The following is a 68,128-nucleotide window of genomic DNA, read 5'->3' as shown; positions in this document are numbered from 1 at the left end:
TAAAGGTATTTGGTTTGATTAATGTCTTTGCATTATGTAAGAATTTTACTTGTAAGTGCTCAAAAATGAACTCAAATTATCATCCGAATGTGAAGAAATGACAGTTTTGGCATTGTGATGAAGTTCGCATGCTAACTGCCTAGCTGCTGTTGCTAGCGGTGCTAACACCAAAACTCCCCCAGTGCTCTGAGCTCCCAGTCCGGGTCGCTAGTTGCGCAACTAACTGAGGAAACTAGCTAAGAGGGGCTACAATTAGCAGCAGTTAGCGATTCCTCTAGTGATATGCTGTCCCCTAAATGTTTTGAGAATGAGTTCAGCAGGTGGACGATTATTATTACTGGGAGTTAGGTGAGAAGATTGATAACAGACCCTGGATACTTTTAAATCTCGCCTAAAAACTCATTTTTATTCCTGTCTGTCTTTTACTGTATTTTTATATTACTCAGTGTTTTATCTGATCTTATGGTTTTATTGCCTTTTATATGCTTTTAATTTATTGTATTTTAACTTTAACTTTCTTTATTTTACAGTTTTGTATTTGTTGTGCAGCACTTTGGTAACCTTGCTGTTTTTAAAATGTGCTATACAATTAAAGTGGATTGGATTGAATATGAAGTTACCGCCAGCAGCTGGCTGAGTTAGCTTAGCATAAAGACAGAAAACGTCTGGCCAGGACTTGTTTTTAAACCTCAGTTTTTTACAAGATTAAACAAATACAACGTGTTATTTAGTTAGCTTCAGAGATGCTGTTGTTTCTCCTTGTTTCCAGTCATTATGCTAAGCTAAGTTAGCCTGCTGCTGGTGAAGGAAAGGGAAAAGAGATATATCCCAAAATGTTTTTGTTACTTTAGATTGAGTGTTTTATATCTGCAGAGGGAGCAGGTCCTCTATATGGACTCCACCATATTACACCAGAATGGACAAACCAAACACTGAGTCTAGGGAGAGCCTTTTGTGTTTTTATCTTATTAGCAGCCAACAAAGGTTCTCCTACACACCTGTAAGGTGAGGGTGAGGCCAGGTGTATTCAGTTGGTAGATGCCACTAAACCCTGCACACCGGTCCTTTCAGCAACATGTTTGAACCCAACGAACTTTGGTTTTTATTTCACACACAAGTGAGGAGAAGGTTTGTTTCCACCACCTTTTTATCTTGATTATAGTGATTTACTGTGTTTGAATTCATCAACGCTGTGTCACCACACGTTGGACTGTTTATTGTAGGGTGTTGAGATTTGTAACCAGAGTAAAACCTCTTAGACGTCATTGTGCCTTGTATCCAGGAGCTGGGTGGCTCACTGTGTCCATCACCTGAGTCATTTTAATTCATAAAGGTATTCTGGACAAATTACCATCATATCTATGCAAACTATCTATATTTATATAGTAACTGGGTTTAACTGACATCCATTTCTTTAAATAATTTCTCATGCACATATGACGGGTGGTGTCAGTGACAGAGGATTTGAGTTCACTGTCAGATTAACTGTGACACAAAAGCCTGCGCTGATATAAAGCTCACATAAAAATAGAAATTCAGTATTGGTGTCAGTGATGCTGACCTGCTGTCTGCGTGATGTGGGAAAGATGAGCAAACAGGAAGTAAATGATGGAAGATCTGCAGCGAGGCAGTCGAGGGTTTGCTGAAAGCTGATGTGCAGGAGAGCGTCTGGATCTCTCTTTACACCCAGAGCTCCATGTTCCCAAAGCGAAGGAGGGGAGCTGAAAGATCCTCTGTGGCCTCGTCGACACAAGGGCCCTGAGAGGCGCTCATTCATTTTGATTAACAGGGCCTTCCTCACTCTCATCCCATCCTTGGTGGTTCGCTCTCTCCTCAGGGAGAGAAAGCCCACATGGATGTTTTTCTTTTTTCCTTTTTTTTTTCTTCTTATCCCACATGGTTTTTCGCTTCCACAACAGCACGTCATTACCCGAGTGTTTAAACACTTAAGAACAGTTTAAAAGGAGGGAGAGGAGGTGGTGGTGGAGAAGGAGGAGGAGTGAAAAAACACTCACGAGCAATGAACAGTTCGACATTAAGTCTGCATCACTCGAGGGAGCTGTAAAGGCCGCCCCGTGAGCGAAATGAAGTCAATAAATAAATGTGGCTGTTGTCAGATGTCTGGAACAGCTTGAGAGGGATCCAGCGACGGGGCAGCCCACCATGTTGAAACGAAGGGTGATAAGTTTGGGCAGCCCCGCAGAATTAGACGCTACAACTTGCTGAGTGCCATTGACTAATGAGGGCGGGTGTGCTGCATGATAAATTCAAAAAACGAGGGGGAACGTTTGATCTGCACCAAACCACAGTTTGTTGAGAGTCACAATGCCTGGAGAGAAACACCATCATAACACAGAGGAGGTTTATTATTTTATGCAGATCCCACATGAGCTGCCTCCGATAACGACGCTACTCCCCCCTAGAGGATCGCTCTCGCAGCAGTCAATCAAAGCGCGAGTGACAACAAACAGCAGAAAGAGACAGGAGCTGTCAGTGGACCGAGCGCGCCTGCTTCGTTTCATGACTTCATTTCATTACAATACTTCCCGTCGCTTGAGATGAACTGCAGCTCTTTCTCTGGTTGAGGGAGAGAGTCGAGCACATGAGGAAAAAAGCAGTAGCAGCTGGATGAGTGTTTTTCCAAGTTGGAGCAATTGATCAGTGAGAGTCCAGAGAGTCCAGAGAAAGAAAGAGGTGGGGGGAGGAAGGAACATGGTTCAGAGGAAGCTGCAGGTGTGGGGAAGAGAAAACACAATCACATCTCAAGTCAAACAAATGCGCCTCCGCTGATGGAGATGGATAGAGGGTCAGCATTCCAGTCCACGCTGGAGATCTCCACCACTTAGCCCCGGGTCCTCACTCTCACTGCGTCTGCTGCTGCTGCTGCCGGGCCAAACATCTGGACCGAGAGCGAGAGGGAGAAAGGAAATAACAAGGAGGGCTGAAGGAGAGAAAGTTTTCTAGAGAGGGAGAGAGAGATGATGGTGAAAAAGGAGGGATGAAGTGAGGTCAGCAGAAGAGGTGAAAGATGTTAAACGAACAGTGTTTATCCTCGGGACTCCTGCGGAGGAGGGAGCCCACATAAGTGAGCTCGTGTCGGTGGGGGAAAGTTCACACCCTCCTCTTCACTTCTCTTCATCTTCACTCCTTTTTTCGAAACATTTCTCTAAAAAATCTCGAAGGCAGCAGAAGGTCTAATCCTCTCGCTGACCCTTTGACCTCATCTATCAGTCTCCTCCTCTGCTGCCATCTGTCAGGGAGCAGAAGCCTTAAACTAACTCCTCAAAACATTCGCTCTTCTTTTTTTGCTGCCTCCTTCTTTGTGTTTTCCCCGGGAGTCCTATAAAAGCTGCTCTGCTCTTGTTTTCTCTACAAGTCGAGGGATGAGCTAGAGCTCATAAAGACAAAACTCCGAGGGCACACTGAGGTCCTGGGCTCTGTAAAAAAAAAAAAAAAGTTTGTGGCTGCAGCTCCGGTGGTGGTTGAGGGGAATATAGTTATACACACACACACACACACACACACACACACACACACACTACACCTTGGGAGTATTTGATCCCTGTGAACACTGCTCGGCCTGAGGAGGACACGCTCTGTAAATTTCCCTCCCGTGTGCTGTGTTCTCTGTAACAGCAGCCCGAGCTTGTAAAAAAGGAAAAAAAGAGAAACCGCAGCAGTCATGACAGGTGCCAGAGTCTGGAATGTGAAAAAAAGTGAATGATGAAATATTGCCGTGGCATTTGTTACTTTTTTTTGATGGCGTGTTTGCTTTTGTGAGAGAACGTGTGTTGAAGTGTTGGAGTGTGGATACTGGCATTTCTGCAAGGCTCCATAACAGAGTAGGAGGAGGGAGTCAGATTCAAGGTGAAACAGGAATGTGATGTAGAAAGTGTTATTATTAAAATGTATTTAATGTTTTAAGTCAAATAAAAAGCCCCTGTAGTTTGTGTTGTTGTGCTATTATGTACTATTACCTAATCTACTGCTGCACCAGGTCAAAGTGGAGCTAATTTTAACTGACTAACTATCGGCTCGGACTAGTTTAACCCCTTCATCGACACACCATCATGTTCCTAATGTATTCATTTGAATGTATTGTTGTTATTCTTGATGTTATTTAATGTATCAAAATGTAACTATCTTACAAACAGGAGCTTTAAAGATATAATATGTAAGAATTCTGCTTTCAAATGTCTAAAAATGACTTGTCTCCTTTGTCATATATTTTGTTGAGTTGTGTATTAAATCCACAAGTTTACCCAAGGCAACGTTGTGTTTCATTTGGTCGCCCAACGCTGCTTCCAGTATCGGGAGGTTGACGAACAAGACTAAACTTAATGTGATCTTAAAGCATTAGCTCATCTGTGAAACACTCTGTGCTTGAGTTTTATCAGCAGTGATCATTGTTTAATGATGTATTCAACACCCGCGAAGCCAGTTTGATTGCAGGATCATTTGTGTTTATTCACCCCAAACAGACACCGAGGTCCTGCGTGTGTCTGTAGAGAAGAATCTGATGTGACTCCAGCTGTTTACTCCACCAGAAGTAGCTCTGAGCAGCTGAGCAGCTGAGCAGCGGCTTTTACCAAATTACTGTGTTTGTTCATTACTTTTACATATGTATCTATTTATCTAAAGGTCTACGCTAGTGCAAAAGATTATCCAATACTATCAGCTAGACAACTTTTTACACTATCTATCTGTCACTTTAAGTATTCAATATTTCTGCCATTGTAACCATTAAACATTACTTTTAAACTTTTCTGCTAGCTAGCTAATTACTTACAGACGCTCAATCATACAATGTAGTTCACAGTCTCCAGGTGTTACAGCTGTTTTGTTAATATGTTTTATCGTAATTTATTGTTTTTCAAATAAACTGAGCTACTCCATAATCTTTCATGAGTTTAATTTAATCAATATTTAATATATAACAGTGCATACAATTATTATGAAAATGTATGTGCAGAGTGTTAATCTGAAAAGTAATGTGTATTCAAGTGCAGTACTTGAGTAGATAGTTTCTTCCACCACTGCATGCATGCATGTGTGTGTGTGTGTGTGTGTGCGTGTGTGTGTGTTTTTACTGCTGATGGCACAGTGGAGGATTTATTTGAACAGATGTGAACTCTCAGTACCAGGGTGACCTCAGGTCCTACTTGGCTACACTGCAGCTGATCTCTCCGCCCTGGAAAAATAACACTCAGTTTAACAGACTGACCTGTGGAGGAGAACGCTCGCAAACACACCGGTTAATAAGTCGGCGAATAAAGGCTACATTTCCTCCTGCGGAGTAATTGAGTCTCAGTGTAACCTTATCAGTCTTCGCCTCGCCGCAATGTGCAGCGCATGTGTCAGGTTATGTCCTTGTCTTCTGTGAAATATCTCTGTTACAGTAACCAGACTGTACAGTAAAAACCAGAAGTTATATTCCTTTCAAAGTCTGACATGTGAGAATGGATTTATACTCTCATTGACTGAAATGGAGGGTTTTATACCAAATGCACTGCACATTAACGGCACAGAGCATGAGTTAGGGGAGTGCAGAGGTTGCCGACAACAGCCATAAAGGAGGTGAATTTATGTGTCGGAGCGATGCAGGCGGGAGGTCAGAGGCAGAGTGAAGTGTGGAGGGTCGACAAGGATGAAGAGACAGCAATGTTTGGAGAGAGGACAGGAGAGAGTGATGCTAATTTATACCTCGCTAATTGGAAACAGCAGAGTCCTGCACCTGAACCGCATTCTCGGGCCCTGTGGCCAACGCAGGGCCCGGGGCAACGTGGGAGGGTGATGAGGGCCGGGGGGTGGAGAGATGGGATGGAGGTGAGGGTCAGTGTCAATGGCAGCCTTGTTGTTTCTGTCCCTGCAGACGGGACACAGTTCGGTGTGTGTGCATGTATAAATGCACGGTCTCTGGTGTCGTTGTGCGTGTCTGAGCAGAGTTAGTGTGTATGTTAGAGATTTTCCGGGGGTCATGTTGTTGTGACAGTCTCACGCACACACACATACACACACACACCAGGCCAGAGCCAGAGTGGGGACCACCCTGCCTCAACAGAGAGAGACAGAGGGGGAAAATAATCAGCTTAATGTGGCATGGTTTCAATCTGACACGATCTAACATACGACGTGGCTGGACTTCAGCAGTCTTAGCTTCCTAGTTAAATAAATATGACAGCCTCCGCAGATAATTACGGTGCTGTGACCATGTTGAGTCATAGCATCCGTTAATTATTAGACGAGTCGTGTGAATATGTGGATTCATTTCTCAGATCAACGCTGCTTGTGAGTTTCTGATGTCTGTAATATTTCAGTGAGTGATGGTGTATTCAGATGTTGGCTGTGACTGGGGTCTGGCATCAGGCTCAAACATGAAGTAATCTTAGATTTTAGATTGAAAAAACATTGACGTGTGCTTGATGTGCCTCATATCTGCAGGATCCGTTTGCATGTCTAAATCATAAGTCTTCTGAGTGTTCCACTGATATGGACCAGTGGTTCCCAACCAGGCCGACTGTCACCACAGGGGGTACGTGGAAAAAAAAAAGTGAAGTAGTTCATCTAATCTGAACAAAATAGAAATGACGTGAAGGAAAAAATCCATCTATGATTAATGGTTTGCAAGCTAAAAGTAGGCTAATGGATTAACGGTGTAAAAAGTAAGCGAAAACTGTAGCTAACCCTAACATTTTAGGCTGCAAGGTAAATTCATTGTCCTTTTTTAAAAGACAAAAGTTTAATGAAAAAATGAAACTAGGCCCATGTTTGACTCCTTTGTGCTACATCTATTTTATGAAATTAAAACATTTAGCCGAAAGTAGTAGATCAAAGGTTAAAACAGCTTACAAAAACAGTTAGCTAAAAGTAGCCTAATGGCTAGAACAAGGTAGAAGGTAGAACAATTGAAAATAGTTCGCTAAAAGTATCAAGAGTTAAAAAAGTAAGTTAAAACTGTAGCTAAAAGTATAATATCAATGCTTAAAACAATTAGCTAAAGGTAATGGATTTACAGTTTAAAAAGTTAACTTAAATAAAGTATTATGCTAATGGATAAAATATTTAGCTAAAAAGTAAGCTGACAAATTCATGGTTAAAACAGTTTGCAAAAAAGTTAGCTAAAAGCAGCCCTAATGTATTAACGGCTAGAAGATTTAGCTACAAGCCTGTATAGCTAAAAGTATTAACAGTTAAAAAAGTTAGCTAAAACTGTGGCTTAAAATAACATATTATGGTAAAAGTTAAAACATTTAACTGAAAGTAGCCTAATGGATCAACACTGAGAACATTTACAAGTAGAATTAGCAATTAAAGGAGTTAGCTAAAAGTTGGCTATTAACAGTTAAAAACGTTGCACTAAAACTGTAGCTAACAGCAACATATTAGGCTAATGAATAATTGAAATGACATAGCTAAAAGTAGCAGATAAATTATGAAAATAATTGAAATGGATATGAAATAATTAAAATGGATAAACAGTTGAAATGGTCTGTTAAAAGTAGGCCTGTGGTGGAAAAGCTCAAAGTAATGGATAAAGTTTTGTAGACGAGCTAACAGTGATGGATGAACGGAGACAAAGCTAAAAATAGTAGATAAATGATTTAGATCATTTAAAAAATAATGGATAAATGGCTGAAAGTCACTGACAGTTGATTTATATGAAAACAAAAGCAGCAATATGAAACGTATACTGTAAATCGTGTTGATGGAAGGGTACTTGAGTTCATCTGACAGGGCTGTGAGGGTACATCAGGTTGGGAACCTCTGATATAGGGCCTCATACTGCTGACTGTGTGTGTTATTGATAAAAAAGCCATCAAGTCAGCGCTAAGTGACGGGCTGTCAGCATTCACCATGACTCTGCCTTCCCATAATATGCAGGACGCATAGAGCTCAAGCACAGATAAATAGATTTGTGCCCGAAAGCAAAAAATTCCTCAAAAAAACCCAGTGGAGTGGAGGAGTCGGACATGTGTGGAGCATATTGGTGGCAGACTTGTGATCACACAAGTTTCCTCTGAGGAGAAGAGAATACAACATGATCTAGATGTGGTCGGGGCTGTTTTGTTTCCCTTTAAAGGCGTGTCAGTTGTCTGCTACGCTCGAGGATATAGGAGAGAAAAAACTGCTTTCTCCTTCATCACTCCCGGTGATTGACAATTCGATCGTCTGCACACATGAATGAGTGTGTGCGAGCCATTTGCGAGTCTACTGTAGTGGTCTGCACACAGATATCTGCCCTGTGATATTTTGCCTTTTTGCTTTTTTTCCACCTAGTATCTATTCTGAGGCCACGAGCTCCGAGCCTCACATCAAAGCCACCACAATCTGTCTGTTTCTCTCACGATTTGTCTCTCACACACTCCGTCCCTCTCTCCGGCCCACGCCCGTGCACAAACCAAACCATGCACAAGCTGAAACACATTTGTGTAAAGACGATGTTATGGGAGGGTTTGAACATGTCCTTTGATCACTGTGCGTCTGACAGCAACATCCAGATCCAAAAAGTGTTCAGGAACGTTTGTGATTCACTTTATGACATTGAAATCTTTGACTTTAACATCCTCGGAACATTTCATTCTTCTGTGACGGATGATATTGTTTGAGCTTTTATAAAAATCTCCACTTTTTAACTCCGCTGCAGCAGCACATCTTCATCTTGTTTCTCCTGTCATGTCTCCTCTCTAGTGCAGGATGCTTTCAAACGGACCACAGAACAAATCAGAGGCCCGTCCCTGTTGCACCAATGGCCTGTCTCTCATTTCAGATGGAGATTGAAGGGCGAGTCTACCCCTGGATGATCAGGGGGGCCTCAGTAGCACCACCCCGGGGCCCCTGTGTGTTTCCACTGCGTGGGAGCTGGACCGTGACACACACCAAACATCGAGCCTCTGTCCCGCGATCTGCTTGTCTGGTGGAAAAGCCCTGAAAGCTTCGCCTGCATCCCTTGTTAGCTCAAGGTCGTGTGTGAGCAGAGCGTGTGTTTTGGGTTTGGCATCCTTTGAAAAGATATGACAACAACGGGCCCTTGAGCAGGAGTTATTATGTGTCTGGCTGAGAGCGGGAGCTCGTGTTGCTGTGATGAGAGTTGGACGCGTCCCAGCCTTGTTTTGAGGTGCTTTGGGTTTGTTAGTCATAGCTTTACTGTAAAGTGTCTCCTAAGACGCTCCTATTTAGAGATTGTTATGTGCACAGCGGCTCTGAAGTGGTGTCACGGGTCAGCTCCTCTGGGCTTTCCTGGCGGATGATGTGTGGATCCGTGAAAACAACAGGGTGAACACCAGATCAGTTCCAGGTTGAGGACACATGCTGCATATCTGCACGAGACGTGGCTCCAATCTCCCCGCTCGTCTGTCTCCAGCTCTGGTCTTTTCTGGGCCTCCATTAAGCTCCCCTCGGCTTTCCTATGACACAGCGATACCCATCAGAAGCTGCATGACAGCATGTGGACCTGAGTGACATCTGATGTATGTGGCGGGAGCGAGTGCAGCTCCTCTCTGCGTCTCCCATTCATGTGGCGAGGAGCTGGATTAAGACTTGATCCAATGGAGCACAAGTGGAGGAGAACGGGCCCGGGTCAGATCTGCGTTGAGTTAAAGTCAGTGTTGCAGCAGGAATAATACAACCACCTCCCCCAAAGCCCCTGTAATAGAGCTGAGGAGTGTGTGTGCATGTTTGTTTGTGTGTGTGTGCGTGTGTGTGTGACCAAACCACAGGCTGGTGTCCCTTACAGAGACGAGGGGTCTCTGCTGACGGTTCAAACACAGCTCATGGCCCCACAGCTTCAAACGGGGCCCCCAAATCATCGCACCCACTTACAGCCAACGGCGCATGTCACTTAATGTGGACCACACTATTCATCAATTATGGCGCGCTCAGGGGCCATCCAGCGCACGCACCGCAGCTCCACGAGTAGTGAGTTGTCTTGTGTCCTGACTGAAGCTTCTCCCCTCAACCCCCCTGCTGCGTTCAAAGCCCATCTGTTGCAGGAGGTGTGGTGTGAGACCGCTAACTCCTCAGAGCCGTCACACAAACACAGCTCCGGCTCTGCGTCTTGTTTTACTCACTGTTATCTCCTCATCCTCCTGTGGATCGCGAGTAAAGCTCCATAACAGCTCCACTTCTTCCTCTTCCTGATGTAATTGCCACCCTCGTCCGTCCACACGGTAGTGTGCAGGCTGTTAGACACACACAGGCCCACGACCTCAGCCTCCTGCTAACTGCTCATCCGTCCCCGCTTGGCACAGAAACAAGCCTAACTGGAACTCATTTCATGTCGTCTGATTTTGACATCTCACCAGGGGGTATTACTCAAACCCACATGCCTTTTTTTTTTTTTTTTTTTGGTATCCAAGTGACAGAACGTGTGTTAGGGTTGTAAGGCTGGAAATAAATGACACAAATGTGGCGACCATATTTAGAGTTTCCCCTTTAAACAGGCAGGATGACGGCAGGGCGTGCAAACCTGAACCAGACCACACAACATTACCCAGTCCTCAGTCCTCCTCCTACTCCTTTGTCTTCTTCTTCTTCTTCTTCCCTGAAAGTCTCCGTCCATGAGACTGAGAGACATCTGGACCGGGCTCAGGTCAGGCCGACCCAGCGTGAGGTAAGAAAGGTGACTCTCATGCTGGGCCGGTTCACCCAGCTCACCTCCACTTGAGTCGGTCCTGTCCTATCCCCGAAAGCGGTACAGCTGCTGGTACATGTGTGTGTGTGTGTGTGTGTGTGTGTGTGTGTGTGTGTGTGTGTGTGTGTCCACTGGAGCCCTAACCTCAGCAGCTGTGTGTAATCTTGTATTCATGTTGTCTGGGGGCTTCTTTCCTGTTTAGGTTTTTTTTTTTCTTCACCGTCTGTCCTGACACCTTGTTTTGTGTTCAGACAGGTTCTGGTCACATCATGGAGGATGCAGGCTTCTTTATGTCAGCTGCTTCAGTATCTGACACAGTATTCTGCAGCAGGTCAGATAATACACACATACAGCTTCTCCGTCAGCTTCTGTACATTAGGAGACGTATCTGTTTTTTTTAAGGATCACTTTAAGCAAGTTATTCTATAAACCAGTGTTATTTCTGCCTGTTGCTGTTTGGAGATACTCAGTGATCAGTACAGTGATTACCCAAACACAAGAATGTGACCTCCAGGGGCTGCTGCGACAGTTTCCACAGGGTGTAGATCAACTATTTTGAAATTATGATTGAATTAAAATGTGTATTAACTGTGACACTCAACACCACAGGTTGCATGCTGGAAAACCAGTTAGCAAGCTAGCAGAGAAGTCTAAACATGAAGTTAGCTTGAAGAAGAAGATAAGCAGTTAAAATCGTTAAAAGTAGCCTAATCGCTAAAAGTAGCCTAATGTGTTATTGGTTGTAAACGTTAGCTAAAACTTTTAGCTAGTACTTTCAACCACATAAATATTAGTTTTAGCTTAAAAGTAATGTGTAAGGGGTTAAAAGCGTTTGCTAAATTAATGGATAAATAGTTGTAAACGTTAGCTAAAACATTTAGCTAGCGTCTTCAACCAATTTATACATAACTTTTAGCTTAAAAGTTATGTATAAATAGTTGTAAACATTGGCTAAAAGTTTTGTATAAATAGCTGAAAACATTAGCTATAAGTGATGGATAATTATTGAAAATGTTAACCTATCTAAAAGTTGGTTGAAAGTGGTTGAAATTGTAAAAAAAAAAAAAAAAAAAGTAATATGAACAGTTGAAATCATTAGTCTAGCTAAAAATAATGGCTAAATGGTTTAAATTGTCTATCGCTTGATGGGTGGATCGTCAAAAGTTAGTTAATAGTAATAGATTAACAGTTGAAGTAGTTATAGATGGATGGTTAAAAGATCAGGGCTGTGGGGCCCGCCTGCCAAAGTTGGCCCTCAATAAGGACTGATTCAGCCCACAGGACGTTTGTACTGAGAGAAAAAAACCCAGAATAATTATTATTATTAATAATAGTAATAATAATAATATAAACTATCATAGGAATTGCTGTTTATGTTGTTTTTTGTGAGCACAATGCTCTTTAAATACGTAGGGCCCCTAATTAATATTATTTATTTTTGCAGGAAGTCAATTAAAGGAAATTGGGGTCCCAGTACGACTGAAACCCGGAGAGCCAGGGGAAAAAATGTAAGATTATTCTGTCATGTGTTCCTTAAGTCATTAACACAGGAGAGACAATTTAAATCACACTTTCCTCTCAGGGCTTCAGTAAAGTCCCATTATGCATCTTAACAGTACAACACAGGAGGTGTTTGTGTTCGGCCTGTGGTCCACTTTTAAGTTTAGTTGTGTTAAAAGGTTTGAGCCTTTATCTCCTGAGATAAAGATGACGGCTGACATCTGACATCAAGCTTCTGCTACTAGCTACAATGCAAACTGAAGCACTGACAGCTCAACTGTATGAAACAACATCCACTTCTATATAGTTAACAGTCTTAAATCACATCCAGTTTAACATCAGTTCATGTGAACAGACCTGGAACATGACTGGTGTTTATTGACTCAGTCTAATGGAGCTGCAGGGTTTATGTAAAAAAAAAAAGCTCTAAATTTTCAAGCTCATATTCTTAAAAATTATTATTCAACACACTTGGACAATTTATTCACAACTTTTTGTGGACTACAATAACTGAATTAAGTAAATAATAAATACAATTAATCATACTGTCATTGTATTTTATTTTCTATGATATCCTCGGCAGCTTGTTACATAAATCCATGTTGGACACACACACACACACGCACGCACGCACGCACACACAGACAGACATACACAAACACACAGTCGGATGGGGCAAACATTGCTTCATAAACAATTGCAGCCACACACGCTCACGCCATGAAAACAGCACTAATGGGAAAAAGATGAGAGGGCTCACAGCGAGCACACCCAGACGGAGGAGCACAGAGTCGGCCGGTGGACACCGCTGTCTCAGCCCTGCTGGCAACACGCTGACCTGGGATCAGATGGGAAGATTACTGCCTGAGGTCACATTGTTAACAAAGTCCTCTTGGCTTGTGAGGATGAATATTATACATTTGATCTTTATGGTATTATAATTTCTCTCTAGTGGATCTCATTGCTTCAGTTTGATCCGTTTCATGCGGACAGTTTATTCTTCCTAACTCAACATACTGCTGCACATTTTTAAATGTCTAAAAATAAACTAATAAGTTTGCCGTTCAGTTATAAATTCGGTTTAAATATCATTTTTTAAATTAAAATATTATTCGGAGCATATTATCGTCCTTTTATCAATTAAAAAGTCACGTTTTTGTTCTTTTGTTAGGAGCTCTGAACAGTTTGTATTAATCAAACTGATTTAATCATTTGGTTTAAATATATAGATGTGAAGTAATGAATGTTGTGAACTAATCCTGCTATTATCCCCCTGAAAACGAACAGTTGGGAGCACGTAATGATAAAAGTGTGATGTCCGTGTAAACCAGCAGCCAGAGGAAGCGGCCCTGTGCTGTTAAGGAAAAACTGTGTCATCTTGTTTATTTTCCTTTGGTTTGCTGTCTTTTCCAACCCATAGGGCGCGATGATAACAGAAAAATATTGCGGCGTCCACGTCCTCACAGTGGACGGCCCCTCCGATCCAGGCGAGGGACCACAAGGCCCTTGGAACAACATTTTTTGTGCAGCGAGGGAGAGGAGCAGGAGTTACAGCCTGTGTGTTAATGATGGCTCACTGGTGATTCCCTCACATGTTTGTTCAGATTCTGGCTCTGCTTAGACACACAGGCACAAATCAACTCCCTGTTTTTTTTCCTCTCGCTCCGTCCTGATGAAGTCTCATCTTCCAGAACTGATATTGGCCGCTGCCGACACTCTTGACTCAGAACCGGGCCCTTGATTTGTGCTACTTCTGATCTCTGATACTTTCGAGTCCCGTCTCCTCCTGAAGAAACAAATTCACCTCCAAAAAATTCTCATTAATTTTCTCCTCCATAATGCCGACTCTATCATTTCTCCCTCCGTCTTATCCGTGATGTGTATCCACTAAGACTGAATAATATTTGGACAGGTGTTCTCTCATATACATTAACTTCAAGGGGTCCAGTGTTGCTGTTTCACTGCAGCTTCATAAAGAGAAGAAAAAAGCAGCGTATCCCGGCTGGTGGACTGTTAAGCCGGCGCTGTATACTGTAGCCTGTACTGTATGTGTAATCCCTGACAATAAAAAACTGTTTAGCACTAATTTTCCTTTACTTTTAAAACCTACTTTTTTTCCCTGTTTCAGACAACTGTGGAGGCCACATCTGGAGGACAGATGTAGTCCCACAGCTTATTCTCTGCCTTTGACTCTCTCTCTCTCTCTCCTCTCCCTGGCATTCACTGCTTCTCACTCACTCTCTCCCAACTCTCTCTTTCTCCTGTCTCTCCCTCCCTCCCCTCTCTTTTTGGGAAACATGAGAGCTGGGCTAATTCTCTCCCTCTCCTCCCCTCCCTCCCCTCCCACCCCGGGCCCGGCCGGACCACCCACATTCGGAAACGCCTAGCTGTTCCTGAGGCAGAGCCGGCGGCAGTGTAGAGAGAGAGCAACAAGAGAGAGAGATGTAAGGATGGGTTGTGACTGACGGTTTTAGCAGAGTATCAATTACATCAATGTCAAAGCCATAACCTGCCATTGTGTGTGAGGAGGACAGAGTCTGGGAGAGAAGCTCAGCTGAGTCTGTGCAGCATGTTGTTTATCTGCACCACAGCTAACTTTATCCACTGACTTCAGACTGCAACATAGTAAAACTAAACTTCATATGCTTGGAGCTGCTTTTAGTTAATGCTGGGCACATTTAAATTAGATATCCAAAACCTGATCACACAGTAAATCAACTATTTAGGATTCAAACATCTCAGAGAAAAAAAACAGTATTGTATTACAGGATTGTATTTAAAACAGCAGCTTTTATTTGCTTGGTAAGCAGTAAATAATTATCTTATAATTCAGCTCATACATGTAAACTCTGATATAAAGGTCAATGGCGCCCCCCTGTGGTGGGTTCTTGGTGTTGCCTCTTTGTGTTTTGTTTTTTTCGCCATCTGCATTCACAAAAGTCTAAAAGAGGTTTAAAGGTTGATACTGATCAGATTTCAGTGGTTGATAAATTATGTATTGTGTCTTTACAGATCTAATAATCCACTTATAAAGACAGCTTGTGTGTTGCCAGGTTGTGAAGAATCTGTTTGGCTGGTGTACATTTTTAATTAAAACTGCACTATTTGTTATTTTTACATTAACAATGGATAAAATCTCCACTTTTATGTGAAAGTGTTTTCTTATAACGATGAACCAACACAAGTATCACCTGATTCTGCACTTCCTCTCAGCTCTGTGGAGCTTTTTAGTGTTTTTCAGCCAATTTGTTTTGTTTTTCCCTGACTCCCAACTTTATTATTGTATTGGTTCCCTCTCACAGGTTGTTGTAGACCAAAAACAGGAGTAAATACTGGACTCATGTTAATCAGATGGCCAGAAAAGTGGAAATAGACACCTTGAAATTGCATCGTAAAAGCAAGTTTTATAGGGAACTAATCTAAACAATGATGGTGTTTTTATGACAAAGCCATTACACTGTGCAATCAACATTTACTTCATTATGATTAAAGCTGCTGTAACCATCCTAGTCGTCTTGCAGTTAACAATCCCTTCCCTCCTGTGTCACATGAACATGCAGCCGCTAATCACCAGACACAGCAGCAAAGTGGAGTTCTCCGTCCTGATTGGATAAAGTGGGCAGGGATAGCAGAACATATATTTTCTCTTTTACTGTATAAGGACAAAGACAAAGGTCACTGACCCAACACTCTGTAACAGTGATTAGTGTTGGAATAAAGAGCTATTTAACAATTATTTTAATAAGAAATATCACTTACAGCAGCTTTAAAAGCAGAAAAACCTTGTCTATGGTCAGTTTAAATAGGCAACAGATTACTAACAAAGTCATATTATCAGCATAAAAGCTGGTCTTATGTCAGTGTGGTGTTCACAAAGCTTGTTTCTGCTGCTCCCAAGTGGCCAGAAACTCAAAATAGCAGGTTTACGTCTGCGGACATAATGGAGCTCTGTAGTAGATCACAACCTGATAAATCATTAACATTTGTAACCTGCTCTGAATAAGCTGAGCTATCAAGATGAATAACTAAGCTAACTGTAAAAGACAGAACACTAGAGGAACATATACACCAGCCAGAGAGATTTTCAAACCTGGCAACCCATCCGTTGCTCTAGTAATGAGTTGTTACTGATCTATGAAGCATGAGCCATTAGATAATACAGTTTATACAGAGTGGTGCACACTGTGAAGTAGAAACTAGCTACTGGTGCTCGGTGGTTAAACATAAATACTGTTGTTGAGAATTGCTAGCTTGCAAGCTAATAGCTCGGTAATACACTGGTGGGTGTGTGAACACAGTGAAAGGACTTTAAAGTGCAACTTAATGCATAAACATGAGATCATCCCTCATTTGGTTTTCTGTGTGTTTCTTCTCTTCACCTCAGTAGCCACCGAGCCCACCGTGGCCCCCATCATACCTCCGAACGGCCCTCCCACAAACAGGCCGACCAGCGCTCCCAGCAGGGCCTCCCTTCTCACAAAGGAGGGCAGCCACTTGGTCCAGCATGTCAGCTTCTCCCACAAGCCCCAGAGAAATGAAGGAGGTGAGACGCTGGCAGAGGGGAAAATACCATCCACATCCACGTCCAAGTCATCGACGCTCCTCTCTGCCTCCTCCCGCGCTGCCTCCATTTCCTCCTCCGTCAGGTCGTCCTCTGGTGGGGAGTCCTCCTCTCCTCTCCTCTGTCTGGCCACCTCCACCTGCCTCTCCCTCACTCTCTCCTCAGCCTCCTGGTACAGAGGGCAGCTGAAGTGTTGCGTCCCGCTCTCTGCCACAGCCTGCTCCACCTTCTCCAGAAGCTCCTCAACAGCTTTCCTCTCCGCCTCTTCTCCACCACGGGTCTCCAGGGTGTGGTAGCGGTCGCCACATCTTTCCACCAGCTCCCCGAGGTCCTTTCGCCAAGTGACGAGGTAATCCTCCAGCCTCTCGTCCTCCTCCAGCTCCTCGGTGTGGGTGAAGAGTATGATGGTGTGCGTGCTGACTGCAGAGGGGCCCAACAGCTCCATCAGGACATCCAGGGCCTTGGCCTCTCCATCAGCCGGCTGATTCACAGGGACACACAGCAGGAAGGCGTGTGGACCAGGGCTGGATGAGGAGATAAAGGAGGATATGTGTCTTCTTCTCTCTGTTGGGTCGCAGTCTGAGTCGAACCAGGCTGGACTGGAGACAATCACCACCTGCAGAGGAGAGACAGAAGCATAACATGAAGGTTGTTTTTCTTGTTTTTGAAGCACATTTATCCTACAAACTGATTGTCACTGTCACAGAATAACAGGCTTTTACTACTACATGTCAGTTGTTGCTGTGAGGTCTCGTATTTCATGTTTTTCTTGTATTTTTGCAGTCTCACGACCTGTCAGGTGACCCCTTTGCAAAGGTACTTAAGGTGTGTCTCTGTGCTTGTTTCATGTCTGATGAAGGGCTTACACCTGGGATCTCTATGTGTGCTGACTATGTTTGTATTTTTCACTGTAACTAAAAAGAACAAAGGAGAAGTAAGACTGTTTATAGATTTATATTTTAGGGAAATTAAACTTGTGTATGCTGTTATTCGAGTGTGCATTTGTACCTATGTGTGTGTGTGTGTGTGTGTGTGTGTGTGTGTGTGTGTGTGGATGTATTTATGTATTTACTTAACTTTTGTATTTGTCTAAAGATAAATATCAATAAAATATTAATAATAAAAACAAGTATGTGTATTGATATTTAACCACTTAGTTCCCAGACATATTATTTGTCTCAATTATGATGTGTGATCTGGACATTATGATCCTTTACTGCAGTTAAAATCCTTAAAGGTGCATTATGTAGTCTTTGTTTTGTTGTTTTGTTATATTTTTAATATTAATGAGGTAATAATTCAATTATTTTTTCCATAACTGAATATTCAAGCTGTTCCATAACTTGTTTACTCAGTTATGGAAAAAATACATATTTCTGAGTTTGTATTATTACCTCACTAATCAGCAAAAATGTTGAGTTTGACTACATAATGCCCCTTTACTTGAATTCTTATGTATCCTTAAAGAAACACCTCCTCCCTCGAGTCATGAAGCCTTGTGTTGTGTGTCTGTCACCCCCACCTGCCTGCCTGCAGCCTCTCCTCTGTGTTTGCTGCACCCCTGGGTGACAGCAGCAGCCTCTAGGCCCTGCTGGGTGTCCTGCTGCTGGGTGTCCTGCAGGCCCAGGATGGTGGACACTGCTGATGTCTTTCCTGACCCGGTCCGGCCGAGCAGCACCAGCCTCAGCTCTGCTCGAGAGGAGACATGTAAACAGCTGATCAGCTCCATGCTGCTGTTTGTTTATAAGGGCGTACTGTGTAAATGTTGTCCAGAGAGTAAGCTGCACAAGTTTTCAAACGCACTGGAGTCATTTTATTATAGTAAAATAACTTGAAGTCTTCTGTCCCGCATGTAAAAGTGATATTTGTTTACACAGTGTCAGATGATATAAACGCTATCGTGGCACCATCACATTTGCAGACAGGCAGCGCCCTTCAGCAGCTGCTCTCTCCCCTCAATACCGAAAACACGCACATGCGACCCGCCCCGCTGACTTTATCTCCTGTTATACCTCACAAACTAACACAGCTCTTTAAAAACATACATTTAATAAAGAATGATCTACCTGGGTGTGAAGCAAATGCAGACATGACTGCTCCTGGTCGCTGCTGTATTTAATGTGGAACCACCAGAGGATGAGTTGACTTCCTGGTTCCTGCAGCCTGACTCACACTCACTCTGTCCCGGCTACACTGGACTCAAGCTGAGGCCCGCGGACCGTCAAGTGACTCAACACTTTTCTTATCATGTCAGCCCACATGTGTCAGCTCACTTTATATTACATTAGTACACAACAAACATACTAATATGCTACGAATAATTAAAAATGTTACCTAGAGTTAATGTAGGTCATCCTGAAATGAGGAAAATGTACTTAAACTGTTCAAACTACTCAATGCAGACTAATGGACCCTGAGGCTGATTATTAGATTATTAACCCAAATTTTGAACTTTTGTGAGAAATATTGACATAATTTCCAAGATTTCCCAAAATCACATCAGCACCATGAAAAGAAAAATGGCTGTTGACAGTTATGAAAGTAGAAGCCAATTTTTTTCTTTAATTTCTAACAAAACGTATTTTATTTTAAGCTCTTCGTATGTTTTGTCTGTCATGTAACTAGTAACTAAAGCTGTAGTAAAAGAAGAGTACAACCATGCACTTCTGTTAGCTGTACTTAGGCACAGTGGTGCGTTATGAGCTAAACGCTAATGTACGCTTGCTAACATGGTCAAAATGACATTTCTACATGCTGATGCTAACCATATCCTAAATTTAGCATGTTTGATCATTAGCATGACACAGACTACAGCTGGGGCTGATGGGAATGTCTGTGTCCTGTGAGGGAAGACATTTTCTAACATTTGGTCATTAAAGCCTTCTTGACACCCAAGCTCAGGGTCATGGAGTGGAGCTTTGATTGGTTGGCTATGATTGGTTGATTCGGTCTCCATCCTTGGAAAGTAAATAACAATCAATGTGCTTTCCAGATTTCATGGTAATTCATCCTAAAGTTGTCCAGAAATATCATAGTGCCAGGAGAGGACAGGATTCACCAGTCATTCATCCTCTGACTTCCAAAACGTCATGGTGATCCATCCAGATGGTTGGTGAAACATTTTAATGTGCACCCAAAGTGATGAAACTACCAAACAGCCTTTTGATCCCTACAGCCGAGCTGCTAGCACAGCTAATAAAAGCACAGAAGCTGAATTAGGGAACAGGTCATAATTTAATGCTGCCATTTCGTTAAATGTCCGACATTGATTTGTTTGAACAGCTCCTGATTACAACAAGGTAGCACCCAAAGGTGTTTTCGGTCACTTTTGAAAGTCTACAGTACAGTCGAAATCTAAACACTGTGTGCACAGCAAAATATCAAATGTAAAAAACAGTAAGGCATGGCAGCACTTGTTACATGGTGAAAGAAAAACTTAGCAGGTGCCAAATATATTACGTTATGTGTATGATGACGACCAAAAGTCAACGACTTAAATGTTCCTGTACATTTCAGTTAAAAAAAACAGTCAACAGTCTCATACACTAGCAGTCAGTCCCACTTCACAGCTAAATAAACACATACATTCAGTATTGTACATACAAGCGTACACTCATTCATACAACAGCACGCTGTACAGTAACAGTAAAACTAAGCTGACATGCCAAGAAAAGATTAACGTGTTCAGTAAAATGTTTCATTTAAAAATATAACAATTAGAAAATTAAGAGAACAAGGTCTTTAAAAAAATACTTTAAAAACAAGTTGACGCTAGAAAGATCCGCTTTTCAGATGCCGAGCAGTGGCTTAAATTAAAGTCCAAGGGTCACTCCTGCCAAACATGTTGACTTCTGATGCAAATCACTCCATGGTGATTATCTTCCTTCACTCACAGCCCGGGCATGATGTAGGCAATGTTGTCCAATGTATTTGACTGACAGAAGAAGAGAGAGCTTTGTTAGAAAACAGCACTGAGCCACATATACAACACCTGAATGTATAATGTAATGCAGTCTATACAGAGGAAACTTACTACTATTATTATTATTATTATTATTAGTTCTAAAGCTGAAAACACCCAGAGTAATTTAATTCAAACAACATTTATAAATGCTTATACTTTACCAGGACATTTCGAGGACATCCATTTAACTGTGGAATCTGCGCTGTGAGACAGGTCAGTGGTCCCAGCGCACACAAGATGGAGTCTAGAAGTACAGACAGACTCCCGGACACTGCCACCATCCCCTAACACAAAGAAATGTCAGTCACATGACTCAAATTCCAATGCAAAGTCATGAAACATCTCTGTATTACACAAAAAAGCACTGTAAACTGGCCTGTAAACTTACCTCTGTTTCCTGTAGCCGATGCCCTATCAGAGACAGGGACTCTCCCAGGAGCTGCAGGTGAGCTGCTGCATCAATGGGATCCACCTCTGGGACTCGTGCTGGGGATAAAGACACTGTGCTGGGCGCTTTGTTTGGTGACACCATCCCTGTTCCCGTTCCTACAACTGTCATGACGAAATCAGAAGTGAGAGGACGAGGACACAGAGTTGAGAAACAGTAAATCTTCTTCATCAATCCGTTGCAAACTTTCATGTTACAGTCAAAGATACCTTTGCTCTTGCTCTCACTGGCGCTCTTGTGTTTGACTGTGGTGGCCTCAGCTTTGTTCTGTTTGTGCTGCAGATACTGGGCTTTCTGCCTCCAAACCTGCAGAGAAAACACACAACAGTTAGTGAACCACCACAACTGAAAGCACAAACAGTGATACTCAAAAGCTTTTCCAGGATTTATTACAAGTAAGGCAAAAACATACTAATTTGTCTTTCTCGGGCATCGCCTTCCACACCTCAGCCAACTTCTTGCTTAGCTCACCAAACACTGCGGATTAGACACAAAAGCATATTGTTTAAAATAGGTATTTTGGTGATATTTGAAAGCTCAATATGCTAATCAGTGCTTAGTGTTACCCACCTAGTCCTGGCTGTTCAGCATTGATGTTGACTCTGTACTCCTTACAAAACACCTGGTACGCTGATGTGTTCTTCTTCTTGGGCTAAAAGTGGACAAAGAAAAAAAATCCCAATAATATTCAAAATGCACATTTATCTTTATTTAACTCCAAAGGCAGGATCTGCAGGAGTGACTCAACAATTACTTCAGATTTCTGGCATTCAAACCTCAGGAAATAAGACTGAACAGTATCGTACCTTATCTTTTCCCTTCTCGTGCTTTTCTCTGTCTTTCTCCTCTTTCTTCTTCTTCTTCTCCGTCACTCCATCATTGGCTTGATGGTGGTGTGGAGGGACGGGTGTGCCCATGGCATACATTGGACCAACAGCACTGTGAGTGACAGTGGGGTGGGAGTGGCTGTGGCCTCTTGATGAATCTGGTGAGAGTGTCATACAAAAATAAAACAATGGTAATTAAATAGACACAATCAGCAAATGGATCAGTGCAATAAATTTGTCGGGACAACAACAATATATTTGCTACATAGTTAACAAACAGTAAACTCACCTCCAAATCCTTTGCTGTGCTTCTTGTCCTTCCCACTTTTCTCCTTGTCTCTGTCTTTCTCTTTGTCTTTTTTCTTCTTGCTTTTTTTGCTCTTCTTCTTCTTTTTTGACAGGTGTGTGTACGAATCATCTATAACCAGTTCGCCAGCCTCCAGTTCACCCCCAGACGAAGAGCTGTCATCCCCCATGCCACCTCCATAATGGCCTGTATGAAAGAGAACACAACAATGGATATGAATAAAAACCAGGTGCACCAATAATATCTACAGTACAATGAACATGATTCAGGGCAATCCTACCTTCCACCTCCACCTCCTTCCCCACTACAGGCAGTGGATCTCGACTCTGCTGCAGTTTCTTCTTGGGCATCTTTGACATCTGCATCCTGTCTCTATCCTTCTCTTTCTTCACACCTCCTTTGGAAGAGTGGGGCGTGAACGGGAAGCTCTCTCCCTCCTCTTTCTCTGGCGACATGATGAGCTTCATCTTCAACCCGTCAGCCTCGCGTAACGTCAAGGGCTCCTCTTTGGGAGCTCCACCGTGGAACAGAGACGACTTGGAGGAAGACGAGGAGTGCTTCTTGGAGGAGGATGACGATGAGGACACGGGGCGGGAGTGAGAGAAGGAGTGGCTCCCTTTGCTTCCACCACCGCTGCTGCTCTCGCGTTTGCGGTCCTTGGAAGAGTGCGATGAGAAGGAGGGGTAGGAGGGCTTCTTGTGCAAGTGGGGACTGGGGTCTGAACCTGTGGCCAGCGGAGAGGTGATAGCCTGCAGGAGGCCCATCGCTGTATCTGTCGGGTGGGAGGAGGACGGGGAGGAGAGAGTAGGGGAGCGATCTGCAGACTTGTGCTTTTTCTTGTGGGGAGGTGGACCTGAACCATCGTGGTCTGATAAAGGGATGATAAAGGAAAAGATATAAGTAAATACAAATGCAGTGTTATTCTTTGTGACAATAACAGATCATTACAACATATCAACGTTCTTACCTCTGTAATAGTGGTCATCACTATGTTTCTTCTTCTTTTTGTGTGAGTCTCCTCCAAGCATGAAAAGCTCTGAATCCTGATTTGAAATGACACAAATGTTTTCACTTAACAAATTCACAGACACGTAGGTTCAACATATTACAATGTGTAATAACAACATGAACGGCAGCATAATATCTTCAAGCTTTCTGTGATATTAATGCATTGGGTCAAGCTATTGCAGAGAGAAATCTTACCTTAGGTCGTTTTTTGGAAGACTTTCGGACCTGAGCTGCGATCTCTTCTTCCTCCCTTAGCAGGTCCTTGTACGACCTCCTCTTCTCTCTCTGGCTGCGACCAGCCACAAGGCCCCTGTCTCCCTCCATCCCCATATCTACAACACATGAAATGAGATTTATAATCCTAACCTCAAAAGCAAAATTTTGATGAAATTGGGAATAGTTAACAAAGCCTATATCATATCCATATCATTTTCTGTACCAGTTTCGACAAGGAAGATAATACAAATACAAATTATGTATATGTTTTTTATGTCAATAACATGCACTTTACATGCCGACATTACCCATTCCTCCTTTACTCTTGATCTCCTCAAAAGCCATGGCTCCTCCTTTGTCAACACGTTTAGTTGTCACAGTCTGTCACTGACAACATTAGGCAGGATACTGACCTGTAATGTCAACATCAAGAGAGAAAAAATCAAATGCAGTTTAAAGTAATTAATATATGAAATATTTATTCTGGTGAAAACTACTGACAGCAGTTTAATGTAGCACAATGACTATGAAGTGAAAAGCTTGGCCATTGCTTCGCATCTAATAACGCTGTTTCCATTAAAAAAAGATAATTATACTCTAACAGATACTTAGTTACTACAATGCTACAAGTATACCTGCTAAGTCCTGTACCGAGCAGTGTGAGCAGCACTGGATCTGCAGGTAAGCTACACATAACGCGACTCAAAGTGGAGAAGTGCTACATGCTTGGTTGCTTCTTCACGAAAAGTGCAATTCGCGTTATATTACAATAATAAACAAAGTTGTCTGTCATCTACAGAAGAGTACGATAACATGATAGCAAAACAAATTCCCGCCTACTTTCATAAAGATACACAAACACACCCCCTCTCCATTTACTTGGACTCGCTAGCTTTCCCAACATTTCTAGCACCGGAATCCGTCTTGCCGCGCGTACCCTCAGCTTGCCGGTGAAGGCTGGCGAGGAAAGGCCGAGGCTTTCACCCACAGATAGGCCGCGGTCGCCTCAAATGCACAAAATACTGTGGTCTACATGCGTTCAACTCTGCTCATGTCTTCATCCCATGTGGGTGGTAGCATGTGTAGTTTACGAAGACCAGGAGGAGCGAAAAAAATGTGTTTATTAAATATTACTACCTCTATGGGGTCTCCAATTTACGCGGGTCCGGCGGCCATCTTTTATTATCGGCAATACAACAATACGTGTCCACGTAGGGGGAGGGGCTTTGGTAAAACAGCCAATCAGCGTAGAAGAAGAGCAGAGGAAACGTAGCCATATTAGCAGCACATTCGCTAACTGTGATCCTACCATCCAGAATACTACTGCACAGGGCCCTCTCATTGAATATGTTGATAGTGAAATATGTAGGCTATATTAAACCCCATGTGGATATACCATTCTTTATCACATTACAAGAAAGACAACGTTTCACAAATATAGCCAAACATATTGATTTATTGATTCACATAAATCCATTTCCAACGACAGCCAAATCAATTGTTTTACAGTACAGTTCACATACAAACATAACATGCAGTACAAGAAATAAAGGCAACGAGATACAAAGATGCTGTTGATAAGAAAACAGAAAATACAACAGTGAAAACTGTTTAATCGTTTCGTGAGAAATTTGTCATAATTATCATAGAACTTAGCTAATGATGGCAGGCAAAGAACATATCGGCACACTATGTGACTCACACACACACACTCACAATAGCCCCATTCACACTGCCCTTTCAATGTGGGAATCATGCGCTGATATTCCGCCTCGCCGTTTGTGTGAAAGTTTCAGATGCGGAGAGGGTGGACAATTTCGCTGCGGCTCTGATCCACAGAGGAGGTAGTATCAGAGCCGCAGCAGAGGCGAGCCGGCGTCTGTGTGAATGGAAAAGCCGGTAGCGCAGATAAGGGTGTGTCGGCCTGACAACTAAACAGATCCTTCACTCGTCAAATAAAAGAGAAATGTCCCACACTTCAACCCACAAAGCAAAAGTACAGGACCAAACAACAGTAATGTGGTAACTGGTAGTGTCTTTGGCAACTTATGAGGAAAAAAATACCGCATCCATACATGGATCCTGTCTGTCCTACTGACTCTTCATCACATTTCTGCCAGAAAAACAGAGTCTATCCCCGGCAGCAGAGCCAGGGGGCTCCGGTAGTTAAATGGCGGTGATTATGTGACGCGATTTAGAGCAAAGAACTTTAACTCACCGTGTCTTTGTCGCTTCCACTATTGTGTTGTTGTAGTTACTGTCTCTCGCAACTTGTATTGAAAAAAGTCACTGTGATGGCCATCCATCCCGACCGAGACTTCAGTGAGACCCCAGAAAACAGCATCCCTCCCCGCAAGTGAGAGCCAGACAGGGTCCACTATTTGCTGATGGCAATTATGTAATAATGCAATTTAGAGCAAAAAACTTAACTTTGTCATTTTCCAGGATGTATGGGGGGTCCGGATCTCAATCACAACACATTATAACTGTATCCAAATGTATAAAACAGTCAAGCCGATACATGTTTAGATAAAGAGGTGGAAACTGGGGGAACACACTGAAAAAAAAAAAACCCACACAGATCTCAACGCCATGTCATGTACCGTCACGCCTCTTTTGCTTGGTTCAGTGTGAACAAAAAAAGGCGGCGTAAAGGCGAGCTTTCTTTGCAGCGATAATGCGAAGTGAAAAGGGCTATACTCTCTTTCTCTCACATACACACACACACACACATTCACACAATAGAGAGCCAAGGTCCCACTTCACTTCAGGGTTAGCTTCCTGTCTTCAATGTGTATTTTGCCCTTAGGGGTTACTTTTATCCTTTTTCTGAAGAGCTCATTTGTGAAAAAAAAAATTCTGTCCATAAGCTAAACGGATACCCACCACAAAACAGTAATGGGCTTTAAAATTTAGGCAGCTTTTCATTTTAACCAACGACATCTTTGTTTGCATTTAAAGCACATTAGTCTTAGCCGCAGTCACACTATCAAAACCTCATCAGAGATGTAAATGCTAACAGAATAATCACTGTCTTTTCTTGGTTAAGATGATACGGTGTTTAAGTCTTACTGTTTAGTGCAGGAGGTCTGTAGATAAAAATTGAATGTGGAATATGGACAGAAAAGCATTATAGTTCAGCATTTGCTTGTCTTGCCAAGGTAATTGGAGCAGAAACTTCCTTTTAGAAGGAGCAGGACTTCAGCTCTCTATACACTTTATCTTCTACCTATCCCCCAAATTCTGTTTCTGTAGACTGAGTGATGTAAAACTGGCCAACAAATCTGTCACCTCATCCACCTGAAAAAAAGCAAAAATACATACAACCATGTATTAGTTAATTACAGTGAAAATACATCTGAATAATGCGGTAAAAATAATAATTGCATGCAAATCTAAAAACACACACATTTAAATTTAGTTTCACCTACATCTCTGTTTTTATGCATGTGAATCTGATAAACATTAAAAGTGAGTATGTAGGTCTCACCTGCTCTTTGGTGCGCGTGTGCTGCAGCTGTGTGGAAATATGCTCCAGCCTCTCTTTAGCTTCACTCTGACCCATTAAGTTCAGGTATTCCCTCAGCATTTGAATAATCTGAAAGGGAAAGTCGGATATAAAAATCTTTAGCATTCCTACCTAAACAATTAGGATCTATCCAAAACCCCAGAGTCTTGACTCACTAAGCCAGGCAAGTTAATTATCTACCTGTGTGACTTCCCCTCTCAGGGTTTCTAAGCTGCGTGAATCTCCCTCCTGCAGAATATTAAGCTTGGAGCGTGCTAGGTGCAGAGGGGTCCTTCCAGCTCGGTCGAGGGCGTCCACACGGGCTCCTTAACAGAGACAATTAGAGCACAAATCTTTCAGTTACACATATTTATTAAGTCGTATCAATTGATTATCAACTGTTACTGAATAATAATCATACTTTATGGAGTTTATTAAAGCAACATTATGTTGAAATTACTTTAAATCAGCTTTTGTTTGTTGTGAGCTGTACAGGGAACTGGGAATTACTGGAATTTTACCAGGGCAACAGAAAGAGTTTGTTTCTGATTGGCTGACTGGCATCCAATTGGAATATATACTAGGACACTGAAAAAACTAGCATATCAAAAATGTTTAATCACCATTCTCAATCAGTGCTTGTTGCATTTTTTGATTTTTAAAATGTAAATTCAGTAAAAGACTACCTTACTTTTAAAAGGTAACCTTGCTGTGTTTTAAGTTTTTGGCAAGAGACCATGGCATAAGCAGGGTAACCTTACATGAGAAGTCCGTTTTGGAAATTTGGGGCAAAGAATGACCCTCTTTTATGCATTATACATCACCTATGCTTACATACAGTGTTAAAATGCATAACTCCAAAGTGAAAAAGATAATTGCTCCACTTTATTTTCAACTAACTTAAAAAGAGCTCTCCTGTAATGGGTGACTGAGCAACATGTATACACAAGAAAAGTACCACACTATAGTGGTCTCACCTCCTCTCAGCAATGTGGTGATCACAGGCACATGGTTGGTACAGGCCGCTGCAGAGACACAAGATAAAATGGGCACGTTGCAACACAAAACACAAGAATAAAAGTGCTTTAAAACACTTGTTGCTTCATCTTATTCTGCAGCATATCTGATCATGTAAACACGTGTGAGCTGAAAGCAGCTGCACTGTTGTGTGTCAAAGTGAAACCTCACTCATATGCATTACTGACCACAGCGCTACAGGTTTCACCACATGGTGATTGTTCTTTCTTACCCAGATGGAGGGGGGTATTGCCCAGACTGTCTCGCTGGTTGGGGTCAGCGCCGTGACTCAGCAACAATTGCACTACGGTCATAAAAAAGACATTTAATTGTACAAATTCACACTGAACTGTACTGATTCTAAAATGCAGTGTACAATGGCGGGAAGTGTAGGAAATACAACTGCTGCAATTGAAAACAATAACCGAACCAAGGAAGGACTAAATCTATGATTAAAACTTAAATACCAGGGAAGCTGATCAAAGTTAAATGTGGGAAGTGCATGACTTCTTGACTAATATGTTCATTATTCAGTGATGCTACAACAGGATGGATTGTAGCATGGTGGCATACACCCTTATCTTCAAACTGCATGATGCCCTCTCCAACCATCCAGCTGCATTAAACGTAATTTCCCACGATACTTGTCATAACATTCTTATCACCAACCTACCAATGCTCTCATTGCCATTGCAGGAAGAGAAATGGAGGGCGGTCCTTCCCTTGTCATCGGCCGCACAGGGGTCGATGTCATCTTGCAGGAGCTTTCGAACTGGAAGAACACAGCTTTATTAGCAAAACACAGCCAATAATCATCCTTCTCTTACCCCACGTGCAAGGAGCTTTACTGCATCACCTCACTACTCATACCTGTGTCGATGTCGTTGCTGTTGGCTGCCTCCCTCAGTCTCTTCACAGCTGTGGAGATAAGACATTCAAAGTGACTGGCAGGTATGTAAATGCTGCTTTATGATTGGAGGGGATCAGGTGTCATGGCATCAGATCAACAAAGGCATCAGTCACAAGAACACCAGCTCAACTCTGAAGAGGGGGACTTGTTGAACAGACTGAAGGAAATGATATTAAGAGACGACACCAGAGCTGCGTTACTCACTGCATCACACTGTAACATAACTGTATCACCTTTACCTGTTTGGTAAAAGGTAGCTTAGCTTTCATTTTGAAGCTAAACTTACAAATATAGCACACGCTTAGCTCCGTCCACACACACACACACACACACACACACACACACACACCCTGTTTACTCTACACATTAAAAGACAATATAACAGACCCTTACCATAAATATCTTTCCCCATAGGACCGAGGTTCCGCACCACCCTGTGCTGCCTCCTGGCCCTGCTCCCCGTCATCTTCCCCAGCTTGCCCGCCACCACACCGGAGCCCAGCTCGGCTCGTCCCGGCTCCCACAACAAGTGCAGGTACCTGAGCTCCTTATCGTCTCTCTGTCCCACTCGACCCAACACCACCTTGCCCTCCCCAGTCCCGCTTATCCCGAACCCGACGGCGGCTGTACCCCCGTCGTCCATCCCCTCCACGCTACCCCGCTGCTCTCCGTCCACCGCCTCCCGGGTCTCGTCTTCGGCTCCGGGCTCCAGCATGTACTCCCCCTCGGAGCTGGAGCGGTCATTATCCGAGGCTGTTGCAACGATTGGGCTCCACCCGTCCATACTTTATCGTGACATATGGATGCTGTGTTTACACTACACTCGCTGCACACGGTCCTTACTACTCCTGCCAAAGCTAAAAGGAAACAGCCGTCATTAATATCGGGGGTCAACTCTGAATACGGTATCCGCTCCGTCAGCGTCGCCTGGGGTCATTGCACGGCACGTCCGCTCTGAAACTCCCCCATTAAAGTCTCTCCATCCCGGGTAATTGGCAGTATTTTAACAGCTTTCTTCCTTCACGGCACCAAAATGTCCCCTATTTCACATTTTCCATTTCATCGTACCGAAGTAGTAAGAGGCACACCCATTGTGCAGTCAACAGCTCCCAGAGCAGCCTCGACCAATCAGATTCTATGTTGTTCATTAGCCACCGTCCAATGGGAGCTACGCAAGCGGGTATCCAATCAAACAGCCCCTTTGCTGGATTGCTCTACGCATGCGTACAATGAAGCTCAATAATATTTCACAAAACGTTTTTATGGAAATGAAAACAAGACCTAATGTGTGTTTTTATGTAATGTATGTTTATTTAACATCATGTAAAATGTGTAATGCATAATCATTCAGTAACCCTCCACCAATATAGCTTTATGTAATATAGATTTCCATGATATGAAAATGGTATATTATAATATATATAAATATTTTGTGAGGAAAACAAGAAGGAAGCTTTAAAAGGACAAGGTACCTCTCCAGGGACAAACAGCAGTTACCATGATGATGAAATCTGTGGGGCCAGAAGAGGAAATATGCATATTTACTCACCTTCCTGTAATCTATGCCCGTTTTTTATATTTTACTGGATACGCTTACTTTTTTAGACCCTCAAAATTATTAAAATAAAGAAAGGGAAACCTCTCTTTGGTTGACATAGTAAAGTGTTCGATATTTTCGTCTAGTGACGAGGTGTTGCAAGTAAAAATGCTCAATTTAAAGGAGTCACAAGCCTAAAAGGTCGGGAACCACTGATTTGTAGGGTGGCATACCAAAGACATTTGGTCCTGTAGAGGCGTTAATAATGGGTGCAAGGAGGTAGACCTAAACAGCATCATAGGCATAGCTTTAACACACTCAAAAACAATCAGAAGTCAAGTTTCAGTCCTGAAGACACAGAGGCTCCAGCTTGTGCCAGGTAGTTGGGGAAAGCTGGGTCAGCCCCGGATTTTCCTGCATCTTGCTCAGTAGGCGTCAGTCCAGCGTCATGATCGTGTTGCCGCAGCTGACCGCTGTGAGAGACGCCCTGCTGCTTCAAGTATCCTTGCTGACAAAACAGCGGCGGCGTGCGATGGGTGAGGGATGAGCGGAAACATGATTCTAAAAGACACGAGACAACACAGCAATGAGTCAAACTACCATGATCAGTGACGTCCTTGTCAGTCTTCTGCCCTGAGATTCAGCGTGGAGGTAAAATGCAGACATCCCAAACATGTTAAACCTTCTTGTTTATCAGTGATGTTAAACTTCATGATGCAATTACCTACAGTTCTACTAAAAATATCCAAAATGACACCCACACCACAACGCAACATCAGCGGCATTTCAGTTGACCAATAAATAACGCCTTGGAGGAAAGAAGTCAGACATCCTATTTGAATAAAGTGACAGACAGAAAAGAAGACGCAGTTATCATGTTATAGAAGATACCTCATGAATGTGTGGGTCAATGTACAGAAAAGTTACCGGTGTTACAATAAATGTTGAAGCTTCATCTCTGAACAGATATGAGCTTGGTAACAAGGATGTTGTAGTCAAAACTAATGTAGCCTATTATATCTTGTAGTTCCTGGTGCACTTTGTTGTTTGGCAGCATTTTTCTCAGTCATGCTGACTCCTTGACCTTTTCATAGTACTGTGGGAATGAACAATGCCAGTGGTAGAAATGTCCTTCAGAGGAATACTTTTGACTTTTATACTTTTCAGAGTCTGTACTTTCTTACTTTTACTTGAGTAAAGAAGTTGAATCAGTTCTACTTCACCTCTGCTTAAAACGCATAAAAATAAAGGCATAACAACCTTTTCTCTCTGTTATACAGTTTGGAGGCCAGTTTGAAAATGTTTACCTCTGTACTGTTAATGTAGTTACCCTTATCTGCCTTTGTATGGCAGTGCAGGCTGTAAATGTCTAATCCATTTGTTGTTCCTGTAAGGGCTGGACGACCTTTACTGTCTTCATAATGAAATACACACCTTATACATATAAAATAAATGAATGCAGAAACTGTTGTGAAAGTGTATTCTGTCCTATTCTACTCTTCTCACTCTGTTACTGGAGGCATTTTCTGAGCTGGACATATTTTATGGGGCTAGAAACAGATCAGGTACAAGATGCAACTTTACCCGCGTAGAAGGCCCTGAGGTCAGTCTGCACACAGTGCTCCAGGAAGCGCCGCAGTGGCTGGACGTGGGAGATTGGACCCTCCCATTCTGTGAGGAAGTCCTCAACCATGTGATGAATTGCCTTGGGCCTTGGTAAAGGCCAGCCGTGGGGACGCAGCTTCATTTCTTCCTCTGGAAAAACAAAAGAAATTACATTAACTTTCATTCTGTAAAACTGCAGCAATTTTATTCCTAAAAAGTACATTAATTTTGTAACAGCATTTTTCTTCTCACCTGTGGGAAGTGTGTCATAGTAGTATAAAACAGGGTGCAGAAAGTTAGACTTCCAAGCTTTGGTCCAGTCTGTTTGAGCCCTGCCCCGGCCCAGATAGTCTACCTTCTTCTTCCCATACTGCATGACTAGGACCATCAGTCCATGGCTGGAGATCTTGTGGCCCGAGAGAGAGGAGAACTGAGGCAAAGCCTGGATTGGAAACTCCTCCATATATTCACAGTGGGAGCTTAGAGTCAAGGAGAGAAGAAAGGACCAGGATATGATGAGCATATAGGGATTAACGGGTTCTTCTGTTACTGTGAAAAAGTCAGTAATTCAATTTTGAGCAATATAATTTCTGCCTGTGAAGAACAGCATTATGTATTGAGTATACACAGGGAGGGATCAGTACTACATAGGATGAATTAATAACCTAATATTGCAGTTCAAACATCATCTGTCAATTCTGGTATCTCTACTGACCAAGGCACGGCTTGTTTCTTATTTTATTTTATTTTGAAATGTTCCTTACACACATATCATTATTATAAAGTAGGTCAGATAAATGTCCTGACAAAGAAACACTTGATAGGTGATACTGGAGAATGATTCTGTTATAAAGCAGATGTATTCTGCCAAGATTGCTCACTAAGGATTTAGCTCCCTTGGCATCCACATGCTGCCCTTTCACATTAATTAAAAGGAACCAGTTGAGGTGGTTTTAGTGTTTAATGCCTCCTGGCTAGTGGCCACATCCATTCAAAGGTGTTCTGGACAGGACCAGCTGAGAGGAGGTCCCTGGGCAGCACCAGGGCATTTAGGAGGAACTACGTCTCACCAGGAGCAGTCAAAAGAAACTGCTGCTGTTCATCAGGACATGTAACTTAAGAGGGACAGTGGGCAGATCTCATCAACAAATGAGCACAGTTGGAAAACGTTATTACTGGTGATGACCAAAATAACATCTACTTACCCTCGAAGAAGTATAACGTCCCCCAGCACCTCAAACATTTGGTACGGCCCAGAGGCCTCTCCAACCCGCTTCAGAATCCAGGACTGAAGCTGCGTTGTCAACAGTTTAGTCGATGGCCACCAGTTGCTATGGTAACGCTGTTCAAGTACACGATGTACAGCTCGAGCTGTGGCAGAAAAATCCAAACAGGTTATTTAAACATCATCTTGAATACAATCCCAAATTGACACAAAAGGAGTGCACAACTGTCAAAGTCCAGTTATTCTACATTCCTACTGTGACCCGTGTAGATGATGATGATGATGATGTTCCTGGTCCACATGTTTGTACTTTCAACTACATGCTCTGCATTTGTAATGAGACCATCACCTGTGTAACGGAACCCATGGATGAAGCCGCCAGCGGATGAGCGGTAGTCTCTAGAGTGAGCAGCAGTTCCCAGCACAAACAAGCCGGGGGTGTCCTTTCCTTCATACCAGGCCGTCACCCCCGGCAACCTCCCTTTGGCATTTTCACTGTTTGGAGGGCAGCTAGAGCTAGGGAGGATTGATTTTCAAGAAATGTGAACATTATATAGATAAAACAGCTTGGACTTTCTTGATGCATGGTAATATAATACAAGAGGATTCAGAGGATAGGACATTACTTGTCAATAACAGATGGATTTTGAGGCAAAACAGTTAAGTCAAGATTTATACCTGTCAAATATGCTGAAGTTGAATCTGAATCCAAGGCATCTGATCACACGGTCGTAAGGCTTTCGCATAGAGAAGTTGTCAATGTGATACCCCGGCAGTTCTTCTCCTGTCACATCGGAGCTGTTCGCCTCGTCCTGTGTGTACTTGTTTAAAGTCACATACAACTGCCCCTTCTTCTTCTCCGTCTTCTTTCCACCTGATCTCCTCGTGCCGTGCTCCTTTCGTTGAGCGATAACTATTTTCTCCAGTCGTGCCTCCACCAGCCCATCCAGGGACTTGAGCTGGTATGTGTCTATGAGCTCATTATTAACAGCTCTGAAATACAAAAAAACAAAAGTTTAGTTGAGGTTAACAGTGCTGCTAGCTTTGACGCAGAACAGTTGGTGAGGTTGACTTCTGCCAGTAATCACTGTGGGACATTAATTCCTGATTAGGTCTCATTGTACCCACTGGGTGCTTCTGCATGTTTCCAGGGGGAACTTGGAAATGTGGAGAAACTCGACTGATTTGGAGAAACACCAACCAAGCTCTCATACTTGAACACCACATGTTGAAACTGTGGTATCAAGTGTCAAAATAGCCTACTAGTGAGCAAGCGAGGAGTAAAGTCTTATCAGTAAGTTAAAAGTGATGGATACAAAGTTGAAATAGTTAACTCAAAGATTTGGATAAATGGTTTGATAGAGTGCTAGTTAGCTGAAAGTAGCCTAATGAATAAATGGCTGAAATGGTTTAATTTAAAATATTATATTATTTAATATAATATTTGATATAGGCCTACAGCAGAATCACAGACTGAAGAGATAAGGAAAGCACTACCTGAGATCTCCAACATAATGTGTTTGCCACGCCAGTCGAACAGGGCTGGAGCTGAGCATGTGCACCCGACTTGCTCTTCCCATGATGCTCTGGGCTGTTTCAAAAGCCGAGTTCCCCTTGCCCAGAATGAGTACGGCCTGGTTCTTGTAGTCCTCAGGATTAGTGGAGATGGACTCGTAGCCTTCGACCAGGTCAGAACCGACAAACTCGACCTTCTGAGGGACCCACAATCCTGTGGCTACCAGGAGGACCCTGAGGGCGAGAGGAATAAGTACAAGGTGATGCATCCACAACCAGGACAAATGTGACATTTTCACCCCAAGTTCTGAAAATACCTGCATGTGTAGTCTGATGCATGCTGATCAGTCAGGATATAGCTCCTGCCAATGGCTGACTGGACCGCCCTGATCCTCCCGATGTCCACACCATACCGGACCTTCAGCCCGAGCTCCTTCACATACATGGACAGATAGAGCGGGAAGGCATCAGCTGGTGGATAAAACTCACTGCTCACTCTCTTGAGCAGGAGGTCAGGTTTATCGCTCAGCAGTGAGTTCCAGTCATGGCGCAGGTTGAACTCTCGGTTCTGCCTCCCTGTGTGGATCTTATTAATGCTGATGAGCTTTCTGTGCCTGGGATACCTGATCACACAAAAACAGAGCAGAGGAAGCATGTGTCGAGGGTCATTCAGGAGGAAAGACAAGTACAACTTTCTTGAGAGGCTTTGAGAAAGTTTCCTACTTGTTAAAGAAGCTGCCCGGCCCTGAGTTCCTCTCCAAGATGATGTAGTCTCTTTTAGCCTTGGAGAGGAAATATCCCATCTGCAGTCCTGCAGGCCCGGCTCCAAGAACACAGTAATCATAGCGGCGGGTGCCATTGTGGTGGTGGTGGTGGTTTTCAAAAGAGCAGTCAACACAGCCAATCAAGATGAAGAGGATAAAACAAGGAAAGCTCGGCTCCATAACCTGCTGGACAGTTTGGTAAAGGTGTGTATATGATCAAAATCCATATAACAGTTAGATAGTAGTAGTAGTAGTACTATAAAAATCTCTCTTGCTTTTAACATCCTGCTGCTAAGACATACAATTTGGGGACATATAGCAAAATGAAAAAAATTATATATTATATATTTTTATATAATAAATCATATAATGCTGTTTTCATTAGTAGTTTTATTGTTGTGAATTAATGTTTTTCTTTTTGGTGTATTTGTTTTGTTTCTCTGTGCCTTGTGCTTTTAATTGTTTTATATTGTGATGTAATTTTTACTTGTGTGGACCCCACGAAGAAAAGCTTCTCAGGGGTGGCTAATGGGGATCCAAATAAACAAACATATAAATATAAATAAATATATATAAATATATTCAATAGTTTGAATACACACTTCTTCTTTGACATGTACACATCATCATCATGATTGGGAATGCCAATAGCCGCTACAAATACATGCCAATATATTATATATTCCACCAAACTGCAGATAAGTGAAGTGTGTCTTGTGGCTGAATTAACTACAGCATTAGTTATAAACATACTGTTAAATTATAATCTTATACTGTGGAGCATTTTACAGCTCGTCACGTGTGTCTATGTGCGCCCCTTCTTATACCCTTTAATATCATTGTCGAAGCAGAATTTATGGCTGTTGAAATTGATTATATCACATTGTATATGGGTACAGTGAAGTGTCCACTGAGTGTAAACCCGAGCACACAGTATAGTACATACAAAACTGTATATAGACCTGTACATATGCATTAATACCCACCTACTTTATATATTTACATTAATCTATTAAAGGGCACTCTTTGCACTCTGCACCACTGATCTATTGTATTCTTGTTTACTGTTTGACCTGTATACACATTGTAGCTATGTTATTGTTTATTGTTGCTCATTATACATATTCATTTATAAACACAGACTTCACCCATTGTACTTACAGTATAGTTAAATGTTCACTAGAGTTCTACGTCAATTTATACTAAAGCTTTTTTACATTGAGAGCTACTTAAACTATATATACATCTACATTTATTCATACAGTGTTTTTTCTTCTATACAGTTGTTTATAACCTGTCTGATCATTTTGTTACAACACAGGGTTTTTTTCACTTTACTTCTGCCTGCATGAGCATCTGGGCCATTAGGCAACTGGCAACATATTATCTAGCTGCTGAGCTCAGTGCTCTGGTGAACACAGGCTACATATGATAATTTATTATATTATTATCAAACAGAACAGGTAACTAACTCGATAGTTCACCGATGTGTAATCTGAGTAAACTCATGCAGCAGCAGGCTCAGCTCCGGATAGTAAGCCTCCCCCGGCGCTCCATGAACTCTTCAGCCGATGTTGTAACACTGTGCTGCGGATGCGGCGGCTGCCATCGCCCGCTGAACCAGATGTGAGCTCGGGCTCGCGCGTTAGGACACAAACACGGAGGTCCACGTTACCTTTTTTACATCAGTCGATCCCTCGCGCGCAACATCTGTGGCTTGGCATGCAGCAGACCTGTGGAGACTCCTACATGTTTACTGTGGAGCATTATACAGCTCGTCATGTGTGTCTATGTGCTCCCCTCGGAAAATCCTCGAGCTCAACCCACTTCAACACACACCAATGGAGGCTGCTTGCATAAGGGGGCGTGATCAGAGAACGCCATAGAATATAGTAGAGTAGAAAGGATATTAAATGAAGGACCTGATCAGGTTGTTGTGATTGTTGTGCACCTTTTTTTTTTCAACTTAAAGGGTGACTCCACCAATTTTACTCATTATAAGTGTGTTTACAGGTTTTGGTGGAGTACGACTGCATATGTATAAAAAGTAGTAGAAAGCCTTTAGTGTCTCCACAGGAGGCTGAATGTGATCTGATCAACTGCCTCCAGTGATGTCACTCTGTCATTAAGTTGCCATCTTCAACTGCGACTTTAAAGGAAACGTCAGCTTCTTTCAGTGCTCATGTGAGCTTCTGTGTTGAGGCACTCGACGACGTGCAGAGTCACATCCTTTGGACAGTCGCAGGGAATCTGAGTCATTCACAAAGTTGTTGCATAGAGCTCCTTTAAACTGAAACTTGTGCTTCTCTCAGCACGGCCATCTTTACTACACTTTAGTGTTCATACTCCACTACAGTTGCTTCTGTATTCAAACTATTTTCAGTATCTCCACTGCAAGTTTTCAGCTGCGAGCACAGATGCTAATTTTCTTCAAAAAAATCTAAGATGTTACCTTTTTTTTAGTATTGATATTTAAATTGTCAGATGCCCAAACAGTGTTACGATGCATGTTAGTATTACTCACCGTAATTTTTAGGTTAGTTGTATTACAGTCTTATTAACATTTACTTTCTACCTATATAAGCCTGCATTGTATCCTCAATACATAATTAACAGTTATCTCATGCTTTACTTCAACACTATCTGTATTTTCTCCTGCTGATAAAAACCTTTGATTTACCGGCAGGTAGAAGACTTCTGGTGACCGTCTTCTGGTGACCTGAGTCTGGAAGATCCTTCGGTACAACTGCTCTTGAAAGCTTTTACCTTTTTAAGTTGTGTTTACTTTTCTATTGGTAGGAAACATATTTGTCTAAACCTTCCATTTAGTGGAGCCCCTCCTCCTCAAATGTCCAAAAGTGGAGATAGCATGGTCAAAAATAACCCCACTGCAGAGAAGGACAGCAAAAAGTGTCAATAGTACTTATCATGCTCTTTTATGAGTGAATTATTATTGCAGCACATTATGTTATATTAACACCTGTACAGCTACATACATGTAAGCACAATTTTAATGTGTGATTTGTATAGAGACAATTACTTTATACACTTCTGTGTACTTTAATTAGGATAGCACTGCATCATATCTTACCAGCTCATATGTAATAAACAAAAAACAAACAAAAAGTGGTAGAAAAGTTAAGTGAAGTATGAAAGTAAGTCTAATAGAGTACAAGTACCTCAAATTTGAACTTGACTACAGTACTTGAGTAGATGTACTTCATTACATTTCACATTGAGACGTCTTTTATCAGAGTGAGTACAAAACTTGGCAGAGTCACTGTTCATTTCTGCCTCATCATGTTTTCAGATTTGTCCACCACAGTCTCTCATGTGCTTTGTCATGTTTAGCCTCAGCACTCTGAGTAATGTGACTCAGCGGTCACACTTCCTCTTTGAGCACATCGAGGCTGTATAAAAGTGGCAGGACGGAGCTGAGAGGCCACAGTGGAGCCTTAACGCAGCCGAGGTGACAACCACCAGAGGACCAATCAGCATAAAGGACAGAAGACTTCAATTCATCACAGGTATTTTATATATATATGTATATTTTACACACATTGTTATTCATATTAAATATGTTGAATTAAACCAAATCAATCGTTCATTCCAGTCAGATGGAGACCATGAAGAGTGCCAGGAAATATGAAACAGGAGAAGTTGGCAGGTACTGATGATTCTTTCAAAGACTTCTGATGTTTTTCCAGGATCTGATTTTGTGCTTTAAAAGTTCCCTCTGATTAATTTTGTCCTTTCTGCTGCCAGTGATCTATCAGAGCAGATTAAAGCAGCCACTAAGGACAATCACGTCAGAGCTGAGAACACAGAGCTGATGCTGAGTTACCAGAAGGGTCAGATCACTCTGCCACAGTACAAGGTAAACTCTACACACCATCTGCCTCCAATTAACACATTTATTGGCTGAAGCCATGACAATGTTTTACTCTATGCACATTGTCCTGAATAGTGTATAATCATATTTATGTTTCCGTCAGGTCCTGTTGTGTTCCCTCTACGAGATCTACAAGGCGCTGGAAGAGGAGATGGACAGGAACTCCTCCCATCCAGCTGTTGCACCGATATACTTCCCTCAGGAACTTGCCCGCCTGGAGTCACTGGAAATAGACCTGGAGCATTTCTTTGGCTCAGACTGGAGGAAGAGGGTGATTGTCCCTGCAGCCACACACAGATATGGGCAGAGACTACGAAAGGTGAGCAAAGAGGAAGTAATGATATTAAAGCCACATTCTGGGTAGACTTGTTGTGAAATTACAGCTGGTATTTTGAAAAAAAAAACATTTCAGATTGGCAAAGAGAGCCCGGAGCTGCTGGTGGCCCATGCCTACACTCGTTACCTGGGTGATCTATCTGGAGGTCAGGTGCTGGGGAAGATTACCCAGAAATCTCTGGGGCTGAGCAGCAAAGAGGGGCTTTCGTTTTTCTCCTTCCCCGGCGTGAGCAGCCCCAACCGCTTCAAGCAGCTGTACAGGAGCAGGATGAACAGCATTGAGCTGACGGAGGAGCAGAGGAAGGCGGTGCTGAAGGAGGCTGTGGACGCCTTCGAGCAGAACATCCAGGTGAGACCAGAGGGGTTGATGGGCTCATTTAAAGGGGCAATGTGTAGTTCTGGAGAAGAAATTCAAACTCAGAATTTTAATATTTACAATAATACGAATTCAGATATATTCATTTTTTCCATAACTGAATCAACAAGCTGTTCTCAGAGGAAAATAAGGTCCTCAGAACAGTTTGAAGCTAGAAAGGTGGCAGGGTCCGCCACATATAAACACAGTATAAAATTGTGTTGTTCAATGAAGATCTTCCTGTTCTGATTAAAATGCATTACCTAAAACAGCGTAGTGCACCTTTAATGTGGTGTCAAGTGACCAATAACGGCATCAAGAGTTTCTAGAAAGAAAAAGAAAAAACACATTGAAACCGATAAAAAGAGGAAGTGAATGTTTCTAATACATGCAGTGTAAGCAACTCCTCTTTCTGCCTTTTCCTGCAGGTTTTTGATGACTTGCAGAAAATGTTGAGTGTCACAGCACAACCAGTGGACCAATCAGAGAGCAAAGCTTCCATGTTCCCGTCCTCACCCATCATGCAGTTCACCGTGGGATTGTGCGTCGCACTGACCACCGTTGGCGTGGGAATGTACGCCCTATAGGCTTTCACCTGCACCTGTGATTGATCCGCACTAGCAGCACTTTACTGATCACCTAACGCAACAAATGAAATCAGGACTAAATGTTTGATCACAGCTGAAACAGTGATTCTCTCAACTTGTTGTAATTTGTATGAACTTTATTAAACAATGCTACACTGGAAATAAAACGTCTCCTTCACTCATCTTTTTTGTGTCTGTGTTGAACATGAAACACTTTAAGACCGAAGAGGATTTCAAATACTTTAATTCTTTACACATCATGCAGACAAGTGATAACATCTTTGTGTAACAGAGACACCCTAAACATTTTTATTTTTTTAGTATAAATTCTGATGTATTTAATCAGCTCGAAATCCAGATCCTACTGTATCAATCAGTTTTCACCACGATTTGGCTCAGAAATGATTCCATCGGCTAACAACAGTGTCACAAAGAAGCAGACCAAAACTATTTACAACAACAATATGTATATGTACTGGAGCGCCGTTTGCTCTATTTGACTCTGTAGAGCACTTTCCTCTGCATGCGGTGCTGCAGCTCGCCCCTCCTCAACATCAGGTGAAGGACTTTGTAGATGGCGTGCTCTGGATATTTCTGCAAAGTGGTCCAGAGAAACAAACGGGTGAATACAGAGAGATTAGTTACAGAAGTAGATAGAAAATACTTTGCCTTGTTTTATGACACCCAATTGTGAGCTGTGCAATAACCCTGTCTCAACTTAGGGTCTTTTAGGTGTTACGTGAGAGGTAATGAAACAAAAATGAATGATTGAATCTATTTATGTGTAAGCATATCCTAATCCCCTACTGTGATTGTGTCAGACTGACCTGTTTGGTGAAGTCTCCGACGATGCTGTGCTCGGACACCTGGGAGCCGATAGCGAAGCGTCTCTTCAGCTGCTTCTCAATGCGCGAGATCATTTCCTGGTCCTCCTGAGAAGTGAAGCCCTCCACTCCTAGAAAACAAAATGTGGTTGGAGAAAGGTTAAAAACAACATTCATTTATTGCACTGTGTCCAGTTAAAAGACACGCTTAACCAAGTCTAAACATTCAGGGTAGACTGGTTGACAAGACGCTTTTGAAAACCAGCAGACAACTATTTTAGCCATCTCTACAATCTTTCCATGTACTCCCTTGCACCTACAGAAGTCATAATAGCCCCAGTCACAATCTCTACACAACAACACACACCTGAAAGGCTGCCAGACAGCGCAGCGTCCAGCGTGGACACCTGGAAGAGTCTGAGGGCCTCGTCCACCTCTTCCTCTCCAGCCACAGCCTGCAGCTTCATCTTGGCCAGAGACTCTGCGATACGCACGACGGCCTCCAGCTGCCTGATACAGCAGAAACAGAAATGATTAGTTCAGGGACCAAAAGGTGGTGAAGAAGATAAATCACTAATGTGTATATGTGAAAGACATAAATTATAATAATACCTGACAGTGATGGGGATGGAGGGTCTTTTGTCCGACTCTCTTTCATGCTCTCTTGCTCCGCTCCTCATCACCACGTATCTGTTCTTCAGCTTCTCGGCGGCAGCAGCAGAGAGCCGAGGGCCGCATTTACTGTAAACATTCAGACAAAGTAACACAAATGAGCACACAAGAGTAACTTAATTGGAGAAAGAAAGTGTTTGTTTCTGTGTCGTCATAAAAACAAATTCTGACAAACTCACGTTCTGGCGTAGCCGATGTATTTCTTGAAGGTGGCCAGTGGAATCTCGCCCTCAACGGCCTCCGTCTGCGTCTGAGCACTCAGGTGAACATTCATCACGTGGCGAGCCAGTGTCTGCAAACAGATGAATATTTTATAAAAACTCACACACTTTGGATGATTTAAGGCATCACACTTCCAGTCAGACATGCTCCTCCTTACCATATCCCTCTGCTGGTCATGGTGGTCCTTAATGATGAAGATCATATCAAAACGGGACAAAATGGTGGGCATGAAGTCGATGTTATCCTCCCCCTTTGTGTCGTCCCAGCGGCCAAACACAGAGTTGGCTGCAGCCAGCACTGAGCAGCGGGAGTTCAAAGTGGTGGTGATGCCGGCCTGCGAGGAGTCAAGGTGTTAGTTTGTTCTGTCGACTCCTCAGCGCAGTGAGAAAATTGGGTTTTACAGATATGGCTGATACCTTGGCGATGGAGATGGTCTGCTGCTCCATGGCTTCATGGATGGCCACTCTGTCGTCCTCTCTCATCTGGACAACAAAAGCAGTTTTGTTTTTAACCCTGGCAGTCAAATTAAGACAAACATAGATCTTCTGCAACACAAAATCTTTGTACCTTGTCAAACTCGTCAATGCATACGACTCCACCATCGGCCAGCACCATGGCTCCGCCCTCCATGATGAATCCACGGGTGGCAGGGTCCCTCAACACGGAGGCAGTCAGACCAGCTGCACTGCTGCCCTTACCTGAGGTATAAACCTGATGGCACATAATGAAGGCTCCATTAGCATGCTAGCATTAAAAATGGGACTAAAACTTCCATCAACCCAGGAGAATGAATATCTACCCCGATAGGTGAGCATCTCTCCACAAACTTGAGCAGCTGAGACTTGGCTGTACCCGGATCTCCCAGCATGAGCAGGTTGATGTCGCCCCTACGAGTGAGACCATCGGGCAGCCTGAAAAGACAGGAAACAAACCATTACTACACATGTCAGGACAAAACGTACACTCATCTGTGCTGTGAGCAGGTGACAGCCTCACCTCTTCCTCGAACCTCCAAACAACAGACAGGTGATGGCCTTTTTGAGATCTTCGCTGCCGTAGATGGACGGAGCCACGGAGCGCGCCAGAGAGGCGTAGACGTTAGGAGTAGCAGCTAGAGCTCTCAGCTCCTCCTCTTCCTGTGGAGACACTGATCCAGTGGCACCACGGCCTGGAAGGAAAAAAAACAATACCATCAAACCGGGTCCTGTAACTCTGCTTCTACATGCTAGAGTGTTTCAATGAAGACGTCGATCTTTACCTGCCCCTTCCGTGTCCATCTGGATGCCGACCACTCGCAGGTAGGACGCACGGATGCCCACGCCGGCACTCTTCTCTCTTCCTTTGGCCTTTACAGCGGCCACCTTCTTGATGGAGTAGATACCCATGATGGTCACTCTGTTGCCTGGGACCACACGGTCACACAGGTACCTGAAAGGAGGAGAAGGTGAAACCAGTTTACAAATGGTTTTTTTTAATGAGCAGCGAGAAAAAAATCCAGGATTTATCAGATTTCGTTGACAATGAGCCCCTCACCGGTCAGAGTAGAGCTGTAGGTGGCGCGGCATCTCTCCATGAGGCACGGCATCTGGAGACTCCTGCAGGCGGAGAGTCTGGAAGTCAACGCAAACGCAGCGGTCCGGGATGATGAAGTAGGGATCCACGGGACACTTCACCCTTCCAGGATTATCACTGAGGAGAGAGAAAAGTTGTTGGACGTGACGGAAAACAATGTGACCCCAGTCTAATCTGCTGAGTTACAGAGGTCACACTCACTTGTTGCACTTGCGCGGCAGAGCGTAGCCCTGCAGGCCGGGAGGCAGCGGGATGTTGTTGATCATGTTGCGACAGCCGCGACACTGCAGACACACCCTGGTGGCCTTCGCCTTCACAGGAGTGGCTGAGATGATGATGCCGTGCACCTTCACCAGACGAGACACCTGCTCGGACTGCAGAGGGGAGGAACGAACAAAATGAGATCAAATGGTCGATGATGACGAAGACAACATGAGACAGAGCAGAGGTGTGTACTGTAGGTACCTTGAGGCCACGGATTGAAGTGTGATGTGCGTCACTCTTCAGCATGACCTGGATATCCTGGACCGTCTCCTCCCCTACAGGCCGGGGACGGGTCACTTCATCGGCTACCTCCTTGGCAGCTTCCTCCAGCTGTAAATTAGACCAAATTATCATCGGGGACATCGATCATGGTGGCCGAGACAACTGACGACTTTAGATATAGATGAATGATGGGGTTATTTATTTATTCATGTTAGTTTCAGACTCACCAGCGGCAGGTTCTCAGTGGGCAGCTTGTAGAGGCAGTCTGACAGATCCTCGTCAAAGCTGGCAAGGTCCTCCATCTCCACCTCCACCCAGTACTCCCCAAGGGTGTAGTGTCTCTTGAGCTCATCTCTAATTTAAAAACAAACGTATAGAAAATGTTCAATGTGGTGTTGAAGAGCTATTGCTAGCATATCCAAAGAAACAGCAGGTAAAAAATTGGATCATTGTTGGTTTAGCTCGAGTTAACTGACTGTTAAGCAATGATATCGATAAATGGTTAATAAAAACACCTTAAACATTCTGCTGACACAGTATTAAAGAAAAAAAGTCTAAACTGTGACTCCAGCCTCTTAAATGTGAATATTTTCTGGTTTCTTTACTCCTCTATGACTGAAAACTGAATATCTTTGGACTGTGGACAAGACGAGACGTTTGAGGACATCACCTGGGTCTTTGGGAAACACAGATCGGCCATTTTCGGACATTTTATAGAGCAAACTACTTAATCAACAGAGTAATCTCCAAGTAAAATAACTTAGTTACAGCTCAAGTATTAGCTGTTATCCATTTCAATGCCAGATTGGCTATTGTCAGCTAAACAGGTGCACTATAGTGACTTCCTGTTGCACACATAAGAGACGGACTGAAAACATGATGGTCACAATAGAAGCGTATGAAATGGAGATATTCTAACTAGTGCAGGTCAAGCTCCAGACACACTACATTTCCCATCATGCAACTCAACAGCCTTCAGAAAATTAGACCCCCTGCTTCCAAAATCCACAGTCCAAATTTGTAATAGTGACATTGTTAAAGTCTCAAACTGAGAAGACCTTGATGACATCATCAGGGTTATTTTTTCTAATTTGCTAAATCTCGCTTCAGATCCACGTTCTCACCACAATCATGTTCACACAGTGCTGCTCTGATCGTTATTAACTCACTCACCTGTATTTGTAAGTGAACCCGGTTCGGTCGGTCCCCACTCTGAACTGCCGGAGGAACTCACGGAACCGCTTCTTGATGTGGATCCTCTTCTGTCCGCCCTCATCGCCGGGTCCCTCTCCTCCTCCGAAGCTGTCGCTGTAGTAAACTCCCGGGTCGTCGAAGCCAGACATCCTGCAGCAGGCCGGTGCACACAAAGTGGGTCTGGTTAACTGTGGACTGGTTCTTCTGGGTCAGTGATGTGTGGACACACGAAGCTGCTCTCAGTTACTGTTTCGCGGCAAAAACTCAACTCCTTCCCGTCTGTTTCCCGCGAGTCGCTTCTAGCAACGCCCCTCTCCTGTCCTCCGATTGGCTGGGAGCGATGAGCGCCTGTCGCTATTGGTCGAAGCGGTTTCACGGGGCGTGGCTTGGTTTAAAGGTGGAGCTTGTGAGCAGTGATGGCGCGAAAAAGACAAGAGGAGGAGGAGGAAGAGGAGAAGCACGAGGAGCAGGAAGGTGCAACAAAGAAGAATGAATACGGAATCAGATTCAAGTGCAAACTGCGAACAAAAACACATTTTTAACGCCCTAAATCAATGTTGATGCTGTTTTTAAAGGAGCTCTTTCTGGTCAGGATTTATCTGTATTCACAATGGGCATAGTTTTGAATAGTAATCATCAAATAGGTCAGTTTTAGAGGCTTCTGTGCACCTTATTTAATCTAGTGCCTAATGATAGTGTGACCATAGATACAGATGAACAATGACACTATAATTAACAAAGCTTTCCACCAAAATAGTATGATTTTCACAAAATAAAACATATGATGTTGATACATAAAAAGTATTGTTTTTAGTCTGAATACTTCCATCACCTTGTAAAAATTCCTCATATTACATCCTTCTCTTGCATCAAAAGACAATTTTCATATCAAAAAGTGACTTACACAAGATTTGTCCTACTCTCCTGGTATGTCTATTCTCTGTGTATGTGCACTGGAGGTTTTAAATGACCACTCTTGTTAAGTTTTCTGTTGAATCATAATTTGCTTCCAAATTAGTTGTGATGTCACGCTTGTAAATACACATCGTAAACTGAGATTTAAGGTGAGCACGGAGAAAATTTAACTGATAACTTCTAGTGTCCATCATTCTGCAGCGCGATGCTCAAACATCCAAGTGAAGTAAAAACACAAGCAAAACACATTGCTGAGTTGAGAGAGACTTTAATATTTTACACTCTTGTATATCCAGAATCTGCAAATGTGCTGTTAAATGTCCTGAGGAAAAAAGGCAAAGCAGTGTATTCAGAGACAGCATTATGACCTTTGGCTGCTTAAACATCATCAAAGCCGTAGTGTCAGATTTTCCTTCACTACTAACAATATCTCTCACTAGTAAACATAAACAAAGAGCTGCAGTTCTTTCACTGGTTTTGAAAGATGAGTTTAATGTTGATTCTAATCAATGCTGATAATATGAGGTCATGACTAGTTGCATGACTGAATGTATTAAGATTATCCCCACAATCATGAAAAATAAATCTGTTGATATAAAGTTTTGTTAACAGTTCTTTTTGTCCAAATACAAACATCTATACAAGTTAGCAAAAGTGCTTTGTTCAGCTAGCAAACACAACAATAACATTCCCCTCCGTTGACCTAATACTGTAACTAATATTTGCATCAACATCACTCATAGGTCTCCTAGGTAACGGGCTGAACGATCCCCAACAGCAAGCGATTCAACGTCGTTCAGTAATTCACGCTGCTTGCTGAATCCTTCTGATTCCTGCTGCTTTGTCCTGCTCATGAGATGACTCCGTGTTTTCTGCCGGTCTGGATGAAAGCGTCAACGCAGTGGTCGATGTCTGCGTCTGTGTGGGCGGCTGAAATCTGAACGCGGATTCTGGCTTTGCCCTTTGGTACGACTGGGTAGGAGAATCCAATCACGTACACTCCTGTGGAGAGAAGAGACGCGCAAACGTTAAGTGTCAAGTAATGTGAAACGTACATGGGGTCATCAGCTGATTCAGGCTCATCTGACCCCTCAGGCGAGAAAAGCTGGCCCATTTGGCACAATATTTGGGAATCTTTTAATTCTGAAAGGGTTGGTGTAAATGTGGCTAATTATATAATGCATTTCAATCAGCATCACGTCTTCACTGTGGTCTCACCGAGCTTCAGCATATCATCGGACATCAGAGAGGCCAGCCGTGCGTCGCCCAGCATCACAGGACAGATGGGGTGAGCTGAGCCTGCTATGGTGAAGCCAGCCTTCGTCATATTGTTCCTGAACCTGATTGGACAGCATAGAAAAAATATTACAGTCTCAATATTACAAGATAGCATAAGGATGGGGATTGTGAGCATGCATGCACCAATCAAATAGTTTCTTTTGTATGAGGGCAACATGAGTGAGAGTTTACACAGCCATACATAAATATCTACAGTATACATGCTCCGTCACAGTATACAGTAACACAGGGGACAGTAGCTTGTGTAGCATAATACATTCTATGTGACTGCATGTATGTGTGCTTTGTCTAGAATGTAGCTCACAACTGCATAACATGGCCTAAAGGCAGCATGTGGGCGTTACTGAGCAAGGTTAAGAAACAAGATGGGAACTGCAATCTATTAAACAACCCTGTGCTAATATTAGCTCATCTGGTTACTGTTCAAGATCAACAAAGAGACGTTTCCTTGGAGTCATAAATTATGAGACTTTGTTGGCCCATTCAGTGTTCAGGTTTTGGCTCGGGGACCAGAGTAGGAACATCACTTTGACTTTGAACGCTGTGTTCCTACCCACCAGACTGAGATGTAGCACTGTTCCTTCTCCTGTTTCATTTCCATAAGCAAATATAATTTATGTAGATTATTAAAAAAATAAGAAAAAGGCTAATCTGTTTTGTCAAAGGCTTATCTGTTCCCTGGAAAAAAAAAATTTTTCCCCAGGGAAACCTAAGTAAACAATTGTCTACTACTAGAGATGGAGTTCGAGAGCATTTTACACATCTGAATCCTCTCAAAAGTTTAGCTTTCATTATATGCAAGTAACAGCAGCTATAAACATCTACAATTCAAAGAGTCAGGTTGGATCTGTGATCACAAGTTAGTCTAATTATTAGCACAACTTGAGAGCTGAGAAGAGCAGCAGGAGATACTGATAAAATACTGATTGATATTGAGTGCTGACACACTGAAATAACAGCTGGAAGAGTCTGACTTTTACACCTGATTTTTCACAAACTATGTGATCAAAAAGAAGACGCAGGTCCTGATTCAGAACTATGATGTTGATGAGCTCAAAATACTGACATGATATGCATAAAAAGTTTACTTTTTCTTTAGAGAATTGCAGATCACCTTGACTACTCCGCAGAATGTACGCACCTCATGGTTTTGGCCGTCATGCTCTGTGCAATCTCATTAGATGCGAGCAGCAGCTCCACAGCCTTGGTGGAGCAGCCCACCACAGGAGGGGGGAGGGAGTTGGAGAACAGGTAGGGCCGCGAGCGCTGCCTCAGCAGGTCGATGAGAGGCTTAGGACCGACTGTGTAGCCACCTGAAAGAGAATATTTAAAAGAACTGTTCAACACTGTCTTGCTGAGAGTTAGATGAGAATAGAAGAAACATCAGGAGTCAGTTAGCTTAGCATAAAGATTGAATAGGGAAAGTTTTATTTGTACAACTTGTATTTTATCAGAATTACAGGTCAGATGGAGACGTACCAGCTGCTCCTCCCAGTGCTTTACCCAGGGTGGAGTTTACAATGTGAACCTTGTCCATCACTCCCAGGAGCTCGTCTGTTCCTCTGTGAATCACAGAGAATAGTGTTGTTAGTTTAGAGACACAGCTCAACTTTACTTGTGCCTGTGTGTAGGACTTCTCATTTTGGCGACACCTCCTGGCCACATCAACAAAAGACACTGTTACAAAACCAACCAAACGGCAAAGAAATTTAAAGTTATAAAATAATTTGAAAGTTATGATACTTTTCAACACCTGGCCATTATTATTATTGTGTTTAACAAAAAATGATTCCATGTTTAAGATATTTTAACTTCCATGATTTATTTGTCATATCAAATATCTAATTCATCACATCAAGTGATATTTAAAAAGAGACATATTATGATGCATTGAGTCAGCAGCTGAAAGCAAAGCAGTATTATTTAAACCTAACACTGTTAAAAAGAAAGGTGGTTGACAAGCTGAATTAAAAGGGAATACATCTGTTTAATTTCTGGGTCCATCAGCCTCTCACCCACCTGCCCCGAGGCCCCAGGAAGCCAGTGGCGTGGCACTCATCTATAAACACCATGGCTCCATACTGTTCGGCCAGGTCACAGATTCCTGTTAAAGGAGCCACGTCTCCGTCCATAGAGAAGACGCCGTCCGTCACTACCAGGCGCATACGAGATGACTGAGGAGGACAAAACAGAGTCCCGCTGATCAGTGGAGCGCACACCGGTCTAATCAATACTGTAACCCTTACCTGACCCTGACTCACAGTTATATGTGGTTAATGCACCATGAAACTCAAATGGACATGCTATGAGACTGACCTCGGTGAACTCTTCTGAAAAAGTCCATAATATGCTGTTTGTGTCTCAGATGAATATTGTGGCGAGCGTTTATCATTAATGCTGACATGTCTTATCAGTATCAGTTTTATTCTCAAACTGCACACATAGCTTGCTTCTTGGTTGCTTCACTTGATACTTGAAAGAGGAATTTTAAAAAGTTGATTCACTCAAAATTAAAAAACAAAACATGTTTTCTCAGTCACTAGCAGTGACTTCCAGCCATAGGCAGTTTTGGTTCTGCCTTCCTTCGAATACAGTTTACTGCTCCCTAATCCTTCAAGCCTTCTGTTCCTGCATGGCAAATAAACCAGTTTTACAATAATACCAGTGGCAGGCTTGGTATCTTGTTTCAAAAGGAGATTTGTGTGAAAGAGTTCTTAAGTACGCACTTAATGGCTACATATTTGATATAATGCTAAAAGAGGCTAACGCGAGCGCTATAAGGGCTAAAAGGCAGTCTGAAAAAAGCCAAACTACACACGGTCAACAATTTTCTGAAAGAAATAGAACCTAAACACTGCTAACATGACATGATGGAGAACATGACTCATACATCATGTTAAAGGAGCAACATGTAGGAATGTTAGTTAAAACATTTTGTACTAAAAATGATCAACAGAGTGTGAATGAATAGCAGCTTCAGCATTATGTCTTCGTATTGCTAAGTTAGCGGTTACTTTGGTGATATGTTGCCCCCTATTTGTTTTGAGTATTAATTTGACAGGAACTGACCAATTCCTACATATTGCACCTTAAAAATATTAAGACATTATATCAGCAGCATACGTGTTAATTAAATACACATTGATAAAAACAGGAGGAGGTGCACACACACCTGGGCCTCTTTGAGCTTGTTCTCCAGATCACTGAGGTCCATGTGTTTGTAGCGCAGCCTCTTTGCTCGACACAGACGGATCCCATCGATGATGGAGGCGTGGTTCAGCTCGTCAGACAGCACTGCGTCATCTGGGCCCAGCAGAACCTGGTGGAAGAGTAAAATGGTACTTTATTCATCCTAATAGAGGGAATCCTTCCAGTCTGCAGGAGACAGTGCAAAGCAGGACGTACCTCAAACAGTCCAGCGTTGGCATCAAAACAGCTAGCATAGAGGATGCAGTCCTCCCTCTCATGAAACTCTGCTAGCTTCTGCTCCAGGTTTTTGTGTAGGTTCTATAAACACAGAGTCAACTCATTAACCTCAATGACTTTTAGCTGTACAATTGTTATCCACGCGTTAGTCGGCTGATCGGGCAGTGAAGTGGTCATTCATCATACCTGCGTGCCACAGATGAATCTGACAGAGCTCAGTCCAGCACCGTACGTCTTGAGAGCATCAATCCCGGCCTGCACCACCTCTGGATGACTGGACAGCCCGAGGTAGTTGTTGGCACAGAAATTCAATATTCCTGAGAAAGAGACGGAGAGATTAGATGGAGAACAGGAAATCTAAAGGTAAAAAAGATCACTATTTGAGTCTCTCATAATACACTGTCCAGCTCAAGTTCAGTAATAGCCACTGTCAGCAACTTAACACCTGCAATAGAAACTCTGTGTGTCGTTTCTGGACAACAATGACCAGCAGAAAAAACAATGGACTGGGGCGTCAGCGTCCTGATGAATTGTACAGTCACTTTCACACAGGAGAGGTAATGGCCTAAACACCATTCATAAATGAGCAGAGTCAATCTTTGGCTCAGGTTCACCCTGAAGAGTAAACACAGGCAGAACAGCAAACAGGCTGGAGATTATCTGCTACTGTGGCCATTTTTTAATTCATTTCTAATCTAATTATGTTTTCTTGTCCTTTTACCATTAGAGCCACATGTATAACTGAGTACTGATGATGTAATGAGCCTCTTATATTCAATGTAATATTGTTCAGACTTGTTTGACACGAGCTTGAATCATGTTTCTGACTTTGGTTAAGTGTATAAGTCAAGTTCAGCCTCAGATAACATCACAGCAGAGCGCCAACTGACGAACAAAGTAGTCCGTGGTGCGTTTGAGGACACAGATGTCTCCTTGCCACCAGCTATTTGTATTCACTGTCACTTTAACCTGGCACCACTCACTGCTCTGACTGCCGTCCACGTTGATTTGAGGTCCCTGCTTGGACGTAATGATTCTCTCAGCTTTCCACGTCCCCGCGGCTCGGATACCGTCGAGCTCGCCCTCCAGCACCGCTCTGGCTTCAGCGATAGCGGCGTAGCTCCGGCTCGAGGCCGAGGGCCGCACGACGACCCGGGCTGGTCTCACCAAACTCCGGACAGCTTTCCCGAGAGACATGACGGTGGATCCGTGTGTTTGAGGTACCAAACGTGCAGGAGAGCTGAGCGTAGAGACCAGGGCCGAGGCGTGGTTGCGTCACGCAACAAGTGGAGGCGTATGCGCGGTGGACCAATGAGAGATCAGGGTAGTTGCCAGGTGGCTTGTTTAGTCCAATCAGATTTCAGGGAGTATTTGCTAACTGTGTCACATTCACACTGGTAATAATATGTTGCCTAACGCCTAAGAGCCACACTGTTTGACTAACCTTTAGTTCTTATTCCTTTCTTTTACCAATCTGCTTCACCTCTAACTGTAATAATAATAATAGTAAGTAAATAAAACACAGAAATGTACCATTACGCCTGGGTGTCCTTCTTTCTCTCTCTGTCACACACTGACCTGGTTACCCTCTGGCACCCTTTAAATAAAGAGTGATTGTGAATACAAAATGTAACCTATACTCACAAAACGTTTGAACATGGATCTGTTCCCCACATATGGGTAGTGTGATGTTGATATAGTTCATATCAGTCATTCTCACATGGTGCAAAATGAACCTTTTTTTGGTCTGACTGCCAAACAACAAGTTCATGTTCAAATATTTCCAGCCACTCAGTAGATTACCATTGTTTTTTCTTGGCTGGAGTGATGCCAAGCTGCCCAGTCACTTGCATATTTTATGAATAAATTCTAATCTAAGCTAATTTTGGGCCCTGAATGCTCATTTCAGCAAAACAGCCACCAAAAAAAGGATGTTTTCAGTCCTGAGGTGTGAAGGACTCAGGTGTATTTCTAAGGCAAATATGGGTAAGAATATTTCCTTTCTTTAAGTTTTAGTATGTTATTTTGTCAGAACTGTTGAAGTGACGCAAACTTGACACTCACCCTCATCTCCCAGTTTAAACTATGCTTGAAGTAAAGTGTGGTGTTATGGGCTAACTGGTTAGCATGCTGACTTTAGCAGATACAAAGACTTCTGCCACATAACGTCAAAACTATTATTTCATTAAATTCTGTTGGTGATTCTGCTTGTTTCATTTTAGTTCATCTTTGAATGTTTTAAATTAAAAATTCTTACATCTTGCACCTTTAGAAATCTTGTGTGTCATTTAATAAGAACAAAGTCAGAAGTCAAATCTAATTAACAACAGACAGGAATTAAAAAGAGTTGCAGTGGCCCCATACTTGTAGAGCCATGACTGGATTATACAGCAATAAACCTTCATGTTCTGCACTGTGAGGTTACAATAAGGACAGCCAGACTTCCAGTTAATAATTTTAGTTTAATATTTGACAGCAATCTGTCACCACTTCCTGGTAAATTTCAAGTAAGATGTCTTCACACAGGAATGTTGGAGGGAACGTCATTCAGATTTCTTTGACATCCTACAACAACAATGATGTGAGGCATCAAACCGTTCCTCAATGTAGAAGGCTGAGCTTCTCTCACATACAAGTTTGCAGTGTTTGCTACGTTGACAGGGACATTTATCTGTAACCCTTCATCATTCAGATGACAACATATATATCAGCAATATAACACATAACCTAAGTTGCAAAATTTGTTTTTGTAACAATATCCTCTCTCACATTCAACAGCAGGAATGTAACCATATAAAATGTGCAAATGTTTGCATTCCACACATGGACAAACACTTATAACAACGTCAAGTAAAAACCTCCATCTCACATGAAATAAAATTATTCTTTTATCAGTTAAAAAAACGCCTTTCCTCCCGAGTAAAAGCAGTATACAAAGCCGTGATGTCCTTCCTCAGATATGGGCAGTAATTCCCACGTCTTATGTGCCCTTCAACCATTGATCTAAAATCTCCACTTCTCAGCCAATGGCGCCGCAGGAGCTTCATGATTAGTGTTAGTTTGGCAGGTTTAAAGTGCAGCTTAAGACTCAGAGTGGTTGTTATCCTGCGAGGAAGCTCTCAGCGATGGCAGGCGGTCAGCCGCTTTTGCTCTTTCTGCCAGAAACTTGTCGAACTCTGCAGAAGGAGAGAAGAAGATTAGATGAGATAACACCACAACTATTTAGATTCAATTTACTAAATGAGATAAAGAAGTAGGAAAGAGAAAATGCAAACAGCAGTGGGAGTTTATGAAAGGATGTGTCAGATGTAACCCGTCATCAACACCATCAGTTTTATCTCACTGGTTAGACTTCTATGCAAGCTTGCAAACTAGTTTTCACATAAAAGCTGACTCAATAATTCCTTGATTGGCAATTATTGATTTAGATGAGTTTGTAGTTCTTGTAATAATACTGAAAAACCAGTGTAGAATACATCTTGACTGATTACTCACCGGGATTATTTCATTTGTTCTGTTCCGTAAAAACAAAAATATGGCAGGAGTCTATGAATGAAGGTCTACAGAGAAGTGGCATGTGGCACTACATGTCCAGTTAAGCCTCTAGTGCCATCTGCAGGTCAAATGCATAAGTATCTAGCAGCAGATATGAGACTTATATGTAGAAATTAGACTTTAATGAAGAAAAAAAACCCTATAGTTCCAACAATTATGACAATCTACACACCGAATATACAATAGGTTTAATATACAACAGCTCTTCTGATGCTGCAGGTGTAAATGAAGGCCAAGTGAAGTAATGGATAATAAATGCTGCTCATTTTAAAAAGAAAGTGAACTGTAAAGACTCTCACCTTCACTGGTCACACCGTCTGAGTCCTCAAAGTCATCATACTGTGTCACAAACAGAACAGACATATTTTGCGTTACATATGTACACAACAAGACAATATAGTTAAAGGACAATACCTTTGTGTGGATATAACAGATCATTTTGAAGAGTTTAGACTCTTACATTTATTACTTATTATATTTTTGACACATATATAATAATATGTTTATATTGTTTACCATCTTAGTTGAGCACTATAGTATGCTGACATTTGCTAATTAGCATTAAACATAAATTACAGCTGGGGCTCAGACAAAGCAGTGGCCAAATAGAAATGTTGACGTGATGATGGCGCTAGGTGAAAAGTCAAGGCATTACCAAAGTGATTACAATTCATCCTGAAGGAAACATGAAATCATGAAACTAATTTCATTGGCAGCCAGAGCCAAAGTACTAACAATCATTGACATCCTGGTCTTTATGGAGTATTTAAAGCACATAACAATACACAAGTTTAAGGCAACGGCATAATCAGAATTTATGACGTAGGCAGTATAAATATAATAATTCCGTTTTCAGGTTCAACTGTAGAAGCTTGCTTTGGTTTGAGTTTGTGCTAAACAGCCGCACTCCGGGTTTACTAAAGTTAGTGAGACTCAAAGGTCAATTACGCATTGAAATTAACCAGAATGATCCCTTACAGAATAAAAAAATTAACAGGAAAAAAGTCCAGCATTAAAACAAAAACAAAACAAAACAACACAATTACTGTACTTTGTTTTTTAGACTAAATCAAGTATCCAGCCATTTACCTCATCATCCAACGCTAGCCACTTCTCAATATCATCCATTACATTGGACTGGTTAGACTGGTTTATAGGAATCTGAGAAAGAAAGCAGAGCATCAATGTGGTCAGTGCAGTAAAATATAACGTATAATGACTGGTTAAACTTTATGAAAATGTCCCAAACTTACCAAACAACCAAAACCACCAAAAAAAGAAAACAACAACAACAACAGAACCACAAAGTATGAGAGATATGAAAACAATGTAGCATATCAGGACAGTGCAGCCCAAACATCGTCATGCTCCGCTGTGGGCGTAGGCACAAAAGTAAATTCCAAAAAAACAATGTATCTTCACCACATATGAAAGCATGCAAACCACTGTGTTGTAACTCAATACCTCAAACACTGAACCCCAAAAAGTGAGCCAAACAAAAGCAATCCAGACCAAAGCAAAAGTAAACTGCAACCTCCCAACAGAAACCAAGAGACAGAGCTTGTGGAAAGGTGAACCAATGAAAAACCAGGACACACTGCGGAAACAAACCCACCATTCCCCTTTTAATCATCCAATCTAACTTTGGAGAGGAGCTGCAGGTGGAGGCTGGGCTGCCATCCTTCATTCACAGACAGAGAGACAAAGCAACATACACATTTACTCAACCACAGAGCCTTTTATAGACCAGGTAATTCTCTACTTATTCTTGACTAAACTAATTAAACTCACTGACGGCGAGCCCCCTCAATCCCTTCCTGTAACTAACACAGTTCAGACATTGCGTACAATACCATGAAGATCAATTCAGTGAGCTTGATTCTCTGTTGCACGTTGGGTTTTTCAGTAAAAAGCTAGAAACGGATCGAAAGCCAAAAACACAACTTTCACGCTGAATTTCCCAGCAGTCCCTCAGGTCACTTCACAAATGATTTGATAATTATTGTGACTAATCCCATTAAACCGTGTAGAACCTGAATCAGACGGCATCTTTGCTTACCGTTCCAGTGTTTAGTAGCCTGCTGTCCAGAGCTTGAGCCAGGCCATCCACTGCAACTTCACTCTGCTCACTAAAAAACACAAGATTTGCATATTGGTTAACTGCCATGTAAGCTAATAACTTCATAACACACAGTGAAATACTGGCACATATCCTAAAAAAGGGATTAGAGGGGATGAGACTGAATTAAACTCGAAAACAAAGATCATCTTTCCAAATGCTATTCCTACACCCACAGATGGACTCGAGCGCCTTTTATCAGCACCACCATGTTCCCCATGAACAAATGGTACTCATGTTCTTCATTACCTTTAGTTTAGACTTCTCTGCTCGCTTGCTGACTAGTTAGCATGTACTGCTGTCATGTACTCTTGATGCAAATCACTGTTTTAGTTAAACCAGAAATACAGTCTTTGCAGCCCATGTTTACTGTGGAAGTCTTCAAAGTCATTTAAACTTCTGTGTGTAGTGTTCCTGTACCTTGGTGTTTGTTGAGTTGAGACATTTATTTTCTGTGATAATGTGTCATCTGATTCACTTGTACCTGCAAGAAGAACAGCAACAAGTTTAGAATATGTAGAACAAGTACAGCGCTGCACATGCTAAGTGTATGAAGATGGAAGTACTCACTAAGTCTTGCCATCTGGCTGGACAAACTCTCAGCTCTTGACTGGCTGCGTGAGATGTCATTAGTAAGTGATGCAGCCCCCGATTGGCTGACGGACTCAGCTGTCAAATCGAGGTCTGTTAGGTTGACGTATGTGTGGCTCTGAGAGACAAAGAGCAATAGATTAAAAGCCCACAATGCAACTGTTTCATACACTTCTGAGTGTAAGAATAACAACCACTTCAAAAATGATTATAAGGTCTTTACCTTCTGTGCTGCATTTGGACCGTTTGTTATTCGTCTTTCAAACCTGTAAGCAGCAAAACAAACGTATGTCATCATCAAATGGCTCTATAATAAAATAATAATATAACAATAATAAATGAAGTGAACCTCTGGTAGCGAGTAAAGGCAGTGTTCATCTCATCATTAGTTGCCAGCAACTCTTCAATCAGCTTCTCCTCACTGAGTCTGGGGACCATCTTCACTATCCTCTCCTGCATTTCCTTACAAACTGTGTATAACTGCTAATGACACAATCAGACAAAGAATGTGTGGGTGGGGGATTGAGGGGGTCGATGCAACGCAAGATGTATAACGTACGAGATCAGTTAAGGGTAACACACTTGCTACTCAATAAAAGGATGGAAGTGATATTCTCATGCTTCATGTGGAAAAAACGTCTTTTCTTTCTTTCTTTCTTTCTTTTTTTTTGTTTTTACCTCCAGCAGCTCCATGTCAGCTTGTTTCACTGTGACAGGATCCAGCTGACTCATCATGTCTGACATCATCGTCAGGTTGCCTCGCACCACTCCTAGCTCGTTCTTCAGCTTTTGAATCTGGAATATCAATAACAGGTCAGGAATAAACACAGCTTTAGTAACTCAAAGCTCAAAGCAACGTATTGATTTCATAAATGCTGGAGGCGAAAAATCAATTGAGAAACATGGATACAAAAAGGAGTTCTGAGACAGCTGAAATAAAAAAAAAAAGCCAGGCCATCACCTGGCTGGGAGTGAAGGCATTGGTTCCCTCTAGGGCCAGTTTGAACTCAGAAGTCTGGGGTGGGTTGAGCGGAGGTTTGGAAGGAAGGACCACAGCAGGTAGAGTAGTGACAGCAGGCCCGTTCCCAGGCAAAGTCTAGTAAGCAAAGGAACAGAAAGGCCCCGAAAGGAAAATGACCAAAGATGATAGGCAGCACCAGAATATTAGCAGTGAGAGCACCAACCCATGTTTGTACCTTTTGTGAGGCTTGGACAGGTGAGTAACCATCCAGTTCTGTCATGGGGAACTCGAGCCCTTTCCTTCGTAGATCTTCGTACACCGACACCACACCTGTCAGGTCAGGTGAGCTACGGAATGCATCAGCCCACGCCTTGAAAAGAGAAAACCTCAAATGAATGCCAGACTGTCGAGGAATGTGACAATGCCAAGACTTATTATGACATGACAACAACCTGATGTCTTTTCCAAAGGTACCAGCCAGACATGTAATGTGGCATTTTCATTTACCTGTACAATACTGAGCACTCTGTCATGCAGGACTAATGGAGGGTTGTTTCTCGGGATGATCGACCGGACCAGAACCCCCTCTACAAAATCACGTGTCGTCACCAGGATGTGAAACCTGTAGCCGCAGTTCTTCACACAAGTTTCTAGGACCTAACATCAGAAGGAGATGTGGGGTGTTAGCAAAAGAGCTACAGTTTACGACACAAACCAAGTAATGAGAATGTAAAAGAGTCAACAGGGTGAACAACACTCACAGTGAGCGTCAGCATGACCTCCTTGAAGTTCTTGTTCCCCACAATCCTTTTCTTTATGGCTCTGACTGCATCTTTGGGTCTGTAATGAGAGGATTTTCAACAGTCACAGGCATGAATCCTCCAGAGTATGTCCATGATGCTAACAGATAACACACACACACACATATACACACCCTTCCTCTGCGCTGTTGATCATGTCGCAGATCTCCATGTTGAGAGCCCAGTCTTCTGATGGCAGGCTGGAGCCGGTCGCACTCTCTGTGAAAAACAAGTGAACATACACTGCTGAGTAATATGAATGATGTTTACTCAGGATTGTATCTTATAGCTTTTGCCTTCACGATTATGATTTTGTCATTTATCAATGCTTAGTACAGGTTTCTCACAAAATAATAATAATACTTCACAGTTTCTACAGAACACTTTATTTTCTGACCCCAATGAATAAAGTGTGGTGTGTGTGTCCCAGTGGCGTTCCACAGGGGTCAATCTTAGGACCCCGACACTTCCTGATATACAAACCAGATACAAAGTGACTGATGTGAGCTTTTTTGGTATGTGGGCGATATGGCTTTGGTGATGAGTTTAAAATGTCCCCCTGAAGATATAGTAATCATAGTTTATTCTGCAATATTAGCTATATCAGCTTGCCTTTATAGTTATTCACAAGATTATTTGATCATGTTTGATACATGTTTCTCACAACATAATAATCAGTTCTTCAACATATCACGTCACAGTAGCTGTAGTACACTGTATTTTCTGACAAACAAACAAGATAAAGGATTAATCCACAGCGATCAATGTTAGGACCCTTACGCATCCTAATATATGCAATAGATATGAAATCTGCAGTTGATTTTAAGCTTTTTCTGTATGCCGATGACATGGACATTGGTTTCAGCGTAGAGTTACATAGAAAAAATGCTTAGTCAGGAAAAGTCAAAATTAGGTCCACGGGCAGTGGATAATAAACTTCAACTATATTTGAAGAAGGTTCAGTCTATTTTTATTCGCTTTGAATAATAAACTTGCTCAAACCAGATTTCTCAATGTCACCAAATTAGACAAAAGCAAAAACACTATTATTATTAGCTATTAATAATGTTAGTTTCAAGAAAATGTTATCTATGGCTCTGATACATGATGAACTGACTGTGCATGCCCTTTCTGCAGCTTCGTCTCTATTTCTACACGTCGTACAAGATGATATGTTGTATCTTTTTAATCACAATTAAATAACCAGTATGAGTATAGGGCTTTTTAAATCAGTAAAACAGACTATTTACATGTGTTGTGAGTTGTGAAACAGTTCATAGACATGAAGCTCTTTTCAACCTGAATCCTTTCAGTGTGAAATCTACTGCAGTTTTTACAAACAGGTGTAAATACTTTCCATTTATTGATGGAGAAGTGATATAGTTTATGCAACACTGTATCTGCTGCAAATAAATCTGCTTATCTATTGTTTTAATCCCTAACTCTCAGTTTCAATCAGTCAATGGGGGCACATGTGCAGCCATCGGGCTTCATGCATCTTAATTTAGGTCAGGAGGATGTCGGCCACTTGTGTCCCGCCCAGCTATTGGCAGTTTACAACGGACACAGTAACAGCCAATCAATTTCCAGCGTCACTGCCGCTAAGCCCCGCCCCGCTGCCTAAGCGTTGGTTGAGCGGACGCGTCAATCAAACCACAACCCCGTCGCTCCTCTGCCAGTCTTAATAAATATATCTTGGATTTACTATTTTTAATGAATTGACGTTATTGTTCGCGTTACTGTCGTGCAGTAAATACAAAAAACACATTTACAATAAAAACGAAGCGGCGGCTCGACAGGGAGGAGAGTGTCCGAGGCGTCATGACTCCTCCAGCAAAGGTTGTCTGAGATAATTTGGTTATAAAGATGTAGTTTCATGTCGGTCACACAGCAGCTCACCTATCAGCTGTCCCACCGGCGTGCTGAACGGATTCCCCAGTAAGAACTCCATGTTGAGGGTGAGTGAGGGCCCAGCACAGCGCCGACGTCCCCGGGCAGCAGAGCCGTATGCTACGACAAGCCCCGCTCCTCCTCCTGCTGCTGCTGCTGGAGCTGCTGCTGCTGCTGCTGCCGGAGCTGCTCACACAACAAAGTGGGGCACCAGTTGAGCTGCGTCACACTTTAAAGGGAAAGCAGCCTGCAGTCACCGCACGGTCGATATGCGCTATAACTGCACCACATACAGGCTCTCTGTATCCCTGCACTCACTGCTGATGAGCAAACAGCTCTCAGGAAGTCAAACCTGTCTTTATATGTCAGCTATAGTGAGGCAGTAATCAGTTATAATGGCTGGGATTATGTGTCATCTGTTACAATAAGGTCAAATGTAAGCCCATGTTGTCATACTGTATTTTAAATGTAGGCTATATGTTGGAGACAGACACTGCTTAGCCTATATTCATTTGTTTTAACTCTAATGAGACAGATCCTCATTGTTTGCATGGTGTCCCGCTGTGACCCCCTGCTGTGTAAAAACAATGACAACTGATTAATTGACCCTCAGACACTAACATGTAAAGATTTGCTGTTTTCTTTGTCGGGTATGATAGTAAATGAAGAGTCTTTGGGTTTTTGGACTGTTGTTCAGACAAAAGAAGCTATTTGAAGTAGTCAGTTTGGGCTCTGGGAGATTGTGATGAGCATGTTTTAGATTTATTTTGTTTTTACATTTTTAGTCTTAATGATTAATTGATTGATCGTGAAAGAATCATTAGTTGTGGACCTAATTAAAACCCCATTTGCAGAAAAGTATTGATGTGGTAAACCTTCCTATTGGCACAAACTGAGCCTGCACTGTTGATAAAAAGGTGACCACATTTAGGCACAGACAGGGGCGAGGCTAGGGGGGGGAAGGTTAGGACGATTCCAAGGGCCCAGCACTGACAGGGGGCCCTTTGAGGGGCTAATAATATTATTATCTATCTTGAATATTTTAATCTGTCATGGGGCCCAAGATTTCTGGCGGCGCCCCTGGGCACAGAAATGGAAAAACCAGAAGATGCTATGTGTTTCATATGTTATATAGGTTATGCATGAGCATAGGGGAATATATACTCCCTATATAATCCTTTGGTTTGTCAAATAGACATTCACAGGCAGAGTGTACTGTGTGTTTGCTTATGTTTGGGGTCTGACTGTTTTAAAACTCCAGTTACATAACTACTAATAGACTTCTATGGGGTTTGGTACTGTTTATCAATCACAGATACAAACCATATGAAAATACATTGTATTTAATGTTTTACAGCTGGTGTCCCCAAGTCATCAAACAAAAGTGATGCATCATTTTCTGTAGGCTAGCTGACTTATGAAACATGTCATCAGTACTGAACCATGTTGGTAATTTATTCTCACAAACTCAGGTACAGTCATGAAGTATTAAGGTCATTAAAAACTGTGAAGTTTGTTTATGTTTTATGATTTACTATCTGTCAATAGAGAGATTTATCTCTCTTGTTTTTTATTTATTTTTTATTTATTTATTTTTATTTTTTATCAAATATGTATCTTCAATATGCGAAACCAGGCCTTCATGGTGTTTTCCTCATATCTCCACGCTTGAGTCATGTGGTTCTCAGCCACAAGGGTGCACTGTTTGATTTCACATTTCACAGTATCCGGTTGACCACCTGAAGCTTTCTGCTGCTTACTTCCCAATCCCCAACCAGGCAAAGTCGCCAGCTGTCCCAGATCCTCAGGAATCCAGGTCCCTTGTGTCATCTGGTCTGTACTTATTTACTTGAAAGTTTGATTTGGAAGATGCCACATTAATGCTCAAAACAAGCTGACATGATGAGGACTTCAAGGTGGCTCCTGATTTCTTATCTGAACTTGAGGCTTTGTCTTGAGGTGCTGCATCATTGTGCACAGTGGTTAAAAGTTAGTAGCTCCATGTTTGCCCCAGGCTGGCCGGTCATTCTCGCCTTGCTTACAGTAAACAAACACTCCTTTATGAGCTTAAAGGCTAATTGTAACCCTCCACAGCATTTATAACTAACAAGAAATAATAGACGGTTTACTTTCTAAAATGTTACTGTCAGTCACAGTGGGGAGGCACATTTGTGTCTGATCAAAGCTGTGATGTGGATGTCTGACTCAGACACAGTGACTCACCGCCCAGTACGCAACAGAGAATCTACTTTTTACTGTCACTGCTGATGCACAACCCACTCGTGTGTTTACACCAGCAGAGATGATACAGTTGTGCCCATTAAAACAGAACCATACGCTGCTTATGTGGGTGATCACAGGGCAGATAAAGATGCAGTTGGTTTGTAACTGCAGATAACATCCTTCCCTCAAGAAAAGATGTATTTCTCTGATAAAGTTCATCGTTTGATCTCCTTACAGTGCAAGAGAGATCCAGTTTGCTTGAGGTAACCGCAATGAAATCTCTTTCTTAATCTTTTGAGCAACGGATTCATAGTCAGGTATCTATACTGTCTGTGCAGTAAAGCTGCTGCATAACAGGTCCCTCTTACCTCAGTGGTTGCTATGATACTGTATAAGACAAATGCATGTAATGATCAATCAACATTTTAGTGGGAATAATACAGATATCTATATTGATTATTATTATTATTATGATTATTATTATGGACACTGATTATAATAATGAATATTATTAATGCAATGTATTAAGGGCATTTACACTAATGTTAATAGTACCTGTATTTATAGCCTACATTTTATACAGTCTGTGTGATGCATTCAAATAAACAGCTCAACAATAATACTTCCTTTGTGGATATATTGCTCACCTCCATTAACATACTGGCAACAACGTTTTTTTTTTCTTATTGTTTTATTTTGAAAGTGTATTTTACCGGAAGTTTTAGTATGGCGTTGTTATTATCAATATTTTTAACATATCATTAAAGTGATTATTACAAAAAAACAACAACAACAAAACACACATGTACTGGTCATAACTACATTACAAAGAGCTGTTTCAGTCACAGTTTTCTAACCTGCACAAGTGTTAAAACTAACATTATAGCATATGGACACTTCCGGCGAAGGCTTTCAAAATAAAGCGGCCAAATTGACTCAGTCATAAACAGAAATGACCATGACCTCTTAAGTGGTCATAATCTTAGTAGGAATAATAAAGATGTTTTTTAAAAAAATGTTTATTATAATATTTTTAGATCTATAAATAATACCCAACAGGCCACCTGTTGAACTGGAAATGTCGGAGTGGTGTTCATCCAATAGACTGAAATGTCACAGACATGGCATCATCACAGCCAATTTGATAAAGATCAACTGGAAACATAAACTGATTCTGTGCCATTCAGAAGCTGGTGACTGTGGGTCAAATCTGATTTCTTCTGCAGGAATTAAGCCAGTCTTTCGTTGTGAGACTGCAGGGGGGGACATGCTGGACATCTGATACCAATTATATATGTTTTCAGTTTGTGCTTTAGTTATTTGCAGTAAGCGTTAAAGATAAGCCTGTCGAGACTCAGGGAATCATTCATTCTTCAATTTCTCACTGTTACACCCGAGCAACTCTCTCATTCTCTCAAAAATCCATACTGGTCATGTGAGAGGCAGCAGGATAAGATGCTCTGGTGTTTAATTACTGAATGAAATAACACTTGCATGTCAACATAATAACAAAAATCAAATCAAATCAAATCAAATTTTATTTGTATAGCCCAAATTCACAAATCACAGTTTGCCTCAGAGGGCTTTACAATCTGTACAGAGACGACACCCTCTGTCCTTCGACCCTCGATTCGAGTGAGGAAAAACTTGCCCAAAAAAGGCCCTTTTAACAGGGAAAAAATGCGGAAGAAACCTCAGGGAGAGCCACAGAGGAGGGATCCCTCTCCCAGGACGGACAGACGTGCAATAGATGTCGCATGTACAGAGCAGATCAACGAGATCACAATGTATTCAATTATAAGCGATGGTTGACAGGAGTGAAAGTACACAAAGATGTATTACAGCAATAATGATGAAATGCACATGGAAATGTGATTACTAGTGATAACAGTAGTAATGATCAATGGCAAGGATGGTATGTAGCAATGCAGTACGATAATAGTAGTGGAACGTATGTAACAGAGATGTGACTAATATTAGCGACAGTAGTGGTGGGTGTCAGGCAGGGTCATGGCAGTAGGTGCATCCACGATCAGGCAGGGCCATAGCAGTAGGCGCATCCACGATCAGGCAGGGCCATAGCAGTGGGCGCATCCACGATCAGGCAGGGCCATAGCAGTGGGCGCATCCACGATCCACGACCCAGGCGCGGCCAGGATCCAAGGGAGCCTGTAGGACTAGAAAGCACAAGGACTCCGGGGAAGAAGCAAGTCAGTGACATGCAGAGATGGGGCATGTATACAGGCATAATGTATACAGATGGAGAGGAGAGGAGAGGGGAGGAGAGAGAAGCTCAGTGTGTCATTGTCCCCCGGACTAGGCCTATAGCAGCATAACTAAGAGCTCGTCCAGGACAGGCCTGGGCCTGTCCTGGACCAGCCCTAACTATAAGCTCTATCGAAGAGGAAGGTCTTAAGTCTACTCTTAAAGGTAGAGAGGGTGTCCGCCTCCCGGACCAAAACAGGAAGATGGTTCCACAGAAGAGGAGCTTGATAACTGAAGGCTCTGGCTCCCATTCTACTTTTGGAGACTTTAGGAACTACAAGTAATCCTGCGTTCTGGGAGCGTAATGCTCTAGTTGGGTGATAGGGTAATATGAGCTCCTGGAGATATGATGGTGCCTGACCATTAACAGCTTTGTAAGTGAGGAGAAGGATTTTAAACTCTATTCTTGATTTTACAGGGAGCCAGTGCAGAGAGGCCAGTACAGGAGTAATATGATCTCTTTTCTTAGTTCCTGTCAGTACACGTGCTGCAGCATTCTGGACCAGCTGGAGACTCTTTAGAGACTTGTTAGGGCAGCCTGATAATAGAGAATTACAATAGTCCAGTCTGGAAGAAACAAATGCATGGACTAGCTTTTCTGCGTCTTTTTGAGACAGGATGGGCCTGATTTTTGCAATGTTACGTAGATGAAAAAATGCAGACCTTGAAATTTGTTTTATGTGGGAGTTGAAGGACATATCTTGATCAAAGATAACTCCCAGATTCCTGACGGTGGTGCTGGAGGCCAAGTTAATGCCATCCAAACTCGCTATATCATTAGATAATGCATCTCTAAGGTGTTTAGGACCAAGTACTATAACTTCGGTTTTATCTGAGTTTAACAGCAGAAAATTGCAGGTCATCCAGGTCTTAATGTCCTTGAGACATGCATGGAGTTTAGTAAGCTGATTAGTTTCATTTGGCTTTATTGATAGGTATAACTGTGTATCATCTGCATAACAGTGAAAGTTTATGGAGTGTTTCCGAATTATATTTCCTAGAGGGAGCATATATAAGGTGAATAGTATGGGTCCAAGCACGGAGCCTTGAGGAACACCATGACTAACCTTGGTATACAGGGATGACTCATCATTAACATGTACAAACTGAAATCGATCCGATAAATAGGACTTAAACCAGTTTAATGCGGGTCCTTTAATGCCAATTAAGTGTTCCAGTCTCTGTAGTAGAATGTGATGATCAATGGTATCAAATGCAGCACTAAGATCTAGTAAGACCAGGACAGAGACAAGTCCTTTGTCAGAAGCGATTAGGAGGTCATTTGTAACTTTCACCAGTGCCGTCTCTGTGCTATGATGTGCTCTAAAACCTGATTGAAAATCCTCATATAAACTATTTTTATAAAGAAAGTCACATAGCTGGTTGGCGACTGCTTTCTCAAGGATCTTGGAGAGGAAAGGGAGGTTGGATATAGGTCTATAGTTGGCTAAAGTTTCTGGATCAAGATTAGGCTTTTTAAGGAGCGGTCTAATTACAGCTAGTTTAAAGGACTGTGGTACGTATCCTGTTAATAGAGACAGGTTGATCATTTCTAGTAAAGATGTGCTAATTAAAGGTAAAGTTTCTTTCAGCAACCTAGTTGGGATGGGGTCTAGGAGACAAGTTGTTGGTCTAGATGAAGAAACCATCGAAGTTAGTTGGTGGAGGTCAATGGGAGAGAAGCAGTCTAAATATAAGTCAGAATTTAGAACTGTTTCTGAGGTTCCTGTGTTTAAAGATACAATAGTGCCAGTTGAGGGCAAGCGATGATGGATTTTGTCTCTAATAGTTAAAATTTTATCATTGAAGAAGCTCATGAAGTCATTACTACTGAGCGTTGTAGGAATACATGGTTCAGTAGAGCTGTGACTTTCTGTCAGCCTGGCTACAGTGCTGAAAAGAAACCTGGTGTTGTTTTTGTTTTCCTCTATTAATGACGAGTAATAGCTTGCTCTGGCATTGCGGAGGGCCTTCCTATATGTTTTAAGGCTATCTTTCCAGGCTAAGCGGGATTCTTCCAAGTTGGTGGAACGCCATTTCCTTTCAAATTTCCGTGATGTTTGCTTCAATTTGCGGGTATCCGAGTTATACCAGGGTGCTAACCTCCTGTGCTTTATAGGTTTCCTTTTCAGGGGGGCAATAGAGTCCAGTGTTGTTCGCAATGAGCCTGCAGTGCTATCAACAAGATGATCGATTTGTGAGGAACTGAGGTTAGCGGAGGAGTCCTCTATTATATTGAGACATGGCATTGAGTTTAGTGCCAGCGGTATAATTTCCTTAAATTTAGCTACAGCACTATCAGATAGACATCTAGTGAAGGAGTTTTTGCCTAATGGTGTGTAGTCCAGTAATAGAACTTCAAAAGTTATTAAGTGATGGTCTGATAAAAGAGGATTCTGTGG

The 68,128-nt window shown here is 42.4% G+C and overlaps 8 protein-coding genes across 16 annotated transcripts; 1 reads left to right on the top strand and 7 right to left on the bottom strand.

Moving 5' to 3' along the window:
* Window positions 1–15,514: 15,514 nt before the first annotated feature.
* LOC311267469 (GTPase IMAP family member 9) lies at window positions 15,515–18,889 on the bottom strand. Its single transcript, XM_084370552.1, has 3 exons — window positions 18,758–18,889; window positions 18,214–18,380; window positions 15,515–17,307 (listed from the first exon to the last, which is right to left on the bottom strand). Exons 1-3 carry the CDS (start codon window positions 18,780–18,782, stop codon window positions 16,477–16,479), a joined length of 1,023 nt encoding a protein of 340 aa, XP_084226678.1. The 5' UTR covers window positions 18,783–18,889; the 3' UTR covers window positions 15,515–16,476.
* Window positions 18,890–19,906: 1,017 nt separating this feature from the next.
* Window positions 19,907–24,676, bottom strand: hmgxb4a (HMG box domain containing 4a). Of its 4 annotated transcripts, XM_084371241.1 has the most exons (13): window positions 24,599–24,676; window positions 23,770–23,874; window positions 23,441–23,577; window positions 23,205–23,280; window positions 22,518–23,105; window positions 22,220–22,423; window positions 21,910–22,088; window positions 21,674–21,755; window positions 21,516–21,580; window positions 21,313–21,409; window positions 21,044–21,207; window positions 20,817–20,939; window positions 19,907–20,625 (listed from the first exon to the last, which is right to left on the bottom strand). In XM_084371241.1, exons 2-13 carry the CDS (start codon window positions 23,804–23,806, stop codon window positions 20,581–20,583), a joined length of 1,797 nt encoding a protein of 598 aa, XP_084227367.1. In that variant the 5' UTR covers window positions 23,807–23,874; window positions 24,599–24,676; the 3' UTR covers window positions 19,907–20,580. The 4 variants fall into 4 exon arrangements, with proteins under 4 accessions (XP_084227367.1, XP_084227364.1, XP_084227365.1 ...); XM_084371238.1 differs by having other exon boundaries at window positions 21,044–21,409; XM_084371239.1 differs by lacking the exon at window positions 24,599–24,676 and adding an exon at window positions 24,399–24,585 and having other exon boundaries at window positions 21,044–21,409.
* A 223-nt stretch (window positions 24,677–24,899) lies between these two features.
* Window positions 24,900–30,003, bottom strand: ankrd54 (ankyrin repeat domain 54). Its single transcript, XM_084372055.1, has 8 exons — window positions 29,290–30,003; window positions 28,857–28,904; window positions 28,660–28,758; window positions 28,219–28,290; window positions 27,947–27,994; window positions 27,171–27,295; window positions 26,952–27,059; window positions 24,900–26,761 (listed from the first exon to the last, which is right to left on the bottom strand). Exons 1-8 carry the CDS (start codon window positions 29,678–29,680, stop codon window positions 26,687–26,689), a joined length of 966 nt encoding a protein of 321 aa, XP_084228181.1. The 5' UTR covers window positions 29,681–30,003; the 3' UTR covers window positions 24,900–26,686.
* Window positions 30,004–30,181: 178 nt separating this feature from the next.
* foxred2 (FAD-dependent oxidoreductase domain containing 2) lies at window positions 30,182–37,351 on the bottom strand. 4 transcript variants are annotated; one of them, XM_084371061.1, is made up of 10 exons: window positions 37,218–37,351; window positions 35,502–35,728; window positions 35,096–35,401; window positions 34,761–35,012; window positions 33,942–34,256; window positions 33,613–33,779; window positions 33,244–33,409; window positions 32,291–32,517; window positions 32,018–32,188; window positions 30,182–30,994 (listed from the first exon to the last, which is right to left on the bottom strand). In XM_084371061.1, the coding sequence occupies exons 2-10, from the start codon at window positions 35,720–35,722 to the stop codon at window positions 30,762–30,764; spliced, it is 2,058 nt and encodes a 685-aa protein (XP_084227187.1). In that variant the 5' UTR covers window positions 35,723–35,728; window positions 37,218–37,351; the 3' UTR covers window positions 30,182–30,761. The 4 variants fall into 4 exon arrangements, with proteins under 4 accessions (XP_084227187.1, XP_084227186.1, XP_084227188.1 ...); XM_084371060.1 differs by having other exon boundaries at window positions 35,502–35,725; XM_084371062.1 differs by lacking the exon at window positions 37,218–37,351 and adding an exon at window positions 37,015–37,207.
* A 1,542-nt stretch (window positions 37,352–38,893) lies between these two features.
* Window positions 38,894–40,875, top strand: hmox1a (heme oxygenase 1a). The gene is made up of 6 exons (XM_084372646.1): window positions 38,894–39,069; window positions 39,156–39,209; window positions 39,308–39,419; window positions 39,538–39,753; window positions 39,847–40,119; window positions 40,554–40,875. Exons 2-6 carry the CDS (start codon window positions 39,160–39,162, stop codon window positions 40,710–40,712), a joined length of 810 nt encoding a protein of 269 aa, XP_084228772.1. The 5' UTR covers window positions 38,894–39,069; window positions 39,156–39,159; the 3' UTR covers window positions 40,713–40,875.
* A 63-nt stretch (window positions 40,876–40,938) lies between these two features.
* On the bottom strand, window positions 40,939–45,969 carry mcm5 (minichromosome maintenance complex component 5). The gene is made up of 16 exons (XM_084372645.1): window positions 45,662–45,969; window positions 44,716–44,842; window positions 44,468–44,596; window positions 44,204–44,376; window positions 43,964–44,119; window positions 43,689–43,858; window positions 43,427–43,598; window positions 43,230–43,341; window positions 42,998–43,141; window positions 42,847–42,912; window positions 42,588–42,764; window positions 42,388–42,500; window positions 42,149–42,277; window positions 41,904–42,046; window positions 41,540–41,667; window positions 40,939–41,306 (listed from the first exon to the last, which is right to left on the bottom strand). Exons 1-16 carry the CDS (start codon window positions 45,829–45,831, stop codon window positions 41,205–41,207), a joined length of 2,211 nt encoding a protein of 736 aa, XP_084228771.1. The 5' UTR covers window positions 45,832–45,969; the 3' UTR covers window positions 40,939–41,204.
* An 880-nt stretch (window positions 45,970–46,849) lies between these two features.
* On the bottom strand, window positions 46,850–52,605 carry gcat (glycine C-acetyltransferase). Its single transcript, XM_084371648.1, has 9 exons — window positions 52,306–52,605; window positions 51,509–51,639; window positions 51,302–51,403; window positions 51,069–51,215; window positions 49,916–50,070; window positions 49,376–49,458; window positions 49,038–49,209; window positions 47,816–47,937; window positions 46,850–47,599 (listed from the first exon to the last, which is right to left on the bottom strand). The coding sequence occupies exons 1-9, from the start codon at window positions 52,517–52,519 to the stop codon at window positions 47,448–47,450; spliced, it is 1,278 nt and encodes a 425-aa protein (XP_084227774.1). The 5' UTR covers window positions 52,520–52,605; the 3' UTR covers window positions 46,850–47,447.
* A 1,159-nt stretch (window positions 52,606–53,764) lies between these two features.
* Window positions 53,765–61,450, bottom strand: tom1 (target of myb1 membrane trafficking protein). 3 transcript variants are annotated; one of them, XM_084370733.1, is made up of 16 exons: window positions 61,248–61,450; window positions 59,483–59,567; window positions 59,310–59,388; window positions 59,056–59,205; window positions 58,784–58,918; window positions 58,549–58,683; window positions 58,266–58,382; window positions 57,937–58,067; window positions 57,811–57,853; window positions 57,567–57,705; window positions 57,417–57,480; window positions 56,937–57,006; window positions 56,493–56,558; window positions 55,967–56,038; window positions 55,177–55,216; window positions 53,765–54,498 (listed from the first exon to the last, which is right to left on the bottom strand). In XM_084370733.1, the coding sequence occupies exons 1-16, from the start codon at window positions 61,297–61,299 to the stop codon at window positions 54,404–54,406; spliced, it is 1,473 nt and encodes a 490-aa protein (XP_084226859.1). In that variant the 5' UTR covers window positions 61,300–61,450; the 3' UTR covers window positions 53,765–54,403. The 3 variants fall into 3 exon arrangements, with proteins under 3 accessions (XP_084226859.1, XP_084226858.1, XP_084226860.1); XM_084370732.1 differs by having other exon boundaries at window positions 57,937–58,070; window positions 61,248–61,449; XM_084370734.1 differs by lacking the exon at window positions 56,493–56,558 and having other exon boundaries at window positions 57,937–58,070; window positions 61,248–61,448.
* Window positions 61,451–68,128: the final 6,678 nt, after the last annotated feature.

This window comes from Pagrus pagrus (assembly GCF_965226575.1).
Source record: "Pagrus pagrus genome assembly, chromosome: 13".
Taxonomy (NCBI): domain Eukaryota; kingdom Metazoa; phylum Chordata; class Actinopteri; order Spariformes; family Sparidae; genus Pagrus; species Pagrus pagrus.
Note: the sequence above shows the minus strand (reverse complement) of the source record. Positions and strands in the feature narration are given on the sequence as shown.

Coding starts and splice junctions, on each gene's coding strand:
- LOC311267469 (XM_084370552.1), bottom strand. CDS start 18,782: ATGTCTGCATTTGCTTCACACCCAG. Junction 18,381..18,757: donor TGCATTTGCTTCACACCCAG/GTAGATCATTCT, acceptor CCTCTCGAGCAG/AGCTGAGGCTGGTGCTGCTC. Junction 17,308..18,213: donor GAGAGGCTGCAGGCAGGCAG/GTGGGGGTGACA, acceptor TCTCCTCTGCAG/GTGGTGATTGTCTCCAGTCC.
- hmgxb4a (XM_084371238.1), bottom strand. CDS start 23,806: ATGGCTTTTGAGGAGATCAAGAGTAAAGGAGGAATGG. Junction 23,106..23,204: donor TGATGACCACTATTACAGAG/GTAAGAACGTTG, acceptor TCCCTTTATCAG/ACCACGATGGTTCAGGTCCA. Junction 22,089..22,219: donor GCACAGCAAAGGATTTGGAG/GTGAGTTTACTG, acceptor CACTCTCACCAG/ATTCATCAAGAGGCCACAGC.
- ankrd54 (XM_084372055.1), bottom strand. CDS start 29,680: ATGGACGGGTGGAGCCCAATCGTTGCAACAGCCTCGGATAATGACCGC. Junction 28,291..28,659: donor CAATGGCAATGAGAGCATTG/GTAGGTTGGTGA, acceptor TTATGACCGTAG/TGCAATTGTTGCTGAGTCAC. Junction 27,296..27,946: donor CACCACATTGCTGAGAGGAG/GTGAGACCACTA, acceptor GTCTCTGTTAAG/GAGCCCGTGTGGACGCCCTC.
- foxred2 (XM_084371061.1), bottom strand. CDS start 35,722: ATGGAGCCGAGCTTTCCTTGTTTTATCCTCTTCATCTTGATTGGCTGT. Junction 35,402..35,501: donor CCGGGCAGCTTCTTTAACAA/GTAGGAAACTTT, acceptor TTGTGTGATCAG/GTATCCCAGGCACAGAAAGC. Junction 35,013..35,095: donor GCATCAGACTACACATGCAG/GTATTTTCAGAA, acceptor TCTCGCCCTCAG/GGTCCTCCTGGTAGCCACAG.
- hmox1a (XM_084372646.1), top strand. CDS start 39,160: ATGGAGACCATGAAGAGTGCCAGGAAATATGAAACAGGAGAAGTTGGC. Junction 39,420..39,537: donor TCACTCTGCCACAGTACAAG/GTAAACTCTACA, acceptor TGTTTCCGTCAG/GTCCTGTTGTGTTCCCTCTA. Junction 39,754..39,846: donor ATGGGCAGAGACTACGAAAG/GTGAGCAAAGAG, acceptor AAAACATTTCAG/ATTGGCAAAGAGAGCCCGGA.
- mcm5 (XM_084372645.1), bottom strand. CDS start 45,831: ATGTCTGGCTTCGACGACCCGGGAGTTTACTACAGCGACAGCTTCGGA. Junction 43,342..43,426: donor TTTGGAGGTTCGAGGAAGAG/GTGAGGCTGTCA, acceptor CTGTCTTTTCAG/GCTGCCCGATGGTCTCACTC. Junction 42,913..42,997: donor GCATTGACGAGTTTGACAAG/GTACAAAGATTT, acceptor TTTGTTGTCCAG/ATGAGAGAGGACGACAGAGT.
- gcat (XM_084371648.1), bottom strand. CDS start 52,519: ATGTCTCTCGGGAAAGCTGTCCGGAGTTTGGTGAGACCAGCCCGGGTC. Junction 51,404..51,508: donor GATTCATCTGTGGCACGCAG/GTATGATGAATG, acceptor CTGTGTTTATAG/AACCTACACAAAAACCTGGA. Junction 49,210..49,375: donor AGCACTGGGAGGAGCAGCTG/GTACGTCTCCAT, acceptor ATTCTCTTTCAG/GTGGCTACACAGTCGGTCCT.
- tom1 (XM_084370732.1), bottom strand. CDS start 61,299: ATGGAGTTCTTACTGGGGAATCCGTTCAGCACGCCGGTGGGACAGCTG. Junction 58,383..58,548: donor ATGCCTTCACTCCCAGCCAG/GTGATGGCCTGG, acceptor TTGATATTCCAG/ATTCAAAAGCTGAAGAACGA. Junction 56,559..56,936: donor GGCTACTAAACACTGGAACG/GTAAGCAAAGAT, acceptor CTGTGAATGAAG/GATGGCAGCCCAGCCTCCAC.